Source organism: Corapipo altera, unplaced genomic scaffold, assembly GCF_003945725.1.
Source record: "Corapipo altera isolate COAL_440 unplaced genomic scaffold, ASM394572v1 0, whole genome shotgun sequence".
In the NCBI taxonomy this organism is placed as follows: domain Eukaryota; kingdom Metazoa; phylum Chordata; class Aves; order Passeriformes; family Pipridae; genus Corapipo; species Corapipo altera.
This window is the reverse complement of record NW_020884872.1, coordinates 62,643,360-62,715,448: the sequence shown is the minus strand read 5'-3', so window position 1 is coordinate 62,715,448 and position 72,089 is coordinate 62,643,360. Positions and strand designations below refer to the sequence as shown.

General features: G+C 37.8%; 2 long non-coding RNA genes across 7 annotated transcripts; one reads left to right on the top strand and one right to left on the bottom strand.

Annotated features, from left to right (window-relative positions):
- Positions 1 to 14,665: 14,665 nt before the first annotated feature.
- On the bottom strand, positions 14,666 to 44,871 carry LOC113950411. Of its 6 annotated transcripts, none has more exons than XR_003528731.1 (7): positions 44,687 to 44,871; positions 44,456 to 44,540; positions 39,496 to 39,546; positions 34,762 to 34,935; positions 19,546 to 19,633; positions 17,278 to 17,405; positions 14,666 to 15,405 (listed from the first exon to the last, which is right to left on the bottom strand). It is a non-coding gene; the product is annotated as an uncharacterized LOC113950411 (long non-coding RNA). The 6 variants fall into 6 exon arrangements; XR_003528733.1 differs by lacking the exon at positions 14,666 to 15,405 and adding an exon at positions 16,963 to 16,973; XR_003528732.1 differs by lacking the exon at positions 19,546 to 19,633 and having other exon boundaries at positions 44,687 to 44,863.
- A 3,359-nt stretch (positions 44,872 to 48,230) lies between these two features.
- LOC113950429 lies at positions 48,231 to 59,322 on the top strand. Its single transcript, XR_003528739.1, has 3 exons — positions 48,231 to 48,302; positions 58,867 to 58,922; positions 59,242 to 59,322. It is a non-coding gene; the product is annotated as an uncharacterized LOC113950429 (long non-coding RNA).
- The last annotated feature ends 12,767 nt before the right edge of the window (positions 59,323 to 72,089 follow it).

Below are 72,089 nucleotides of genomic sequence, written 5' to 3'. Positions count from 1 at the left end.
AATCTAGAACAAAGCTTGGTATAAATAGTCTCAACCTAGACACCTTTTTATGCCCTTGGTTTGTGTAATTTTAATAGCATATTTTTCAGAATGCCAACAAAAGCTAAATGTGAACATAAATTAGTCATGGCAATCACTTAAATGAGCAGCATACCAGATTGCACATATCATGAAAGGGTACTCCATAATTCAATCTTTTAATGTGTATTTGTGGCAATTTTTGTTTAATGTTTGACCCAAATATATATTTTAAATGCTTTTTGTTTAACCTGGTAGACTTTCTTCACTGCAAAACAGACATTTAGATGTGTGTCATCTGATCTTCAAAAAACAGTTGAAACTGATGATCTTTTAAATAAAAATTAATTTATGAATAGTTTGTAATAAGTTTACAAAATTATTCTTTAAAATGGTTAATCATTTATAATGAAGTCTAACTGAGTCATATGTGTCTTATAATCAGTTCAAACACCTATCAACATGGTTCTAATTATCTGCAGCAGATGGTACTAATGTCCATAATACAGTGGTAAACTATTAATAAATACTGTATAGATGGCAATAATCTGTTCATTAGAAGTTATTATAGATAGATACAAGCTGTCTGCTATTCCATTAGAATCTTTAAAAAATGACTAACCATTTTATTTAATAAACCTTTGCAAACCATATATCCATTTCTAATGAATGAAAGAATGTTTCAATAAGTGAATTCTAAGTGTCTGATTCCCAGAATGGAATGTTAGATTCTCTTTGATGTGGTTTCCCTAACATTTTGCTCTTCATCTCTCTCACTAGTGAGCTTGACAATCCATGCCATCAGGGCTCAGTAAAACTCTCCTTTCCTTCTTGTGCTTTCATTAGTTTCTTTTCTAGGAACCGTTAAAGGGTACTCTTCCTTCTGCTGCTTAGAAAGATGTAATGCATGGGGGAAAGCCCTCAGGTCTGACCAGGAGAGCGTGTGGGCACAAGGGATAGCAGGAAACCCAAATTGTTCTGCTCCTGCTCTAATGTATTTAGATATGATATAAGACACTATGCCTGTTAAAATGTGTCACTACAGCATTGGCTGTAGTGGCTATGGTATTGTCTTGGGGTGGGATTTGTCTCACTCCACATTAGTCCTTCCTAGTCTCCTTCAGTAGACTGCCTCTGTAGTCAGTAGGGAGAAATAGTACATCTCTTAATAGGCATATGATATCTTAAGAGAGGTACCTTAGTAGGTTTGATGAGTCAGCCTCCGGAATGGCTTAGCTCTCTAGCTTCTGGTGACTACAGAAAGAAAGAAGTCACCGGAAAGAAGCTGTATGCTGAATTCTAGAAAATTGAAGTTAAGTGATGTGAATATGCCATTAGTGTGCAATTCAGATCAAGGTTAAAATATTTAAATTATATGTAATGTATCTATGCACCTATATGTGCACCAGGTGTCTAAACTTCCAAAACAGTTGGTAGCGGCCTGTCAACCATCGGTCTGGAGACTGAAGAATAATTATCCTCTGTAAAATAGACAGAAATATTTCTTCAGATGAACAGTCCTAAGGACTTCATTGTCTGTGTCAGTAATATTACCAATAACTGTAACAGGATTTTGTACTTCTACTTCACATATACGTGCCTACATTTTCAGACAACAGAATTTAGAGAATCTCAATTTTGCCTCTCATATAACAGGTTTCAATGCAGAAATAATATCTGTTGACTTGTGAACAAACACCCAGTTATAGGTGTGACTGAGGTCTGTTCCAAAGCCTGTTGGGATGTTGTGTGATTTCATTGCCCTTTATCAAGTAATGTCATTAAATAAGAACCTTTAACCAGCATGGTGTCCTGTAGCCTAGCTTCTTTTTCATCATAAACATTACAAAGTTACTCCTGAAATTTCAAATATCTTGGCTTAGTGCAGCACTGCCGCAGAGCATGCAATGTCATTGCGTTATGGAGGAACAGGATGTTATTCCTGTAGGGCTTCAAGGTATACCTGAGGGAATTTATTTTTACTGACCTTGGGTTTATGATTCAATTGACTTTATATATGATGCTATCTTGGATACTCAGCTCATCTGGGCAGTTCTTGTATTATTGGGAAGCAGACAAGGCTTCTCCCACAGCATCTGGCTGTCCTGACAGAGTGTGACAGAATGATAGATGCAAGAACTTGTAAATCTGTGTCTTGTATCATTTGTTCTTAGATACGTTGTAGCCTCTACCTTGAAACTGCACATAGCAGACTTGGCTGATGCTTCTGTCCCTCTGCATTTTCTGCATTAATATCAGGCTAGGGATTTCATGTTCCTGCTAAGTTGCTGTAGTTATGCACTGCAAGGCTGCTCTGGATAAGAAATCAGCAATGTATTTGTCAGTCTCTCTCGTGCTTATACTTTGCAGTTTCAGTAGCATACACTAAAGGTTTTCTGTGACTGACAGTGTTTTTTAAAAAACACTCCCAAGTGATTTATGGGTACTTCCTACTGGAATAGGTTTTCTATCTTTGACTATATTGTTCAAACCTTTTGCATGCAAACACAGTTACAAGAAATTGCTTTTATATTTTGACTTATTTGGATTTGGGTGATGTTAGTAATCCCAGACTTAACAACTTCAGATGGTCTCTTCTGTAAGAGTACTGCCCTGTGTCCCATCTCACTGGCATCCAGTGACGGCAGTTTCTTTGTTCACACCCCTGTATTGACACATTTAATGGCTATGTTTTTTGAACTATTTGTCATATGACATCTTTCAGCCGTAGCTTCAAAGATTTGCACACACAGGTTGTTTTCCCCTCCCAATAAATGCATTTTGTAATTACTAGTAGCATTTGAGTAATTAGTATCTCAAGTAAAGGCATTTCTCACTTTGTATTTACTTTCTTAGATTGCAGGGTGTTGGGAAAAAAAGGACGGTTTTATGTGACCTGTGCTGCACTGAACATTGTTCATCATGAAGTCCTCTTGTACTTATGCAGTTTGTGACTGATTTCTCTGATTCTTGTGTCACAAAAAGGAACTTAAGATTGGAGTCTATATACCCTCTACAATAGTGTGTCTATCTAATATCAGCTATGATATAGTCGGATTAATTTTCATTCTGGGGAACATCCGCAGACAATTTGGATACACTTCTGCTGTGCAGAATGTGGTGAGGTAGCCACTTCTGCTATTCAGGAATACTTGCCAATATCTATCTTTTGCATTTTAGAGTTTGGCACTAGGTCTTTTTCCTGTAATTTTTAATTTTTGCTTTTGCCAAGACAGGCAATATATCATGACTGTAGACATTTGGCAGTGAGCACATTTTGTGTTTTATTCAAATAGTTTGAGTCTACACAAACATGCATTTTGCCTGACATTTCAATATCTACCACATTTCTTAGCCAGTACTTTCTCTGACTTTCACAAAGATGTCTTTATCTATCACATCCTTATTTGCTCCTTTCCTTTGTATATTTTTTTTTCTTCTAATGCACTGGACATTTTGAAAGACAGATGCTGTTTCAACACTGCTTCAGCTATCTTTATATGTAACATAGAAGAAACCATTTCAGCTTTTCTAAAACATCATGCTAACCTTTAGCAAACAAGTACCACAGTGGGTTTGCCTGCTCCACGTGTTTGGGGTCTCTTTGTTTTAAAATTTTGATTAGACTGTGAATCACTGCTCTCTGTCTGAACTCTAGCAAATTTTTTAATTAACTCCTTTTATCTGAAAACATTGTTCCTCTGTTAAACAAGATGCTTGAAATTCCAACATTAATAGTTTTCTTTGGTTTTGTGCTTCCAGTTGTTATTGAAAATATCACCATAAAATTTAAAATAGGTTAGCTTGACTGCAGGCTCTTTTGCTTATGTAATGCTAAGGAAATCTTCATGTAGAGACCTTGCTATCTGCCCTTAAATTGCCTTTGTTTTCTATGATCTTGTTTTTGCAGTTGATGATAGTCGACATTATGTAAACCATTTATTTTTCCTAATTTCCACTGCATTACTGTGATAAATATGCAAAAATAAAAATAAAATCCTTTGTATTGATACTTACTTTTTTGACCTAGGAGACTGATTTCTCTTTATGACAACAGTTGTATATGTCATCATATGCAAAGCATTTCCACCACTGAGCTTTCAAGTCTTCCTTGTAGTCTTAATACTTCTATGAGTTATATTTGTTTGATTATTTGGGAAGCTTTTGGTGTTTCTTCCTTATTTCTATGATTTCTCCATGCATATCAGTAAATTACTCATCTGTCTACTCCACTAAAGCTCTGCATGTGGTTGTGCTTAGTCTTTGGATTACATGTACCTGTTGCTTTCTGTAGAGCCTCTTTGGGATTCCTCTATCTTTCATCTCTATTACTGGTTTATCATAGGTTAAGTAATCTTCTTGTGTTGAGTTGACCCCCCCTGGCACCAGCCAGGCATTCCCTCGCTCTCAACCTCAATGGGATAGGGGTGAGAAACAGAGAGCAAAAAACCGTGTGGGTCAAGCTAAACACAATTTAATAAATGAGGGGAAAAAACCCAAAGAAAACATGAGGTGATACAAAGGCAATTACTCACTACCTCCCACCAGGAATTTGATACCCAGTTACTCTCTGAGCAATGGGTACACTGGAAAAACTCCCTTCCTCCACAGTTTTATTGCTGAACACGACATTGTATAGTATGAGATAAGTTCTTGGTCAGTTTTGACCAGCTGTGTGCTGTTCCAGCTTCTTGCCCACACACCACCTCACTTGCTGTGGAGGTGTCAGAGTGAGAAACAGAGGAGATCTTGACATTGTGCAAGCACTTTTCAACAACAGATAAAACATTGGTGTTCTATTGACACTCTTTTTGTCACAAATCTAAAACACGGAACTCTATGGGCTGTTATGAGGATAATTAACTCCATCCCAACCAGATCCAGGCCATTCCTAAAATCTCTGAATCACACACCAGCCATCTTGTGAAATTTAGTGACACATTTTTTTATCAGTCTTCATTTTAAATTACTGAGAAAATTCTTGTGTCATTTCTGGGACCACACAAACTTTCTCAGAGGATTTGTTTGATTGTTTAGGATTTTCACTGAGATACGTAAGTCCCATTAGGCCTTGGACGATGCATTACAATTTATGAAACATCATCTTGGGCTTTTCTACACGGAGCAGTATACCAATGCTTCACAAATTCAGACCCTGATGAATCTGTCTGTTGCACTGTCATTCCAATTTGGGAATGACATTTCCTCCCCTGCTTCTCCATGCTCTTGCTTTCGTTTGAAAAAAATCTGAATCTGCAGGAGGGCCATAGTTTGCTTCAGTTTTGTCTTTCAGTTGGAGCAATCAAGGGAAAGGACAAAGTGGCATAGTCTTGGCTTCCAATCTTGAAACAGTTTTAGTTTGCATCCTTTTTAAATTGATTACCTTGCAGATTTTCCATTGTGAATTAAAGATTGCTTACTTAATCATGCAATACTCTTCTCATGCTCGTCTCCTTATGCAGTTGAATTGTGACCTTTTATTTCTCCTAGGGGTTTTTTTGTTTGTTTTTGGTTTTCTTTCTTTCTTTTTTTATGATTCTTTTTGTTTCAAATTTTACATTTCTATTGAAATTAATTTCTTGTATGAAGTGATCAAGGAGGAGACAGAGAGGAGGCAGGGAGTGGTAGTGGAGGGAACAGAGAAGCAGAGCAGAAAGACAATGATGCCCCCAGATCTTATTTCTTTACTTCAGTTGTTGTTTGTTATCAATAACCTCCTGGAATAATAACTCTGTAAGGTCCTACTGATCACAATATCGGGCTACCCTGTCAGAACGTTGTCTTAGCAAAAAGAAATATGAATCCAAGATCTGAATTCAATGGTAACAATAATTTAATAATCTGGACCAGTATGGATCTGAATTAAAAAAAAATTGGATAATGAACTTATCTGGATCTGGATTCAATAATAATAATAATAATAATAATAATAATAATAATAATAATAATAATAATAATGACAGAAACAGTAACAACAATAATTTAATATTTTTTATGGTTTGCTGGTCTTGCAGCTTACAGCCCCTGTCTATGCATTAACAGTAGTTAATGTTACTGTATTACAGAAGTGTTGAAAGTTTTCATTAGTGCTTGTAAATAGCATTAATATGCTTGTCTGAAATGTGTACAGAAGTTGTAAAGGAGCAAACAATTTTTTTCCATGCATTTTTAAAGCTCAGATATCTGTGTTAAGACAAAATGTTCTTTGTACTAAACCATATGATGAAAGTTTGAATATTTTTATTGGAAAAGTAAATGCACTGGATACTGAGACCTATCAAGAAGCAGCCTTGTATACGATGTGACTGCATTACAAAAAGCTTTAATATTCAGGTTTCTTACCTGTGTATGGTGTAAGATACTGATTGTAGATTATTTTGTGATGATAGACTGCAACTGCTCTGAAGGAAGTAGTTTGATGTATGATATTGATACACTGCATATTAAAACTCCTGTAGTTTCTCCTCAATAATAACAGATTAGAATTATTATGATCTATTGCTCTCAAAAATCTGAAGATTCCTTTGTTTGTTTCCATTTAACAACATACAAACCACAGAAGCATAGGTAAAAGAAAATCTGTAACCTGGGAAAAAATATAAACTAAGAAATTCACATTTTAGGCTTCAAAACTATTGCTTCAGAAAGTATGTATTGCTTTCACAGTCCTGGGAAACCACAGTGAGGCAGAGCTTTTGTAATGACATACATATGATTCTTTTAGTGCAAGGAACAGCTAGTGCAGAAGTGAAAGGTAAAATTCTGTCCCATTCCTGATTACGTTTTAGAGAGAGGAAAAAGCACCCATGAGATTTTAATTTTTTGTGGCCTTCCTGCTAATTATGTGCTATCTTTTATCTTTCAAAAACACAAGAAGTAAGTCAAAAGGGCATTGCAGAGTGCAGTGCAAGTGTCCTGTTGAATTCTTGGTGACTGAGGTCAGACAGTACTTTGTATAGGGTTATGTGATTGGGTTGCAGAACAGGAATGCTGTAGGCAGGAAATAAAAGCTGTGGAGGGGAAATGCTGTAAGGGTCTTGCGTGAGGTGCTGCAATGGCTTATGTTAGGTGTCAATGCATACTGAACATGCCTGAGGCTAGAAAACTCAATCCAAAAAAAAAAAAAAAAAAAGGAGGCATAATGTTAAGCTTTACAATGCCTAACTTTTATGCCCCAGACCCTGGATTGCAGTCCAGGATTCTCTAAGGTATCTGCACTCTGTGCAGTGTGCAGGAAGAGACAAATACCTGAAAAATGTATTCACAGTAAGTAACATAGTGTGCAGGGGCTGTTTAGAGGCAATCCATAAGGAAATGTGGAAGAAAAGGATGGTTCTGAATGCCTCCCTATTTCTAAAGTCCAGGCATGTAGATACTGTGTTTTTCCCAGCTAAAACTATAAAGCAAGCAAGAAAAAAAATCTAAGCATAGATTTTTACCTTTTTTCTGTATGCATCGTACTTTTCAGAGAAATCATCAATTGTGTTCTGTATAGAAGGGCTACCAGTTGAAGATATAGTCTGTCGATTGCTTTACACTGCAAGAAAAGTGGGTTAGGGTTCATGTGTGTGGTGATCGCAAGGAAAAAATAGAAGGAAACTATTATATGGTGCAGCATATGACAGTGACTGGAGAGCACACTCATGATTACTCACAGGGTCAAGTATAAAAACAGCCAGCATTTCTACTTGTTGGCTGTGGTGGGTCTGGCTGAGCCAGAATTTATTTGCCCATAGTAGCTGTCACAGTGCTGTGCTCTGCATTGGTAGCCAGAGGAGTGTTGATAACACACCTATATTTTGGCTGCTGCTGAGCACAGCCCTGTAACATTCCTTCTTCAATTGAGGGCGAGATCCTGGGAGAGGACACAAGTAGGCCAGCTGACCCACCCTGACCAAGGGGATGTTCCACACCATATGACGTCAACCCAGATGTAAAAGCTGAGGCAAGGAGCAGGACCAGAGGCACTCATTGTCTCTGATGGCTGCCTGCTGACAACCGTCACACTGGAGCCCTGCTTCTCAGAGAAGTGGCCAACCATCGCTGCTGATGGGAATTAGAGATTAACTGCTGGCTTCTGCTTTGTGTGCGTGCACGCTGCTTTTGATTTCTTTTTTGCATCAATATAAACTTCCTTATCACAACCCACGATTTGTGTTGTTTTCTTTTCCTACCTTACTCTCTCCCCTGTCTGACTGGGAAGGGGAGGGACAGAGTGGCTGGGTGGGCACCTGGCATTCAGCCAAGGTGAACTCACCACATTGGCTTTGGAGATACCCTTCACTAGAGCTCATCTAGTTGGTGTGCCATCCTGAAGAGCAGAGATGTGCCAAGGAATGAGCTCAGACACCCAAAGCAGTGCTGCAAGTGACAGCTGTGACCGAGCTAGCAATCCCAACTTCTCAGCACAGCTAGCTGGTTTTAAAATATGTTCTGTACCCCTTCTTGCTCAGGAGATAACAGTGATAGGTTATTCCAGGGTTTACATATCACACTCCATTGCTTGTTGTAGACATGCCTGAAATGTCTTGATTTGCTATTGATTACTTCATTAGACTAGTCTTTATTTTCATACTGACATTATTGAAAGTTGTTCAGTGTCTCAGAAGAAAATGCCACCTATGTTTTTTTTTGTTATTTGTTGGGCTAACTGGTATCTTGAAAGTGACATAAACATACATAAAGATTGTATCTATTTAGACAGATGTGTGCACTTCTGTCATAAATACATGAACACGTGTAATCTGTGTGAGGTTCAGGTTTGCAGTCATGAAAGTATACACATGCTCATTATAATAATATTACCTTCCCCCACACCCGTTAAATACATCATTTAAGGTTTGACACAGTTGGAAATTAAACTTTGTTGGGTAAATCAAAACAGACTTTCATTAAGGTTTCAGCTGTACGCATTGTTTGGTGATGGACTAGGTAAGGTCTTGCAGTGTTAACCCTACAGAATCCATTATAAAAACATTATCCACAATCTTTAATCACAGCTGAAATAGCAACAACAAGATAATGTGTTGGGATTTATTTTTGTAGAGAGGAACTCTTTCAATTTTCTGATCATTGTGTTATTGGCTTGCCTTTATTTTTGTTTAAAATCTGATGGAACCTTGGGAAGCAGTGTCTGTAGCACTGATGGAGAGCTGTGAATAGTTTTTCTTTGTATGGGGGCCTTCACTTTCCTGGTATTTTTGAAAGATAGGCTCTTGATCACACTAGCAGGGATCTGCTGATTTATACCTTTAGGCTCAGCTCCAGATAGAGTCAGTCTACATTCTATAGGCTGTATAAAAACATGCCGTTACATTTTCATGTGCTGGTAAATTCTGTGAAGAAGAATACCTATTATTAAAAGGACTGAAGTAATATTACTTCTAAAATCTCAGTCTGTAGGCTAGGCATGTTTTTTGTGATGCATATAGTCCCATCAATGATCCTGCAGTTAGTACCCACATTTTTACTTAATTATGCACTGCATATTGTTGTTCACACATCCAAATACTGTGTCAGTCTATCAGTCTTTCTATGCTTGTAAAGTTATGAAACTCAGAGTGAAAGGTTTCATACAAAAGCAGCCTCTCTATTTTAGAGTACTGAAAGGGGATTTAGAAAGAGTCTTTCATTAGCTGACTCATACTCACACACTGTTGACCAATGGCCTCTAAATTTTCCTTCCATAATGAAACAGATAATATTCTGTTAATATTTCTGCTAGTATTTTTGCTGAAATACTGGAATATCAGGAAGCATTATCTGCTGAGTGCTAATGCTGAGGTATTCATGAAGTACATACTGGTCATCTTAAAACGGGGTGGTCAGCAGAGAGTTGCTTCACTTGTGTTGTAGTTAAAATTGTGCCTATAGTACTTCAGCTTGAGTAATGTAACTCTCATTACATGATGTGAGCATCTGAAAAGTATAATGGCTACATATTCCTTCTCCACTTAAATAAAAGAAGGATCATCATGAAAAGCTCAGACTTTTTTTTTCTTTTAGTTTTGTGGCTAAATCACAACACTGGAAAAATTGCATTTGGTTTCATTCTAAAGAAAATGTTTTGCTCTGAGAAAAATGAAAAGTTCCACAAATTTCTTTTAATGAAAAAAAATAATTTATATCCTGAAAATTAACCTCTTTGTCTTTTCCAGAGTTTTTATAAAATCACCTTTTTCAATGCAATTTCCATTTAAAAATACATTCAAGTGTCTTAATTTTTCTAAATCCAACATATTCATTTGAGCAATACTTATGTGTAGTTTAAATTTCCTTATAACTTCATTTTTCATCTTAATTTTTTTGCCTTACAGGATTTGCTCAATCATAATTTGTACTTGCAAGTTTCTCTGGAGATATGAAAGTGCTGTTGGCAAAAAACAGTTATCCTGTTCATATAGATAGCGTGATCTCTTATTTGACTTATTCTGATGAAATTGTTCCCTTGCTGAAAGCATGTAAGACAAGATGGCAGACAGCATTCCTTCTTTCCCTCTTCTCAGAAAAGTTGAAAAAGTTTCACCCATTCTATCATCCTGTCTGATGAACAACAATTAATTGGAAAACTATTTAGGTGCAAGAGATGTTATGTGCTGGATTCATTTAACTTTTACATTAATTGTTGGCAACTTGCCATTCTTATCACTTCTTTATTTGAATTTGCCCTTACATCCTTATGCAATTTTTTTTTTTTTTAATATAAGTTTCTTACATGAAAGACAGTTTTGTTTTCAGTTTTTTATAATTAATTCTCATAAAAAATAAATTGTCAAGATGTAATGATCTCATGCTTCACTGATGTTATCCTTCAACTTAATTATGTTGTAAGATGATCAGGGGCTGATTTCACAAGCTTTCTGAGATTGAGCTATATATTCAGACAACATATTCCAACAACTGGTGAAAAAAGCCTTGTCTAAACTTTTAAAAGGAAAGACAGTTAAAAGTGGGATGTAACACCTTTAGATCTAGAGGTTGCAAATTGCTTGCCCTCATGTATGGCTATGTCAAACTCTTCTGCAAGTTTTTTTGTTGTCTGTAACCAAAATCCTAACATCCATATTTAGATGCTACTGTGTTAAACATAGTATGTTTGGCAGGAATGGGTACAATATACATAACCATGTAGTCAGCTGTAATATCCATTTGCAAAGCTGGCTGAGGGAAATAAAACTATAAGCATAGGAGCAATGAATTTCTTCAGTTAACATAAAAAAATCTGTGCCTGATTTGTGCTCTACATGCAGTTCCTCTTGTCACAAAGTTCTTTATCTAGCTTGGCTTTTGTTCTTGCTGTATGAGGTAAACACTGATATTTACCTTACAGATATTGTTTCCAAACATTGTCTTCTGTTTTGGTAGTCCTAAATGGTCTTACTGTACAGTTTTCAACATTTTTTCATATATTACTCCCGAGTTCACCATGTGTGGTATCTTTAAAGAATTTCACATAAACCTGAGAGCTCTGGCTTCAGATAAGACTAGTGACAGGTGATGATCATTCCTATCTTAAGAGCTGGACCACTTTGTGCCACAATTATTCTGAGAATCATGATTTCCATACTTTTCTAGGCTACTTGTTAAAAATTCAGTTTGATGTACCAATATCTCTCACTTTAATCTGTTCTACCTCACTCCTGTCAAATGTTCCAGCAAGAGAGTCTGCAGCTCTCGAATCTTTCCTAGACTTGTGTTTGATTTGCAGATCTGATAACTGTAATAAAAAAAAATACATTTTTTATTTTTAGGGAATGAGATCCACTTGTTCCAGCTTAGTCATTTAACCAGCAACTACATTTTATCAGCTAGCGAACTGGTTTTCTAAAAATGAATGCTTCACTTCCCTGAAGTCACTAAAAAACAGTGAAGAAAAAACAGTAGCTCTGAACGCCTCCAGAGGGAGATCCTGTCTGCTGGAGTTTCACATGCCTAAGTTTTAACAGTATATGTTAAAACAAACAATTTATTTTCAAATAGTGCTGGTTTCTTGCAGTTAAAGACATGAGCCATCCTATTACTAAGGGTACACAGTCTCCTTTTCTGTCTCACTGTACTGACACGCAGGTTTCATTAACAGTTATGACTCATTGTCTGATGGGGACCAGACTGCCCTTACTGGACTGGGCGTGAATCTGGAGACAATTTCATTTTCATTGCCAAGGCCTCTTTGGACTAGGTACTGTTTTCTTAAAGTCTTTGAAAGTGTTTATGAAGATTTGCAAACATCTCTATTCAGCTTTCTTTTCACAGAGACACTCCTGTTCTCATTATAAATGTTCTTTCACGCTTTACCATTTTGAGGACTCCTTGTATTTCTTCTCTGTCCTTTTGGGCTCGCATGATGACCAGCCTTAACCACATCAAAAGCACATTCATAACCTTTTCTGTCTTGCCATGTTTTCCAGTTTCATTAGTCCCAAGAATCTGCATGCTCGATTGTTTAATTTGAAACAATTGCTCTGTTTTTCTCCGAAGCTTTCCAGAGATATGGGTAATATTCTTGTGCCTTTTTTTTCCTCCAGATCAAAACATAAGCTTTCTCACTCTTAGAAATTTCTGTGCCATCAGAATCAAAAGACAAAGTAGATGGACTAAGGTAGGCTTTTTACTTAAAAAAATCTACCAGAAATCTTTTTATATATATAGTACAAAATAATATTTGGATTGTCTAAATGCTTCAGTATTTCTCTTAAGGTTTTCTTCTTACTTTTCTAAAAGGCTCGCTTAATTCTTTTTACCTATATTTCAGTAAAAAACTTGTGGGCTCTTTTTCACTTCAATGCCTACTGAGTGTACTCAGTTGGTGGTCATTCTAGTAACTCTATGATCTTAGAGCAATGAATTGGATTCATTCTTGACCGGTCTCTATTAATTTTGAGATTTTCTTTGTTCTTTGAAAGAGAATGTAAACTTCTAAAATTGTTTTGGTCTCTCATACCTCTAATAAATGCAGTAATGTTTGGGTTCTGCATGAATTTTTTTAAAATATACTTTTAAATCTGCATCTTTTATTCATTGGACAAAATTGACTTTCAGATCATTTAAGACAATTATAATCGATAGTTACAATACTTTATGTCACCAGATAGTTGAAACAACAGCACCCTCCACCCCAAATTCAGCCACCTGTCACTATCCAAAGCACTGAGAGCATGTTCATGTGCCCATATGGATGCAACAGTTTTGTTAGTTACTGTTTTTGAAGATGTGTGCATTTGTGTGAGAGAGATGCAATTCCAGAGAAGCAGATAGCCAAGGCTGCAAGTAAGGATGGTGCTGAGAGTATGTTGTTTCCTTCTTGCTTTCTTTGACGTAGTACAGCAAGTCTGTGTTTGGGATGCTGAAAGCTAACCTAGTGCTTTGCAAATTAACAACTTGGCCCTGTGCTAATAAGGGTTTTCTGTGATTTATTCTACAAATATAAACATTTTACTCCTAAGTTGGAGATTTGCATCTCTGTGTTCAGCCTAGAGACTCTTAATAATGTATTGCTTAAGTCTAGTTAGACGTGTAAAAAAGAGAACATGGAATGATGAGATATTGAAGTTGAAATGTGACTTGCCATAGCCTATACTAAAGTCTGTGTGGTATAGCATGCTGCCAGCACCCTCTTCTTCTCTCTTCTACTTACTGAGTAAAGGTGGTGCTATCCTCCCATGGTTGCTGTATATTGTATGCAAGAACATAGGAGGTGCCTTTAGCTGGCATTGTATGTTTGTACAAATGAACGCGATTTGTGAGTTTGCACAGATCTATCACCATGACAGTCTTTTTGTATGGTGTCTTACCTCCAGTGAAAATTGGATGGATTAATTTTAAATGGGTACAATTTCTGCAAAGAGATATTAGTATATGATGTTATTGGCTTAAAAATACTTTTTACTGACTTCCCACTGGGGATTTCTCCCTTTTTTTTTTCAATAATGAGGTGCTTCCCTATAATTTTATTTTGTTTGAGAGCTGTTCTGTAGAACTGTAGAAAACTGAAATTTATAAGACTGCAGTCTTCATAGATCTGTGCTTTCAGGCTTCAAAACTAATATTCAGCATTTTAAGAGGTAAGAAGCACCGACTGCCATACATATGGATCCCGTTGCTTCTGATGGGAGAATATCATCGCCAGTTGTATGAGGTTGATTTGCAAAGGCTGTCATTAGTAACAGCATCTTATTTTTCTGTCCAGAATTTGCTGACAAACATCCTGCTTATGGAATTTAAGACATGAATAGTGCTGGCTTCTGAGGGAAGGAGCTGGCATTTGCTATACACACATAGACACTTTCCTACTTGTCTCTGCCAGTACACCATAATCTTGATTAGTGATACAGCCTGATATTCCAATCCTTCATGTCTCCTGAGCCCAGATTTCCAGCCATGCAAAACTGTGCCATATTTGGAGGTTCAGTGGTGTGTGACAAACAACTCATTTGAGACTAAAAGCAGTATTTGAATTTGGATCTTCCGAGGTAAAAGGCTAGTTCCCTTAGAATTTATGTTATCTAGCTCATTCATGACAAAGATTTTCTGCACCAGAAACACCTTGACAGGTGTTAGTACAAGACACCATAGTCACAATTAACAGAACAGCTTTATTAAATTTGACATTTACATGTATATTAATAATCCTTGGACTGGAATAAGAAAATCAGTCAGCTATATTTAATGGCTTACTTATATACATACATATTTGTGTTTGGTGTCTCGCACCTACAGTCAATTTTCCTTGTCTAATGCCTTCTGTCACATCAGTATTGTAAAGCAGATGTTTATTATAAATTATACTTCTTTAATATATGAGTAGATAAAGATGCAAAGTGAGTTTATGACTTTCCAAGATTGCGTCTAACAAATTAAACTACATATTAGCATCAATGCTACAGATTCATTTACACATAAGATTACCTGAAGTGCAATATTGCATAACTGAATACTAAAACTCTTAAAGAAAAAAAAGTATTTAGAAACAGTTGAAGTACTGAAATATATCAAGTCTAAAGGAGACAAAAGACTCCACAAACTTCCCTGTCATATTCAGTTCTTCTTCCCACTAATACTCTTGCTATCAACCTCTGCTGCTGTTACAAAACTTTACAAACTTAAAAAATAGTGCTCAAAAACTGTGATCTTTTAAGCAGTGATCTTTTACAAAATACTACATACTTCTTGTTATTTGTAAAATGAGAAAAAGTGTAACATGAATAAATCTGAAAAAGACAAGTTTTCATATGTGCCTTTTTCTGTAATTGCATGAAAAAAGTAGTCTTCTCTACTGACAGGGTGAAAATTTTCTGCATTGTTTCTTTTCTTAATATTCTTTCTTTATTTATTCTTTATTCTTTGTTTGGCATTATTTTGCACTCTCCATTGTTTGACTTCCTTTCTATTCTGAAAAAAAAGGAAATGTTTCAAATTGTTGTGTTTGTATGATATGGTAATTTGAAAATTAAAAAATCCCCTGTAGTAATTGTAATTCATTGTCATGATATGATTTAATCTATAAATCTGTTAATTGTACTTTAACCCCCTTGCTGAGTTGATGGCTTTGAGTCCAGCTATAGCAGTATTGTAATTAAATTTAACCCCTTTTCTTTCCTCCAGATTTAATGCTTGCAAGTAGCTTAATACGTGTGAAAACAAATAGAATTATTTGGAAGGTGTTAGAAAGAAATGGAACCAAAACAGGAAAAAGAATATTCACAGTAATTTCAGAAATAACGAATAATATGAAGATGTTTTTAGAAAATGGTTTCACTTTTTTTCGTTAGGAAAAGAGTAACATTCCTTGAGTTCATATATTTTGAAACCTATGAGGACACTAACAGATGTACCACAGATGGGGTGTTGAGCTGGGTGACCTTTCAGTCTCAAATTAAGGGGAAAAGACTACATGCTTCTTCTGACCCATTTAATGAAGTTCTTTTTGAGTTGCTGCTTGACTTTTTAACTTTTTTAACTTTAAATTTGTTATTTCTTGGCTTTTAAATTCTAGGTTACATTACTTATTGGGGACTCTGGTATTACTGCATCTCCTTAGTCTTTCTAGCTCTTTTTCTCCCTTGGTCTTGTTTTCTTTTTGGCTGGGATTTATATATATATATATAACATATATATATATATATATAACAAAATACAGATATCTACAGTGAAGGTGTACAATGTAGATGTCCATGTCTGAACTCCTATGACTCACCCTAGAGAAAGTAAGACACTACTGGAGCACAGTTTATCTCATCCTAATGTAAACATTTAAAACAGGTCAGAAGAAACACCTCAAAAATGCCTATTCCTCTCTATTGACTGTAAAAAGTGAAAAGGATGAATAATAAAAAGGTATGTGCCTAATAGCAGAAGTCTAAAAGTAGTATAGGCATCTAAAAGGAAGTGACATGAAACCCATTTTGTTATCTACTGTCTTATGTAGTATTAGTTCCACAAATGGTGCTGATGCAAGCTCAATCTCTGCCATAGGGAAGGCTGCTCTTGCCAAGTATCACTTGGCTTTCTAGGGGTTGGATTTTTTAAAAGAGTTGCTGCATTTCCTTTTTGTGTAGGTACAGGGAGGGATATCAGTATTGTCTAGTGATGAAGGAAGAGAACAAATACAACTCAGTACATAACTTTTACTCAGGTTTTGAGAGAACAAATGCATTTGAACTGAACAAATTTTGGTGAGAATTTTTTCTTTTTTGCTTCAGTTCTCCACTTGGAAAGAAATAACCATTTTTGTACTAAAACTCAAGTGAGATGGGAACAATTAAGGACAGTAAAGTTGAGCTAGGATTTCTTTTTATTTTTAAGTCAGTTGTCCTTGTTCTCCTTGCACTCCTTTTTTTTATCAGAAAAAAGTGTTATAAGTCAACATTTTAAACAGATTTCTTACCTTCTTAAGCCAGTGCTACAGCTAGAAGGCTGAAGGTCTAAGCAATGTTATTTCTGACAGTACCTTTCCATGTCTTCATATGTCAGGTTTCTTTTCTAGTCCTAGCAAAAGTGATCTTCTGATCTATTATTTAAGATGCTGTTTCTAAACAGTCCTCTTCTTGTAGCTTAGCTTGGGGCTGTGTTATTTTCATCAGGATTCTTAATGCACAGAATTGTTCATGATATGTTCAATGTTGGTTATGCCTTCTACTTCCATTAGGGAATGTAAACAGCATTGTTTCATTTGGGCATAAAGGTAGGAACCTGTGAAATGCCCCAGTGGAACCAGACAACTGAAACAACAGCAGTCACCAGCAGGACATTTGAAATACTTACCACTGTGGAAGGATTTTCTTGGGTGTTGTGTTCCTAGGGATCTGAAACCTTGTGACAGAGAAGCAAAAGCTCAGAGAAAAGAGGAAAGAAACATGCCAGCAAGGAAGGAACACACATGTTTTCAGTACCTGGTAACACAAAGTAGAGAAAAAGCTGAAACAGTTATTTTTGAAGCTAAATGTTACCTACCAAGAGCTTGAAGCAGCTAGCAAGGAAACTGCCTTGTCTAATTCTTGTTGAGCTCAAGGAAGCTGTGCTGTATGCATTTCATTGTTGTCATAGGCTTACTTGTTCTAAAAATCCAAGTAGAAATTTTCCTTTCCCCTGTCCCACTGTAAGAGAAGGATGTTGAACAAGGAGAGGAAAGGGGTGATTGACTATACAAAAGAACTAGCTGGCAGACCTGCATTCCAGGCTAATAGCCCTTCCAAAACTGCAGGGAGGGAGGAGGAGTTTTTTCTCCTCCTTTCCTTGTAAATGGGGGCCACTTCACTTTTTGCCTTAATGGGGGCAAGGTGTGTGTTGAAAAAAGCTCTGAGGCCATTTTTGCTCTCGATCTGATCATCAGTCTGTTTTCCAGCCATGGCTTGCCTGCTGTCTGCTCTGTCAACAGCTGGACCTGCTCGGTTTTCATCGGATAGTTTGTGCTCATTGAGGAAAGGGGGAGCCCTGACTGTAGCCAGCCACAGACAGTGTGAGTTTCGTGGGAAAGAAACCGTCTTTCTTTCTCCTTTCCCCTTCCGCTCCTCGGTGGGGGGAGATCTCCATTTTGGCTTCTCCCACGGTCTGGGGGTCCCACATGGTGACTGCCAGAGCCCAAGAGTGCCCCTGCTGACCAATACCAAGCACTGCAGGCTCTGCACCTCCAGTGATCCAACAGCGTCCTCTGCCAACCGTGATTAGAATCTCACCAGAGGACAGAGAAGTATCAAACTGTTTCCTTTTTTGAAGGGGACTTTTGGGTACAGGGCTATTGTTTAGTTGGTTTTGTGTTCTTTCACTGCTTTTTTTTTTTTTTTCCCCAATATACATATATCCTTTAATAAAAGGTTGTTATTTTCTTTTTTTCCATACTTCCTTGATTGGAGCCTCTTAATTTCGGATTTACGATTGCTGAGAGAGAGGAGTTTGGTCTACCTCAGAACTCATCCTCCTTAGCAAAACATTTTCAGTCTCATTAAACTGAGACAGTTGTAGATAGAGAAGATTGCATCAAACATATCTGAACAATCAATATGTTCCTATAACTGATCTTCCCTTCCCCAAAAGCAGTGTAAAATTATATTAATTGATTGAGTCAAATAATCTAATAGTACACAGGGGAGTAGAATAGTTGGCATTGCCCTAAGTGAAAAGATTAAAACAGTAGTTAACAGCAAATACTGAGTTTTTGCCTCTTTATTCTCTCATTTTACCTCTTGAGAGGCCTGTAGGCTCTGCTGTCATTCCAATGTCTAACCACTCCCTAGCTGCACTGGTGGCAATACATTATTTGTAGGTCAAAGGGACCCTCCACATGTGTTTTGGTGCACTAAACATGAGGGATTATTCCGACAGATTAGTGGGATGGGGGAGACCTCCAGGATTTAGGCTGCTAGCCCATTATCTGTGAGGTGAATGCTCTTCCCCCCGCCCCAGCACATGGCCCTGCGACTCCGCAAGGAGCACACAGAACACCAGGGAGGGACGGACGAAAGAGGAAGTTTATTGTGGGGTAGGGGTTTATAAGGCTTTCAGGAGGGTCAAAAGGGGACCAATCACAAGTTCAGGGTCACATAGAAAAAACAATCAGGTGAAGGGTCAACAGCCAATAGAAAGGGGTTAACAAAGGCCAATGGGAAAACCTCAGGACACCTTCCCAGGACACCTTGTGTGGGAGCACAGGGGGTGTTGGGAAGAAGAGGCAATGACTCTGCAAAAAGGTAAAAACCATTTTAAAACCTGTTTAAACCACCTTAAAAACTTCGGTTTCTGTAACATTTGAACTGCTCTCATTTTCTTCACTAGTCCATCTCTGACAGGACTTCTTCCATTCTGCATATGGCAAATCCATTGCCACAGATTATATTTCATCATATTTTTTTTCCCTAGCTCTTGTTGACTTTGTTGGATTACCCCTGTATTTCTTATCAGCACAAAACTTTGGGATTCTTCTTCATGAGAAGAAGAATCTGAGAGCAATAGATGCAAACATTTTGAATGTCAAACTCTTCATTATTGAAACACTTGAAAAGCCTCACTAGTAAGAAAGAAAACAGAAACATCTACATCCATTTTACTTATCTGTGTCATCAGTGACAGTGAAGAGAGACAAATATGTTTCCCCTCTATTACTGGCATCATTCAAGTCATAAAGCTTGAAGGAAAGCAAATACAAATAAATACATGAAACTTATTGAAATATTTAACTATGGCTTTAGCCTAAGATACCAGCTGAATATGAGCCAGCAGTACTCCCAGGAGGCCAAGAATGCCAAAGGCATCCTGGTTTGTATCAGAAATAGTGTGACCAGCAGGACAGCGATTGTCTCCCTGTACTCGGCTCTAGTGAGGCCACATCTTGAATACTGATGCCTAAAAGACCAAGAAAAAAAACTCCAGGACCAATTAGGTAGGAGATAAGATAAGAAAGCAGAAAGCTTTAATGAGCCACCAGGCTCCAGGAATATAATTGTTGCATGCGTGCTTTCGACTCAGGTGTTACAATTTTATAATGCTGTTCATCCAATCTCCATTCGTCCACCCACCCCGGTTCTGCCCTGTTCCGCCCCTCGGCACATCCCTTTGGAAATTGAGTCTGGGGGAGTTTGGGACCCCTCTTTCATCATCTTCCTCTTCATCAACACGTGCAGCCCTTGGAAACCTTTCAAAGTTCTGGGCTGGAAGGTCTTTGTGCCCATGTTTACATTCTTTGGGGCAGGTGTTAAGGTGCTTTCTGCAAATCTACATTGAAAAGAAGACTAAACAAAGAACAGAGTTAACAGAATTTTGAGGGAGTGATAGGGAATGGGGAACAGTGTTGAGTAAATGTGTAAACTACTATACTAAAGGGTGAGGGATATAATACAGCTACTTTAAAATCTATAAAAATTAAAAAATAAAAAAATCTAAGGCAAAAATACTGTGTCCAGTTTTGAGCCCTTTATTACAAGAAAGACATTGAGGTGCTGGAGTAAGCCCAGAGAAGGGCAATGGATCTGGCGAAGGATCTAAGTCCTATGACAAACAGCTGAGGGAGTTGGGGCTGTTTAGCCTGGAGAAAAGGAGACTGAGGGGAGACTATCACTCTCTACAACTACCTGAAAGGAGGTGGTAGCCAGACTCTTCTCCCAGGTAATAAGCAATAGGATAAGAGGAAATAGCCTCAAGTTAATCCAGGGGAGATTTAGATTGGACATTAGGAAACATTTCTTCACTGAAAGGGATATCAACTGGAACGGGCTGCCCAGGGAATTGCTGCATCATGATCCCTGGAGGTATTTAAAAGATGTGTAGATGTGTCACTCAGGGACATGGTTTAGTGGTGGATTTGGCAGCATTCAGTTTATGGTTGAACTTGATGATCTTCCAACCTAAACAATTATATGATTCTATGTATTGCAATATGATTCAATATTAAACAATGCCAGGAAATACTTTGAAGCATCCTATTTTTTATGACATCCAGTGTTCCTCGAAGTCTGAAGTAGAATATCTGTATTATTCCATAGGAACTAAGATAAATAACCTTTAAAGAATAATAATCTTTAAAAAATATTTCAAAAAGAAAAGTAAGGATTTAATTACTTCCTTTTTGATCTAAATCCAGAAAATAATTTGACTAAAACTGAGTCACTGAGGAGTACATGTGTGAAAACCCTCATAGATCATCTTCTGTGTAGTGTGTGCACAAAAGCTGCTTCTATGTTATTAAACTCTTTAATTACTTTGGTTTTTTAGTTTTGGGGGTTTTTTTTAATTTTATTTTTATTTATTTATTAGCAGAGCACTGTCTACAAACTATTGGGCAAACTGTTGTCTGCAACATGAAAAAATACAGCTGGTTAATATATCAACTGCACAAATATATGTATTACGAGACGAAAGAAAGTACTATGAGTGCAGAACTGTTACCACACTTCCCACAGTCTCATTCTCACTTGTTTCTCCGGTATACACGTGTGGTTGGCTGGCAAGTCACTTGATTACGTTGTGGGAAGTGTCTAAGTTCAAAGTTAGACTTGCATATCTGTTTTCCCTTTGGAGATTTTTTTCTTCCTTACCAGTCTTTTTCTTGTCTCTACCTTTTATTTTTTTGAAAAAAAAAAGTTATAGCTCTTTATTTCAAACAAATTTTTCATTTCGCATTCTGCTTTACATTTCCCCCCAGAGGATTAGAAGATGGCTGAAATAGCTTGAAAATAAAGCCAAATATTAAGCTGAATTTTTGTTGTAGGTTTCTCAACTAAATAAAAAACTCCACCATCCACAGTTCACACAATTCTACTTGAAAGGCTTTTGTCGTGAGTGTAGAGATGCATATGAATAAGCATATAGCACATAACTCATGCAGTAAACATTTAACTTCCTAGATGAAATGCCTATAGCATTTGGGTTAATGTAGCTCGTCAAGGTCTTCTGAGATCTTGTGTCATGCTTTTCATTTGCTCCAACTGGGCTCATGACTTACTTTCCATTTATTCTGTCATTTACATCACTTTTTTCCTCATAGCTGCTAGTCAGTGAAACCACTTGTCCCATGGGGATACACATTTATTCTTTTCTTGAAATGTGTCCCATTTTAGGTTTCAGCTCTTGAAATCAGCTCTTGAAATTCAGTTTATTTTTACATAAATGTTTTAGGTTGCAATTTTTTTTACTTATTTTGTTGCCTCTTGAGTTCTACACTCTAATAGTAAATCAGTTGCTTTTATCTGCATGTTTATTCAGGGTTTTCTATTGCAATGGAGGAGTTAGAGGATGCTTAATTTTTTTTACACTGCATAGTTTAAGTACAAACTCTTCAAAGAGAATGTTTCTACTACAGTAGCAAAGCCTGGATTTGTGAGACATGTTTGGAAAATTCTTGTACCTGCATGTATTATGGGTAACCCCAGTCTGATGTCTCAGCTGAGCTAATGGGAGCAGGAATAGTTGGGCTATAGCTGAAGAAGGCACAGGACAAAACAGCTTGGAAAATACAGCATTTTGTTATTGTGAGTCTCACTGTACTGACAGCCAGGGAGATGTGTATTCTGTCTGTCTGTAAAGCCAAACAAGTAAGATGAAAATGCATAATTGTTGTACAGGAATATCACAACAACAACAACAACAGAACAACAACAACAACAATAATGCAATTAAACTCTTTGCTGGGTAAAACACAGTAAATAAATCACAAATTTAAACTAACTACATTTATTTACAGTATTTTAGCTTTCACAATCTCATCTACTTTTAGTATCACAAAGCCTCAATTCTTTTCAAAGGATGTTTTAATAGAATTTTTTATTGATAATTACTTTTAGATAGGAAATGCAACTCCCTTCTAGCCATCAAAACTACCCTCATGAAATCAAGCAACAAATAGGAATAAACCTTTGACTTTAAGTATAACCAAAAAAAAAAATCTGTTTCTTTGATATCTTTATTTTTACTTTTAATATTCTCTTCCTTTCTAACTTGATTTTAATCTGCTTTCCAGGAGTGATCTCAGCAACATCACTGTGGTAGAACTTATGCGAGTGGCTCGGACAGAACCCTGATAACTGGTCCCTCTTCATGCTTAATGACTGGTACTCAGTCTTGATCCTTCTTCCACTGTGACAATAGAGTCCACTGATTTCTGGAGGTAGTTAGGCTGAGCTTCTAGTGAGCTGTCATATCAGCCACTGATTTATTGTTAATGCTGTACTTTTTCTTTTCTCAGGTACAGCTTAGATTGGATCATCCTAATGCATCCTAGTCTGGATGTGCTAGCTAAAGCCCATTGCAGCACTCACAGAAGCCTTCTGGATGGGAAGGGACCTACAGGTATGTTTGCACTGTGGCTTGTTTGAATGTTTAATTTGTATAGTTGCTTAGATGGCTCATAGTGTGTCTGAGAATCCTTAACTATTTATCCTTACAGCATCTCTGAGAGCTAGGGAATTGCTTTTCTCACTGTTTTACAGCTAGGGAGCTGAAATGCAAGCTCACTGGCTTGCCCAAGGTCACATAAGAAATCTGCAGTGCAGAAGGAAGCTGGCTAGAGCCCTAACCACTGTGTGATCCTCCCTCTACCAGATATGAAGCAAGAGTAAGCTAAAACCTGAACATCAGAGGGAGTTTTTCAGGATGCTTTGACATCATGTTGTATTTCTAACTGTTCTGTTAGTTAAAGTTTTTCCTTTACATTTAACCTAGATGTTCTCTGCTGCAGTATAAGCCCATTAGCTCTTGTTCTGTCCTCACTGACTAATGAGAATAATTTGTCCCTATCCTCTTTATAGCAACTCGATGTATTTGTAGACATGTCATGCCTCACTTCAGTGTTCTTTTCTTTAGTCTGAACATGCCCAGTTCACTTAACCTTTTCCCATAGATCTTATTTTCCAAACCTTTTATCATTTATGTTGTTCTCCTCTGAACTCTTTCCAATTTGTCTGCCTTTTTGAAAAAGTTGTGCCCAAAACTGAATTCAGTAACCTGACCTAAATTAGAGGCCTAATCACTGTCAAGAAAACTGCAAACCCCAGCAACCCCAGGAACAATAAATCAGGTAAGGAAGGCATGGCTTGGTAGGAAACTGCAAGTCAAATTAAAGGCAAAGAAGCAAATACACAGGCAATGAAAACAAGGACAGGTAACCTGGAAAGAGTATAGAGATGAAGTTTAGTTGTGTAGGAATAGGGTGAGGAAGGCCCAGCTGAAGCTGCAAGTGAACCTGGCAAGGGACACAAAGAATAACAAGAAAGGCTTTTACAGGTATATTGACCAGAAAAAGAAGGTCAAAGAATGGGTAATCCCCTGATAAACATTGCTGCTAAACTGGTAACTATAGATGAGGAGAAGACTGAGGTACTCAAAAACTTTTTTTGCCTCAGTCTTCAATGGCAATGTCTCTTCCCACACCTTTCCAGTGGATGGACAGCAGGATGGGGACTGGGAGAGCAAAGTCCTTCCCACTTCAAGTAAAGATCAGGTTCACGACCACCTGAAGAACCTGAATGTACATAAGTCTACATGACCTAGTGAAATGCATCCAAGAGTCCTGAGGGAATTTGCTGACATAGTTGCCAAACCACTCTCTATGATATTTGAAAAGTTATGGCAGTCAGGTGAAGTCCCAGGTTGTGGGGGGCGTGTTTTAAGGATGCTAGATGAGGCACCCTGGGAAATGAAGTCTCGAATGTACTCCCACACACATAAGCGCTGGGTTACCACATGGTGATTGGTTAAGAGAATCACGTGCTGTTTTAAAATGCATATAAAACGTATTGTTTGCTTCCAATAAATGGATTTGGTGGTTGAACCCTCAACTAACCGGGTCTACGTGGGTTTATTTTTTTATTATGTTTATGAAGCCATACCAGGTGACTGGAAAAAGAGAAACGTTGTCTCATGTTTAAAAAAAATAGAAATAAGGACCCCAGGAACTAGTAACCTGTCAGCCTCACCTCTGTGCCTATGAAGATCATGGAACAGATCCTCCTAGAAGATATGCTAAAGCACATCACACAGGGAGGTGATTTGAGACCTTCACCAAGGGCAGGTCCTGTGACCTTCCACAATGGACTGAGTACATCAGTGGACAAGGGAAGGGCTACTGACTTCATTTATTCTGGACTTCTGTAAAGCCTTTGACGTGGTCCCTCAGAACATACTTCTCTAAACGGTAGAGATAGATACACTCGATGGGTGTATCATATGATGGATAAGAAAGTGGTTATCCAGACTGGTTATCCAGAGTCTCATCACAGACTAGGTCACATCCAGAGGATAGCAGTCAATGACTCAGAGTCCCAATGGACATCAGTGAGAAGTGGTGTCTCTCTGGGATCCATACGGGGAACAGGGCTATGTAATGTCTTCATGAATGACATAGACAAAGAGCCTGAGTGCAAATTTGCAGATGACATCAAGCTGAGTGATGGGGTTGACACAGCTGAAGGATGGGATGCCATCCAGAGGGACCTGGACAAGCTCCAGAAGTGGTCCTTTGGGAACCTCATGAGGTTCAAAAAGTCCAAATGCAAGGTGCTGCACCTGGGTTGGAGTAACCCCCAACACCAATACAGGCTGGGGGATGAACAGATTGAGAGCAGCTCTGATGAGAAGGACTTGAGGGTGCTAGTAGATGAGAGGCTAGACATAACCCATCAATGTGCGCTTGCAGCCTGGAAAAACCAATCATCTCCTGAGCTGCATCTAAAAGAGTGTGACCAGCAGGTTGAGAGAGGTGATTCTGTCCCTCTACCCCACTCTCATGAGACTCCATCTGGAGTACTGCATCAGCACAGGACAGACCTTGACCTGAGTGAGTCCCGAAGAGGGCCACCAAGGGCCACCAAGCTGGGATTGTTCAGAGCAAAAAAGAGAAGGCTTTGTGGTGACCTAATTGTAGCCTTCCAGCACCTGAAGGGAGCCTACAAGAGAGATGGAGACGGACTTCTTACAAGAATGTGTAGTAACAGGACAAGGGGGAATGTCTTCAAACTGAGAGTAGGTTTTGATTACATATTAGAAATAAATTCTTTATTGTGAGGGTGGTGAGACACTGGAACAGGTTGTCCGGAGAAGTTATGGATGCCCCATCCCTAGAAGTGTTCAAGGCCAGGCAACGTGGTCTAGTGGAAGATGTCCCTGTACTTGGCTGGGGAACTGGAACTAAATGATCTTTGAGGTCCCTTCCAAACCAAGCCATTCTCTATTTTTATAATTCTATGAAAAATAATTACCTTGCTTGTTGTATATGTATGTTTATTATCACAATTCAATATAATATTTGTCTTTGTGACAGTGTGCTGTTGTGAAATTGCATTTAGTTTTTCATTTACAACAAAGTCAATATTTTTCATATAATATTATTCTTGCTAACATGCTATTATTTTCTGTACTGACTGACACTGTAAGTGTATTTCCCTTATTCTTCCTATTACTGTTAGTGTTTGCTGTCTCTTGACTAATCTGAATTGGAGTAACTCTTGTCAGCTGCTGGTGGGTAGGATTCATTGAGATTCGGATGGACTAGAGAGCAAATGTGAGAGGATGGAAGAGAGAAGTTTGGTGGAATCTGTCAAACTACTACTGTTTCAGTAGCATATTACTCAGTTGAGATCTCTGCTTTCAAACGCATTGTTATGTTCTCATTTCAAATGTCCTTGCTATAGAGATGACAATTCCTTGGCTTTTTTTTTTTTTTAACAAAACCAATTACTCTGAAAAGCTTTGATGAAAATGTTTCTGGGGAATGTTCCCTCCTTTTTTTTTTTTTTTTTTTTCTACATGACCAGTAGCAGAACCTTCTGCCGAGACAGGTCAGAATAATGCCAAAGAAACATGAAAATACTGTTGTTTCAGACTGGGGGATTTTTGGTGGAAATCTATAATGGGTCACTGATGGGTTCATTTGTTTATGCCATCCTACAGTGGACTTGTCTTTATTGAGACACATTTTATTTCCTTTCAACAAAAGTAATCTTTTAAATACGTCAGGGTCATATACTATAAAGGTTTTTTCATACAAAATCTATAAAATATTTCAGAAGATACTCTTTGCCTGTTTTTAATTGCTATGTTATCTCAAGTTGGGTTACATGTCTCTGTGCTTTTAACCTTTGATTAGTCATTACACAGCTGCCAATTCTCTGTTTTCTAAACATTTGTGTACTTCTATGGTGTGCCAGTCCTTATCACTCCAACCTTGAAAGTTGCTACATGAATTAATAGTTCCCCCTGGTGACAGTTCATATACAGTGATTTACATTTTTCAGCTTGTAGTCAGATTTTCATTTATTTATTCAAAATATGGAAGATTAGTATTTCAGTTATTAACCTAAATATGAAAGGACAACCTGCCCAATGCTGAATGTAAAAATCTTGAGTCCTGTATCAGCTATTATGAAAAAAATTACTTGTTAGATATTAGAAAACTAAGCTCCAAGAGAGCTGCTGAGTCAATGTAAACCAAACCTCTTTGAGTGACTTTTTTTGCTTCCATTGCTCACAAAAGCCCATAGTCTTAGACAGTTTCTAATCACACTGCATTTCAGCACAAGGCACAGTAAGTCAGAGTAGAGGGAGAAGGCAGCTGGTTAAGAACTATGAACCAAAACAATCCATATTGCACTTCAGTTGAATTAGCATTCTTTTGTTTGAGGCTGCTGGCTGATGTGCATCTAGGTCAGCACTCATCAAAAGAGAGTAGGTAACTTTATTAATTATATTCTGGTTACTGCATACTGACCTTTAACACTGTAGAAAAAATAGAGAAGCAATGTTTCCTTTGTCTTCAGTTAAAGTTTGCATTGCTATCTCACTCTCTCCAGTAATTACCTTGTGTTTTAGTATTTTGCAAACTGAGCAGTCAATGTGGTTTATTTGTAAAGTTACATCTGGTGTTAAGGAATAACAGCTAGAGCATTTGCAGAGATCAAGATGATAAGGACACACAAGACTGATTTAGATAGAAATTTAAGTAATTTATGATGTAAGAAAAGGAAGACCCATAATAGGGCATTGGCTCGGGGCCCCTCACTGGCATTTCACCAGCTTTGCTCTTAGTCCAGTTTATTCCTTTTTATCTTTGTCATTGGCTTCAGGAAAAGTGTGGTAACTTTCAGTTGTCTGGACTGACCAAGGCTGTGGAAAGTAGTGTATCACTGTTTAAAGTGTAGCCGAACAACAGCGTATAGTGTCAGAGTCTCTGGATGCTGCAACACAGCCAGTCCAGGGTTTTAACAGGAGGAAACTCAAGGCGAGACGCTGTGCCTGTTTCTTCTGTGTGTAATTTACTGTGCAACTTAAACTCTGGACCTGTTTAATGGTCCTAACAGCAGAGTTTCTAGGCCAACAACTAAATCAGCTGCAGTGCTCTGCATTTGCAGACGACCTTATGATTTACAAAATTTAATAAGCTGCCCCCTTACAATATTTTTTTCAAAGACATAACTTTTATAACAGTTGCCAAGAAGGCCGTCAAAGGTACAAATACCCACTGGTATAATGAAACCTTTATTTTTATTTTTTTTTTTGTGAAAAGCCATATAAACATTTCCAAGTGTTACTAATTCATTAACAATGAAAAAATTCTAGAGAGCTCTGCTGGCTGGCCATGGTAATACATTAGTGATTTTTCCAGCACTGCTCTGTGGCAGTGATATTTCTTGGGTAGCAGTGCAGTAAGCTGCTGGCAGCTGGAGGGCAAGCACAGGGAGGAAAGATTTACACTGTCTCATTTGTAGCCTACTTCTTTTTAAAAGAGTACTGCATGAAGCAAAGTTCCCTGTTTCACCCAGATGTACCTTTTAATGCTAAGTTCCCATTACATTTTTAAGCAAATTATCTTTTTATCCTAGTATTGTGATTTCTATTCAAAGCAGCATAACAAATTATATGTCCTTTAATTAAAAAGATGGATATAGATCAAACACCCAAGGTGACTTTTAAAGCTGACAGATTTTGTTTATATAGGCTAGTTACCTGTCCTTATCTATTGAATATTGCTGTTACAAGGAAGGAAAATAAATGTAAACTTTAATTTCTCACTGGATTTTTGACTTTGGGAAGATAATCACAGAAAATTCCTTAATAACTACAACATTTTATGCCATCAGATGTAAACTTTACTTGTCATATTTACAGACTTAGTGTCCAACTTCAGACATCTTTGCCTACTCATTCCTCTTCTATTTATGCTTACCTAATATTTAGAGCATAATTTCCCAAAATTTTCTAGTCAGTACTTACATTCAGGCACAGACAGTCTGCTAACAGTATAACTTCTCAGTGTGATACTTACTGAACTCCATATCAAATATTTGCTGCAAGATACATGTAGTAAAAATACTTTGATGCAATTATTCTGCCCGGTTTGGTTGTAATGGAATTAGATTTGGACAGAATTGCTTTCCAGACTGTTTAAATTCAAGAAGTAATTTTCTTCAAATAAGGATGTGAATATTGGCAATGTAATGAAGCAATTTGTTCTTTGAAATTTACATTAAAAAAAAAAAAAAGGAAAAAGGAAAATATTTTCCACTGGAAATTATTTGTATTTTGACAAACTCCACATATTCTGTAGTCCTACTTTTCCTGAGCTTACTACTGTTTTTTTTTTTGTTTGTGTTACTCAGTGTAGTTATTGTCCAAGTCTGTGTTGCCTGTGTATTATGTATCAGAGAAATGTGAAAAAACTGACGTCTCTGTGATTTTCTCCTGAAATGTAGGAAAATCTGATTGTCCACTTAAACATGAGAAATTACACAAAAATACTGTTTGCTTCTCCGACAATTCCAAGACATGAAACTCCCTATGGATGTAACCCAGAGGCACTTGTCTTTTATTTCAGGGTACTCTTCCTGTTGAGGCTACTTGTATTTTTGTGTCTGCCATTGTTTAAAACTTAATCACTCTTCCTCTTTAAGAAAGTTTTCCTAGTGCAAAAATAATCAGTCATTACATGCCTTTAGATCAGTTTGTTTCCTGTGTTGTGTTTCACGTATTCCTTTGTTCCATCCCTTCTCTTCCCCCACACCCGCCTCCTTCAGCTTTCCCCATTACATGAATCACTTTCATGTAAATTATTACTACTGTTTTTCACTAAGCCTAACCCTGAGAGAATATTACCCCTATTAGAAATGTACACATTTTACACCGCTATTTGGGAAGAATGGATTAAATGTGGTGATAAATATGAGAAAATAGATATGTTTTTACCACAACCTGCCTGCAGAATCCTCTTTCCATTGCAGATGTATGACAAAACAAGTTGGAATCAATGGCTTTTTTTCCCACTCTAGTTATGCATTTCAAATGATAAGTGGTATTATTATTATTGTAATTTTTGTTGTTATTGTTATTAATATTATTAGGACAAACAACTTTTAATATTTTTCAATGTAATCTGAGCAACAAAGCAAAAGTGTTTTGTTTCTATCACAAAAGAACTCCCTTTTTTGTTGCACTGTTTTATTGTTTAGCATTATAAATCTACAATATACAGCTTTTAAGGTCAAGCAGAAAGGAAGATTTTCTTTTCCAAACATCTGTCAGCAACCACATGGAAGAGAAAACAGTACTAGCATAATTTATCATGCTTTCACTTGGTGAAAAATGTTCCTTGGATGCTAAGTCATGACATGTACTTTAAGTAACGCTTTTCTCGAGTGCTTTATCTTACACTTTGCTTCTCTTACACTAATATTTTTCAGTTTCCTTATTGTTTGAGGCTATGAAGGATCATAAGCATTATTTATTCTTCTGGCATCCAGGCCTCATTGTGATAAGAATGAGCAGTTGCTACCCCAATGCAGATGGCAAGAGAACCGTTTCCAGGTTTTGGTGTACCTGGATGTCATTGCTTACTTTGCTGGAACACAACTAACCAGCTATGAAGCAGGAGGTTTGGCAGGCAGAGCGTGGGGTTGACATGTGTCCTTTTCCAGCAGGGGCTGCTGTAGAGCGGTAATAATCACGCATCCCCAAGGGATTGGAAAATTGTTTTCAATTCCCTCCTCCTGTCCCCCCCATTTGCATTTAAAGTAAACATATGATGAAGCTGTTGGTTCTTTTGAGTTAGAAAAAGAAACAAGTCACTGAAGAATATTAAATCTGGGCTGATCCAGTATAAATGCTCTTGGATCCTTCAGTAAAATATGCCTAAGCTATATTGGAATTATCTCCTTGAGCAGGAAAGACATCCAAATATAAGGTATAAAATCATAAAATACTCTTCATTGCACAACAACCTATCTGAAAGGAAGCAAAAGTGCTGCAAAGAAAGAAGGCTTTAAGCTTTGTATGAAGACTCTGACACTAACCATAACCTGCATAGTGTACAGGGTTCAAAGCCCTAACCATGACACTTGGCCAACACAGAGAGGAACCCAGAGATCCAGTGGAAATCAAAAGTGTTATGAAGCTGAATAACATGAAGGTCTGTGAAAGCACAACATCTATAAGGAGAGACCTCTTTTCAGGTCAGTTTATGGAGCAAAAAATCATGTAGGTCCACTTCCAGGCACAAAGTCCATTTACAGGGTTAGACATCTGCTTTTCCTAACTTTACTGGAAGATCTATGTGACTTCTCCCAACTAACATTGATTAAGAACCCTTTCTTCTCTGATAAGGATTTCATGGTTAGGTTACAATATCTGCAATACCCTCTGTAAATTGCACTTGTAAAAGTAAACAACTCCAAAGGGGAATTTACCTTATCCTAAAGGAGGTATTTAGGGCAGGTGGGAGGAATTACTTCTGGAGGCCTTTTTTCACCTTTAACTTTAAAGAAGGAAGGCTAAAGACTTAAATGTTTACATTCTGTATGTTACAATGACACGAATCCCTACCCTCCTGTCTCTTACATGCTGAAAACACCACATCTGCAACATTGTTGTTTATAATGTTATTGTAAATAAGGCATATGAAAGGATTTTATGGGATGTACAAAAGCCGCTTCTGCTGTCCGCTTACACAGCAGGTTTCACATATAGTAGTTTGGTTACATTGCCAATATTTTGTTTATTGGAAAAAAAATATTATATTGCTTCATATTACTACTTGTCTTCTGAAAGAAAATAGTGGATTGTGGTGCCAAAGGGACCTGCCTACTGATATAGAAAGTTGTGAGATATCACCACCACACAAATGGTAGTACAAACGGTACAAGCACAAACTCAAATTAATAAATAAAAAATGGCTTGTGAGGTAAGGAAGGCTTGTATTTTTCTGCTGAGACATGTTGGTATACTATCTCTGTAAGAAATAGGACTTTCCTTGAACTGATCATAACAAATACATTTATCCTTGAATAAAAAAAAAAAAGTGGCAAGAAAACTACATTTTCAGAGCTGAATGAGAACTCTGTACAGACAAACTCATAATAGAAATATATAGTATGCACAGCAGTTGAGGCACAAGGCATTGTCTTAGATATAATGACAAATATATGACAAATAATAATGACAAATTTTTGTATTTGTCTTTACATAATTACTTTCCAGTGCATTATTACTTGGGCTTAGGACATCCAGACTTAACTGTCAGCTAATTTTACTAACTCTAATTCTTTCATCAACTTGTTAAAAAATTATTGGCAGTCATCTTTAATGGGTGTAATAGATCTTCTTCCAGTTCAGTCTGGGCCAAATACAGTGTTCATACTACTACTGATATTTCCCAGCTATATTTCTTACATTGTTCTCACCAGTTATTTTTTGATGAATCATGATTTTACGTATCGAAAGAGAGGCTCTTTCTTCAATTATTGCATCAGGCGGGTTTTTTTATGTTTCGGGATGAAAAAGTTCCATGTGTACTACATCGTTGTCTTTGGCAACATAATGTACTTGGTTCTAATACTTAACTGCCTTCAGTCCTCCTAGAGACTGTCGGCTTTACTCCCTTTTTCCAATCATGGGGCTTCTGGCTATAGCTTGTAAAGCAAGATCTGATTGTGTAGAGTAACTGCATATTTAATGCGAAAAAGAAATTTCAGAATTTTTTTTAATAATGTGTCTTCAATCTAAAGTGATTCAAGAAAAACCTTGTGTGAACGTATGTAATTTTAAATTACTTGTACTTTTAAAATTTAGATGTTGTGGGTGGATGAAATTTATGCCATGGGAGAGAATTTCTGGAATGGTCTGTACTTCAGTGTCTGTGGATTTCACTTGAACTGTGGAAGAGTCAGCTACAGCCTAAGTCGGTTGCCAAACAATCCTGTAAAGATTGTTTGTGTGAATAATGAAGTGATCAGGGAACAAGACTGGTCTCGATTTCATTCGTTCTTGATTTTAGGCACTTAACCAATATATCTATGCTGCCAATTTCTGATTTAGTTGTCCCTTTTTTTCATAATTTTTCTGTTGTGATGTAAAAACCCCCAACAGAATATTCAGTTCTCCTGAAGTCCAAATTTCTTTCTGGAAATCATCTACTCATTTTTGAGTAGATAGATAGGTAGGATGGATTTGTGCTTACGTAGATAAAAGCTGAATGTGTTTGCAGATATACAACCTGACATCAGAAGACTTAATATTACAGAATCACAGTATCAATTAGGTTGGAAAAGACCTCTGAGATCACTGAGTCCAATCTAGGACCAAACACCACCTTGTCAACTGGACCACGGCACTAAGTGTCACGTCCAGTCTTTCCTTAAACACCTCCAGGGACAGTGAATCCACCACCTCCCTGGGCAGCCTATCCCACTATCTAATCACCTTTTCTATGAAGAAATTATTTATAATATCCAAGATAAACCACTCCTGGTGCAGCTTAAGATTATACCCTCTTGTCCTGTTGCAAGTTGCCTGGGAGAAGAGACCGACATCCTCCTGCCTACGACCTCCTTTCAGGTAGTTGTAGAGAGTGATAAGGTCTGAGCCCTCCACTTCTCCAGGCTAAATAAGCCTGGCTCCCTCGGCCAGTCCCTATAGGACTTACCCTCTAGACCCTTTACCAGCTTTGTTGCCCTTCTCTGGACATGCTCCAGCACCTCAGTGTCCTTCCTCAATTGAAGTGCCCAAAACTGAACACAGTACTGAAGGTGCAGGCTCACCAGTGCTGAATACAGTGGAACACTTCCATAGTACTGCTTGCCATACTATTTGTGATACAGTCTAGAATGTTATTGGCCTTCTTGGCCATCTGGGCACACTGCTGGCTCATGTTCAGCCAGCTGTTGATCAGCACCCCCAGGTCCATTTCTTCTTTCCAGCCATTCTGTATATTCTGTGACCTTTTTTTTTCAAGTCCCAGTTCCTTTCTAAAGCACAGTAAAAAGTAAGTAGTTGAACATCAGCATTTTTCATAATATATTTTAGACTTCGTAATTGTTTATGTTGAGTTCTGTACTGTTATTTAGTTTCCTAGCCATCTACACTAGATTGGACACAATGAAAAGCACAAGTTGTATTACTTTTTTTTAATTATGGTATGTAAGAAGAGCTTTTTAAAGAGGGTTCATCTTTTATTTATTTCACCCAAAAAATAGCCAGATTTCTGAAGTATTCAGCAGTGAATATGCTGAGCTTTAGCGAAAAAACACGTACATCATGCAGCTCTGGACAAGAAGTTACAATCAGAGTCACCCACTCACTTCAAAATATGGCTTGTAATATCTTACAGTAGATTGAACAAAGTCTAAACGGGTCAGAATAAGTCAGAATAAGTCTGAACGAAGTCTGAACTGGTTAGATTAATGTTTGTTTTGATATGTTAGTTTTGCCACTGAATTCACCGGGTTGAGGACTGTACTTTGATAGGTACTGTTTTGTTATTCTTGAAAGAAACACTTTTACCTTTAATGCTTGATGACACAGAAATATTCAGCCGATTGAATATAGAGATCTTTCTTTCAGTACACTGCTTACAGATCTTTAGTAGAGGTGGTGGGTAAATGTCCCACAGTCTTTCATGCATTAGGAACACATGCTCTTAACTTGTTCTGATGTCATCTTCCTTAGAGGAGGTTCCTGAAAAAACATTGATGCAAAAGATATATTAAAAAAATCAATGACAAAATGTCACTGAGAATTGAACTCATGTAAAGATCCTTAGAGTGGCAGAATATAAAGTGAAAGAGATCCTGTCACTGTGCTTTTATCTCTTTGATCCCATGTTCCAGACTAGTATAGGCCTGCAGCAGTGCTTAAACTATAACACTGTTACAAGAGAGTTATTGACTTCAGCACTATAGAGAACCTAATACCATTTATTGAAGTTAGGTTTTGCTGATTTTGAACATTGACAAGATTTCTGCAAAGGTAGATCTAGGAAAGGTTTAATTTGTATTTCTCAGGAACTTCCCCTAATTCTCAAAATGGCAACAACAACAAAAATCCAAACAAACACCTCCACCTCAAATTAAAATAAGAGCCTCACCCACAATTGCGTGAAGAGTATAAATAGGAGTTCATAACAGACATGACAGAAAAAGGAAAACATATTCACATTGTCTAATTCATTTTTATAACATGACTGGAAATAGCACAGAAGAATAATGCTAATTCACCTTCTGATGTATGGAGATATTATTAATATCACACTACCTGAAAAGGTGTATCTTTAAAGAAAATATTATTTTTAAAAAATTTATAGATTTCATTTTTTGCAAAACTCATTAAAAAGAAAAGAGATTGATTACTAAATGTACAGACTGGTCATTCCAAAGAGCTACTTTGGTCTCTGTTCCATGGTTATAAATAATGTCTACAGTCTGGTTTCTAGGTCAGCTTCAAGTCAGAGGTAATACTTGAGTGTTAACATGATTCCATATCTTAAATTCAGGAGAAACAAGCTGTCAGCTTTTCAGTTGCAGGTTTTATCCCTTAAGTGAAATTAACTCAAAGCAAACATCCTTGTGAAGTGGTCTTGCCAAGGCATAATGAAGCATCAGAATAACACGTGCTGAAGCCAAGTTTTGCCTCATACAGGACTGGATTTCCAAGCCATGTGGGGAACACAGACAAATTTCAGACTTCTTTTCCTAACCTTGCCCTAGTTTGAATCAAAATTTCCAACTATGCATTTGTGAGCTGAAAGAAGAAAGGAAACATGAGGTATTTCCTGTCACATTTTTCTGTGAATTATCTGTAATCAGCTTCCAATTACCCCAAGTAACACTGCATAAGCAGCAGCAAGAAAAAGTCTTTTCCCATTCAGAGGTATAGCTTTCCAAACTGTAGTTATACCTCTACTTGGAGTGCAATGGAGGGGGAAGTTGGTGACCTGTTTTTTTATGTGTAAGAATTACCACATACAAACTGGATGACAAATAATGTGGTAGCTATGAGACATGAATGATCCACTAAAAAAATATGTCTGACTAATTTTCTGTACCATTCCGGTTTATTTTCAATTCTTCATATCCGCAGATTATAAAATGCAGTCGATAAGGATAAAGGCTAGAATAGCAGCAGCTTTACTGAAGCAATGAAAACTTTGGAATTTTTGTCTTATATCTCAAGTATTTCCTTTTTTGATTAAATTTAGCATGGAAAAACACATATATTCCAAGGATAGTGCACTTTTTAAAGTATATATTTCTCTATATAGCAGAAAAAGTAAAAGTAGCATAAGCTGTAGTCTACATACACACATAGGCACAGAGATGTGTGTATATTCCACTCTGTAGTTTATATGAGTGTACTGTAGGAAACACAACTGAAAATCACCAGTCACTTAAAATGTCATAGTCTGGAGTACGCCTGAGTTGTGCTGTCAGTATGGGAAATGAATTCAAATAATAGGTGCCATTACTGTAGCATGAAACTATTAGTTAAAGTTCACAGTGCTTGACTAGATCACTTAAACCTTTATTAGAAAAAAAATGAAATTTTGAATGTTCTTCTTTTCTTCCTTAATCTGAGCAGGGGCTCAAAGTTTAACCAAAAGCATCTGGAAATAAGTTCCAGTGCTGTGCTCCTGGTTCAAGTTCGAAAGAACAGAAGGCAAAACTCCCTGTGCATGGTGCTAACTAGTATCATGGGAGTGTCAAACTTGATTTGAGGTAGATTGACATGTCATTATTCCTCCCATTCTTGCTTCCCTTTTAATGATCTGCACCTGAGCTCTGGTGTGTATTTTGTGACACTTATTAGCAATCTACAGGTCTGAGAGAACTGTTGTTTAGCCATCTCTCACCTGTTAAAATGTTAACAAGACGAGACTTACCACTGTGTCTGGTGCCAACTGAAGGTCATGGATGGAGTGAAGAAGCCCCAGACATCTGTCTTTCACAGTGAGCTTTGTACTATGCTTCACTGAAAACAGTAGGCTGAGCGATTTCTCACCATTAATATCAATGGGACCTGAACGCATACTACCGGCATGCATTCCTCGGCTCCAGGAGTGGAAGTGTGGAGCTATTAACACACCTCATTCACATCTGAATTAAGAATGTTGAAACAGTTCTACATGGCAGATATACCAAAGAAGTCGTTAGGTTTATTCTTGTCCATATACACTGCAGTGCCTGATGGCAACTGCCCCTGCTATATAAATAAAGACTGAGAGACTCAAGGCTACTGATTTCCTGAGTATCAATCAACCTGGATTCATCTTTTCTTGTTTTTATTTTTCCTCTGTGAGGGTCTGCTTCACAACAATTAAAACAATGACTTTGATCTCCACCCTGCAATATTTTCAAAAGTCTAGTATTAATGGCATTTGCATTTTGAAAAATTGTCATACCTTTTCAATTAGAAGTTTTTTAGGGTGGAATGGATGCCTCACATGCAACACAGTTTTAAATCATAGAATCATAGAAAGGCTTGGGTTGGAAAGAGCTGTAAAGATCATCTAGTTCCAAACCCCCTGCCATGGGCAGCAATGCTGTTCATTAGACCAGGCTGCTCAGGGTCCCATCCAACCTGATCTTGAACGTTTCCAGGGATGGGGTATCCACAAGTTCTCTGGGCAACCTGTTCTACTGCATCACCACCCTCTGAGTAAAGAATTTCTTCCTAACATCAGTTCTAAACCTGCTCTCTTTCAGTTAAAAACCATTTACCCTTGTCCTGTCAGTATCTGTCTGTATAAAAAGTCCTTCTCCCTACTTTTTATAAGCCCCCATAAGGTGGTTGGAAAGCTGTGGTAAGGTCTCTGAAGCCTGATCTTTCCTGAGCTGCACAACTCCAGATCACTTAGCCTGTTTTCATAGGAGAGGTGCCCCATCCCTCAGATCATCTTTGTGGTCCTGTAATAACCTTTCCTCTCTCTCTTTGAGTCCATAAGTGAATGGCTGTGAGTGAAAATGTACAGTTATTTGTGAATATTCCTGTGCGTGTGAATTATCTGTGGAAAGATAAACCAAAACAGCTATTCAAATATCATATATGTGTACATTAGTGAATAGAAATTGGTTTCTTACTGACATACACATAAAAGAGATTTGCAGAGGTATGTACAAAAGTGATATCTCCTTTCCTTTTCTGTCTCTCTCTTACCCTGTCTCTTCTCTTTCATCATCTCCTTCCTCTTCTCCTCCTCTGCATTCTCTTGTCTCTTCCCCTGTTCACCCCCCTTCTTTAGCCCCTTCCCTCTCCCCTCCTCCACTGCCCCTCTAAATTTCAGTCTCCCTTCCCTCTTCCTGTGGACCTCTCTACTCTCCTTCTCTCTACTTTTCTTCCCTATTTTTCCCCCTTCTTTTTTTTATTTCCTCCTAGTAGCATTTTCTTTCTTTTGCAAATCATTCAGACACTTTAGCCAGTGCTTGGCAGTCACAGACCTTAATAACTTGTCGAAACCCCCTTCCATTTCTTGTGCAGCACATGAAATGATGCTGTTCAGCAGACAGACAGCAGAAACAAGGTGTTCAGTCCTTTCAATTTTTATTTATGGCAATGGGGAGCGTATTGCTGGAGGTACTAAGAACAGGTTTACTTTCTGAAGGAGTCAAATTTGTCTCAATTGCCTTGGGATGGAAAATGATCTATCCCAATAGCCAGTGGAAACAGCTTTCCTGATCTCCTGCTACTTTTTATTCTGAGTTATAAGTATCTTTTGTGAATGGTTAAACAACTTCACTCTTAATCTTATTAGTATAAGGCTCTCACACCAGACCCACTGAAAATGGCAGAAAGACATTCCCAAATTTGAGCAGACTTCAGTTCTGACTCTAACAAATATCCCACTGGCTTAACCTTTCAAAAGGCAGACAAATGAAAAATAACATTAAGCAGTTCTATCAGAAATAAATGCCAGTTGTTTTTGGAGGTCTTTTTCTCAGCCGTTCCTATTGATGTAGGCTATAGCAGGCTTTGGAATATGGCATACTTTAATCGGCTTGTTTCTTTTGAAGAAAGCTCCAAATCATTGTTTTGTTTTGTTTTTGGGGCTCAAGGGTATTTCAAATGAACTCCCAATGAATTGAAAGTTACAGTTGTACTCCTAAGTACAATAGTGGGCAATAAATAAGAAAGATTAAGTATTCTGTAGTCAGGTTAGAGTGGAACAACAACAAGAGACTGATGCATTCTTTCTAAACAAACAAAAAAGCATAATTGGAAAAATTCATTTTTATATTCTCTTACATTAGATGGGGCCACTGAGTGAAACATTCACTGATGAATTTCTTCTCTAATCTGTGGAGGAAAAACAGCTACTGGTGAATTAAAGAGTCCTGGAACAGAGCCATGAGAACTAAATGGCTAAAAATGAAAACAGGCAAACATTTGAAGAGTATTCTACAGAACACAGATCTTTCAACACTTCCCCCTTTTCCATGGCTAATTCATTGTCATGGAAACTGAATTTATCAAAATGTTCTTGTTCACTCCTAGTGACCCAGTGAGTCGACTTATGGAGCTGGTGAAAGGTAACTCAGGCTGAAGCAATTTTTACAAATGATATGCAGCAGTTCATAAATTGGTAAATTTTGAATGGCACCATTGTGCTTCTCAAGTAGTTTTCCCTAGTCTCAAAAGACTATTTCTGTCTGCAACCTAGAGGTGTCTGAAACGCTCACTAATAAGTTAGCATGAGAGGCATGTATGAGTATGGCTCTTTTCTTCCCTCTCAGCTCTCCTTTAATTTGTTTTTCTTCTTACCCTGTGAATTTATGCTAAAATCTTGTTATTTGTGTCATTCTTTACTTCATGCATTCTCCACAGCAATTTCCTTTGCTGATCTGTAGCCCAAGGATGCAAAAATCCTTCATCACCTCATCACAAACATCTCTTCTTATCTGTTACTGAAGGTAGGTGTTGACTATCAAGTGTTATGCACAATGACTGCTGTATGCAGCCAGCTTTGCCAAATCCAGAATAACCCTGGAACTCTGAGTGCTTCCACCATGTCTCAGGAGGTGAGGTTGCTTGTGTTTCTTCATCATACATGAAAATTGTCGTATAATTGTTTTGAAGGTTTTTCAGCTTCTATGTCACTGCCAAATTCTGTCAAGGTTGATTTTTACTTTATTTTCTGTTAGCAATTAGTGACTTGTTGTCATGGAAACTGCACTTCACATGATTCTTGAACTTAAATGGCTGAATGTGATCATACAGCAGCCCTTCATTCTTTAGCCTCAGTAGTTAAAGACTTGTTTTTGTGTGTGATCTTGATTACAGAATCACATAAAATATCTATAAACACAAAAAATAATAACAGAAGGCTACATAAATTAAAATGAAGTAGTCAATAATTCATTCTTTAATTAAAGCTCTTCCTTTTCCTATTGCTGTAACCTTTCAAGTGTCAAAGCAGATACGAGCTAATCATTTGTATGAAATATTTTTTCTAATTAGCAGTTTGTGAAACAAAAATGAAGGAAAACAAAAAATGGGGATTTAAAAACGAAAGTACTTTAGAGAAAATATTTTCTAGCGTATGAGTCTGTTTGAGTTTGTGGACAGCATTTAGGTACACAGAGAGGGATGCATTCACTTCTGCTTTTTTTTGCTATATGAAATGACTGGAAAAGGTAAATGATATGTCCCAATATAATTTCAATAACAGACACATTTGAATTTGTTCATCTGCTAAATATTTTGTATTTTCAAATCAAAGTCTTAAAACTTCAATTCAGAAGCTATATTTTTCAACAGTAATCACACTGAAAGAATAATGCATTGCATTTTTTCTTCTGACATCTCCACCATTTAGAAATATTCCAGAAATATTCCTGTATCATAAAGATCTCTTTTCACTGAAGATTTTTTAGATATATTGCTCTGACAGCAGTGGCCGAGTAAGCTGAATCAGAGCAACAGAAAGGCTTATATCAAGTCTCTTATTCTGAGGACGATCCAAATCCAGTTCTAAACTACCTGGAGATTTCTATTTGTATGTATACACACTTTATTCAGAAAAATTCTAAATGCAGAAGTTTTCCAGATATGACTACAATATTTCAAATTCACAGTTTGCACTTCTTTAATGTCATTGTCTAGACAAATAGTTCATCTGATTGCATGTTCATGTCTCTGTTTGATTCTTGAAAAATGTTGAATGGCTTGTAATCAATAAGAGTTCAAGGTACTTGAACGTCATAGGAAATTATAAGAATCAGACCTGGGCATGTGAAATTGTAAGTGTCACTCTAATGAATGCTAACCAGTAGAGATTGTGATTTTTGAAGATTTTTCTGGTGCTTGATATGCTAGAAGACTTGGTCTTGAAAGGACACTGCACTCTTATTAAACTTTTCAAATGTCTTTTTGTAAAACTAGAACTAAACTAAAGTATTGGGTAATGTAGCTATCAGAGACAAATGTAGTTTAAAGGCACTATAAGACAATTTCTTCCCTGTGGTAACCCAGCAGAATTCAGTGTTATTTTCTGCTGTCTCTCCTCCCATGTATTAGAGACTCATTACTTGGATTCACTAACTTTGCTATAAAGATAGCTGTTTGCTTTCAGTGATACAAAAGCAAATACAGTATGATTTTAGCATGTGCTTGCTGTGTTCAGATATTTCTTATAAAGAAGCAATTTTGAAGTATTTTAGTAGAAAAGTATTCACTTATTTATACAGTGTGCTAGATTCCCATTAAGCATTTAACTGGATAATACTTTTTTTGTAAAAAAGGGGAAAGAAAAAAGTAGGTAAAACTTCAATTTCTTATACTTGTGATAATATATATGTCTGCCAAAAGGTAACATAGATATGAAATTTAACATATTCACTGAATGGTTTTACTAACCTTCAAGAGAACAGGTATGTACTTCACCATGTGCTGTGTGTTTCTGTGCTCACTGAAGTCCTAGGAAATCAAAGCAATTATTCTGAAAACCATGCTGAAACCAGTGTGAGGCCAGAATTTGTCTCATATTTAGAATTTCATGTTATCACACTAAGTATGGTGTTCCTAGTGAATTGTGAATTTGGGTTTTAAGCTTTTTTTTAGCTGTTCCTCCTTGTTAATATGTCAGGTTACTTTTGGTTCCTATTTCTTTAGAATTACTTCTCCTAAAATTTCTTAACAGTACAGTCTATACTTTAAACTTCTAAAATCACAAAACTAGTATCAATAATTGTATTAGCCCTGTGGTAGCTACAACACATATAGATTCTTTCATTTCCAGTACATGTTGGTGTTCTTTCTATGGTTCTAAAGATTTGTGTTTAATTAACACTTATTACTAATTGTACCATGTAGTTGTTTTCACAAAAATGTGAAATTTTATCTTTTGTTTCATTAAAAATACAGGGAATAAAAACCATCAAATTACTTATTCAAGTTTATAATGGAGTGAAATATTTGACATTGCCCTTGTACAAGGTCAAATAGTTCTCCAGAACTATTGCTACTATTAGAGAAATTTTAAAGAAAGCGTTATGAAAATAAAAATCCAAAAGAGTGTTCTTCAATAGGCACAATCAGGAAAAAATTACTCCTTTGAATCAGATGTAAGTATAATTTCAAAATAAGAAGCTATAAACCAGCTGATTTTCTTAATTGTCTGGGATTCCTTTGGGGTATTATTTCAGTCTTGTAATCTGTTTAACTTTTTTGTACTTGGAAAGACAATAGAATATGACAGGTTCTTTGACAGTTTGCTAACACAAATTAACCTCATTTATGGGAAAACTGACTGTGTGTGAACACCTATTTTTGCAGTGCTTTGTAAGACAATCTCTAAATTGCTGACATGTTGGGAGGTCTGCTTCCTAAATTTTAGGCATTCTGCTGAATAATAACATGGATAATCTACCAAGAGTCTTATGATAGGCTTGAATATTGATGACTCTATAATATTTATAGGGGAAAAGAAAGAAAAAAAGGCATGCTTGCTATGTTCTTTCAAATTAATGAAAATTCTCTTCATTGCACCTGTAAAGCACTGCTGCTATGCACAGGATTTTACTGCGGTAACAGAGGTATATTTGATCACTGTTTATTCTTTAAAGAACCATGCAAAACAAGTTAAGAGCAAATATTTTCTGGTGAGAATTTATCACATAGAAATAATATTAGCCTAAGGGAAATGCATAGGATTATATTTGTTTCTATCTGGTCTGATAAATGAATAAATGATTGTCCCCTAGGAATAAGGAGACGAATACAGGAGAATCTGATGTCAATGTAATCCCCTTACGAAAGGTTGGAATCAAATTAACTATTAGACTTTTCTTATTTGGCTAAATTTCAATGTTTGTGGCTTGGAATTATTTTATAACTAGGTGAGAGGTATTAAATAAGTTAGGTGAGGATGATGAAGACTATCTATCAAATAAAATCAAACACTAGTGACCTTTAAAAATAAATTTGTACATGAAAGTGTTCAAGAGTCTTGCCTATCCACCTTCTAAAAGCATATATATTTCTCCATACAGTTTAAGATATACTGTTGAATAAATACATAGTTAAACAGCAGAAGAAACAATAAAAAAAATTATGTGAACCTCCATGTTTCCTCATCAATCTTTTTTTTGCATGTGTGTGTGTGTTTCTGTAACCTCTGGTGCTGAAGGAAGGACCAAGAAAGATTGATGGAGGGTGGTGGCAAATGCCATTTTATAGTCTCTTCTTTGCTATGAAAAAAACCTGCAACTTTAAAGACAAACATTGGCTCTATGGACTTTAACTAACTGCATAAATAGAAAGGCTGACTTCTTTAGAACTCTCAACCTGGACCAAAATTTTTCACTTTAGGCTACCTTTTCACAAAGTCTTTGCTGTCGGTTGTGTTTGTTCTGAATGACCTATATTTAAGGTGAGAAAACCTTTAATGTATAATCATATCATATTCTCTGTACATGCCACATAGGTGCATTTCAAAGCATTAAAGTATGTTTATGGATTATCTCTTGTACTGTTAATATAAAGTTAGATTCCCTGTTTACTGTAGGTCCAATTGTATGAAAGTTTCAAAGGGAGCCTTTGAAATCTCTAAATATAGCTTAAAAGAGTTTCTCTATATCTAAAATGTCATGACATTAACATCCAGTATCTTGGGATACTCCACAGTTAGAAACTGGGAAACTGATTCTTTCCAGTAGCATAGAGCTCTAATTTCTAGCCTTACGAGTATTCAGAGAAATGGACTTACCTTCTGACATTTTAGATATAAAAAAGGTTTTCTGAATCCAGCTTATTCTGTATATTAGGAAACCATATTTTCTGAAGAAAGATTCCTGGTTTAAAAAGAGTAAGAATTAATGACTCCCTGTTGCAATTTAAAATAGTGACAAGAAGTCCCTATTGGTTCTTTACAGGTATTCTGTAGTTATGATTTTCATAAGAGGCTGTCTAGGTCATAAAAACTATACTAGTTACTCACAAAGATATATAAATTATTAACAGAGCTGATTGCTAGCGAATCTTTGCTCGCAGCTTCTCAGAGAAAGTTTCGGTGGCGTGACCCCCCTTCACTAGGAGAAAAGAGCCACGAAGTTCCTTCTCTGGATTCCAGTGGCTAAAAGTGGTTTATTTGAAACTCCCAGGGGCTTTTAAGGTCTCTGGGGGAGGGCTTAGAAAGAGGAATACGACTGGGTAAAAGTCTGGGGTAAAGGGAGTGGCTTGAGGGCTCTGCTTACCAATGGAGGATACAGGAGGACCAAAGTCCAGTAACAAACCAGGGACTGGGGAGAAGAGGATGAGACAACCATCATGAGGGGAAAAACGTAAAATAAAAATGCAAATAGTTGGTGTTTTTCCACTCCGCTTGATCCTGGAGAGCTGCTGCTGCGATGGACCTGCTTCTAGAGTCGTTCTTTCAAGGATTCATAGTCTTTGCAATCCCCCACAAATTATCTTATAATCAACTTCATATTTATGAAAAGTAGACCTACTTATGTACTTCTGAGTCTAACTAGAGTTTGAAGATGCAGACATATATGCTTTTTATGAGTGAAGAAAGGAGATTTTATTTGTTGCTATTAAGAAGGAAGTTCAATTAAAGAGAATAATACAAATGTAGTGTGTGCTCAGCTTTTCTTTGACCCAGTGCTCATCAGTAGTGATTGTCTATTATGGTTTTTTCAGTAGTGAGACTGAATCTGTAATTAATTGCGGATATGAATATGAAAAGAAAGTTACTTCCTCAGTTCTCTCCAGTAAAGCATTTCATTGAGCTGGATGACGAATCAGTGTCTGAAGTTGTGTGTCACAGTCAGACTACTTTTCCATTTAGGGCCTGTTTCATGCTGACTGAAAAATGGTAGAGTGGTTCAGCTCCATTTGCTGAATAACCTGGAGGTCCTTAGGGGAAAGGAGGAAAAATCTCCTGTGTTTAAGAGAGTGTTGGTTTCAACCTGGATTCTTGGTATGCAAGTAGCCTATTTCTCTTTCTTGCAATACCTTGTGTTAAACCTGGCTTTGACTAGTGTGATGGGAATATCAGACATCTCTCCAGAGTAACATTTTGCAGTACAGTAGAAAAAAAAAAAGCAGTTATCTGTAAGTTTGCACAGAAAATTATATATACATTTCTGAGCTGGATCAATAATGCACCTTGATATTGTATATGCCAGGTTATAGAAGAGAACTCAAATTCGAGAATTTCAGAGTTGCCAAATGTATCACTATTATTCTGCCTGTGTACCTTTGAAAGGCCTTGTTTTTAAAATGTGAGTTTTCACAGCATGATGAAAATGATATCTGGGATGGTACAGAAAAAAATGGAGAGAACAAAATTCTTTAGTTTATGTTTGTGCAGTTCAAGATAACTTCAGGAACTTATCTACCAAACTGCACTTTAGTTTACACCAATTTTAATATTTCCTATGTAATGTCTACAAGAAATACATAGTATCTGTAGTATATAGGTATGTTAACAAATTGCACAGAAAAGTTGTAGAAATAGGCACATATATTGATTCCTTTAATGTACAACAGTTTTAAGAATTTCTATGTCATAGGTATAATTGATTATGTAGGAAAATAGGCCTAAATATGTGGTTTACATGATAGCTGACTTACTGATGGTCTAGTCAAATGATCAGCACTAGCAGTGATGACTCAGGAAAGGCCAACATAATCACTGCAGAAAAACTGGAATATTTAGAGCCTGAAAACTCAAGTAACATTTGACTTTAAGTAAGTAGCAAGTGCAAGATAGTGAAGGCACGCCTGGTTCAATATAACTCAGATTTCAGTTGAACTGTTATTTGCCTTTTACATTTTCTCTTCCTTCCTCTATTTTCTTATTTCATATTGTCTACTTTATAAATATGAGGTTTTAAACCAGTTATTCTTAGTCATCTAGCTGTCCAAGAAAACTCTTAGGGAGATAAGTAAGGATAAAATTGAATAAGTTTTTTTCTCCAGTTTTTTCTTCTCGCTGACAGATGCTGACCATGATCTGAAGTGAATTTTATCCCTAAAGTAGCTTTATAGGGAAATTCTGAAATAACCTTCATATATGAAGTTCACTGTTAACAATTATAAACTGTACTTTCACATTATCTGTCATGGCTTATACACAAAGAATCCCTGTTATTCTCTCTAGTTGGTTCAGAAACTGCGACGGTGCTGTAGCAGTGGTGATGTGCGTTTGCATGTAACTGGGGCATGGAAGTATCCTTCACTAATATTTTCTGTTCCTAGAAGGCCTTGCATAGAGAAAATATTGATCAAATGGTCTCCTACAGGGGTGCCATTGCTGCAGGCTGGTCATTTAGGGTGGCCAACCAAAAACAAAACTGAGGCAAATGAAATCAAAAAGAACAAAGAAGTAGCTAGAGGCAGAAAAAAATCTGTCAGTCCATTCTTTTGTTAAAGCTGTGCTTCAAGCATCAGTGTCTGCAAGAAGCTCCGAAGTAGCCCTAGGATGAAACTCTGTAATTGGAGGCAAGCAAGGCACAGATGCTAGCTTTTATTAAATATCAACAGAATTTAACAGTGCCAACAGCCCAGTGATGAAGGAGAAGGAAGGATGGGAAGGAAATTCCTTCTTTGGGCTAATTTCATGCTTACTGTCCTTCAGACCTACTCATCAGATCTGTCATCATGCTCTGTGTCTCTGACAAAGTCAGGCTATCTATAAATACCTCGATAGCTCTATGCACTTGAGTCATGTATGAATAACCTTTTGCTCATGAGATGATCTAGGCTATGCTGCCTGGCTCCAAGCTGTTGTTACTGAAGGGTACAAGTCCCTTTTGAGTCCTGTATAGTATCTATCAGCCTTACATATACATATTTACTTCCCTGGGGTATCTCAAAAATCATTAGACACTAATATTTAGGCAACTGTATCCTTCTCAAAATGGATTCCTTAAGTGGAAAGAGACATATATCAGGGATACTTATAACTGTGGATCAAAGTGTTCCTTTCTCATGCCTCCTCACATTGAAATGAAGGCAGCTTATAGAAAGACACAAAAACATGGAGTCAGACTTCTCTCCTCTCTAACGCCTTGTAGGTTTGCTTTTTATGAAAAGCAAGCAGTTATTTTAATTTAAAGAGGGACATTATTGGGTTCTGGTGATTTGCTTTGACATGGCCTCCTCCAGCTGCAGAATGGACTTGTTAAGGCTCTTATCCATTGGGCAGATTTACTGATGCTCTTGGACTTCTCTATATTCTACTCAGTGGGTACAAGTGAGGTTTAAGAATATCTTTAATCTGAGATCCAAACACCCTGTTCCTTCACTGCATTCACTGGAACAAACCAAAGTAATTTAGAATTATCAGTTAGGTTATCTCTCTCTTCAGATTATTTGAATAGCACTGTATGACCTTTGTATGAGGTCATACAGAAAGGAATTTTATATAAAATTGTTTTACTTTGTCTAATACAGAAAATTGCAATATTGAATTGTAAAGCCTTGATGGTTTTGACTTGTGAATGCACCCGCACAGGTTTTTTTTCTTCAGACTGACCGCGCACAAATTGCCTTTATGCTGAAGGATCCACCTCCCCAAAATGGCTACTCAAGAGTCATTACCAAAGGTAATTGTGAAGCTGAAAGGTGTTCAGTGCTAACAGCACACTCCCTCCCTCCTTTGCCTGCTCTCCAATCTCCCAAGCTGCCTACAGGAAATTCTAGCAATAGAGTGTGTCCCAGGAGAGTTGCTTTGCTTTGCAATGTTCATGCCAAAAGACAGCACTATTTTTGCCTGAAGTTCTCTTTTATGACATGTACAGATCAGCATAAAGTACTCTGCAAAATTAATTGAATTCTCCAATAATTGTTCTAAAGCCAAATACCATATAGAGCCCTAAGATATATATGCATTTTCAAATGTCTTTGTAGCCTGATTTGGGCCATTTACCTCATGAAATTTCAGCTAAAGGCTGAGTGCATTAATGAAACTGTGAGTCAATGTACATTTTTTTCTTTTCTGCTTTTCTTTTTTTGATGTGGATGCTTTTGTTTTCTGCTACACTGAACATGTTTCTTAGGCTTACTTGATTTGCCCACCTGTTGGTGACAATATGAGCAAGGATGGGCGAATAACATTGAATAGATAGGAAGAGAAAGAGAATTGTGTCAAAGAAGATTAGGGAGAAGTATACAGACACAGCAAATTCAGCCTGATGGTTGTAGGAGATTTAATAGAGCAAGGAAATAAAAGTTTAGATTTCTAAAGCTGTCTAAACTGGGGACAATATTCCCCTGCAGTGTACTGCACTGGATCCTGTTGCCCAGGTTCTCTTATTCCCCCACATAGAAGGGGTCTGCTGTCAAGGATGTTGTGTCAAAATTAAGGAATTAATTCACTGCACTACCAGGTAATATAAAAAATGGATATATCTCCTAGAACACACTGAAGGGTGAGACTGATCAAAACCAACTTGGATCAGTGAAGATACATTGAGGTAAACATTATTGACATATAGTATTGGCATTCAGAGGATTGCAAGGTGTTTAGTGCCTGTTGCCACAAAAAATCAAGAGATGCATTCTTTCAGAGATAAATTCTAACGTGGATCTGAGATGTTAAACAAGTGATTTGGGGGAGCTAGGGGGGAGGATAATTTGTGGATAGAAAGAATTTTAGTGTGGAGCAGTCCTTGTTATAGTTATATAAAACTCATTAAGGGCAGGAATTTGAATGTAAAGTACCAGAAGTTATGGACTAAATTTACATTAATAATAATGGAATCCAATGGGGAAGGATCAACAGATCAAAGCAGATCATGTTGGCATTTGTGTCTGCCATACATGAAGTCTGGAGTTTTAGCTTTGCACTGGGTTTAGCATGATTTCCTTGACTGAACATCTTTGCTCTGTGTGTGGCTCAAAGCAGTCAAAAGAACAAGTCAGTGTTTCATATCCTTTTGTCTGTCATGACATGAAGACACATTTGATGCATACATGAAGTCACACTTTGTGTTTAGATACCTGTTAAAGATATCAGGTTTGAGATGACTGAAACTACCCTGAGCTAAATCACATATTTTGCTTTAGAACAAAGCACTAGGTAAAATCATTGTTTAATATTTAATAAATTCATAAAAATTAATAAATCTGTTGTTGATAGCGATAGAGTAGATTCTTCATATATCACAAGGTGTGTGTAATATTATAACTCTGACTTCAAAGAATTTATTCCTAATTATACTTGAACAAATGAAAAGGCAGTCAAGTTCCATTTGAAGAGATTGTTCACCAGGGCTAAGACTTACACTATATATTCAAATTTCCCTTATGTGCCTATTCTACTCAAAACAAAGCAAGTATTATATAAATGCAAACATTTATAGAATCATAGAATGGTTTGGATTAGAAGGGACCTTAAAGATCATCTATTTCCAACTCCACTGCTGTAGGTAGGATGCCACACTGATACAAAAGTATTTTATAAATGTAAACTTTAATTTGGGTTATGTTAATTTTTTTTTTAATTTACCTATTTTAATCTACTTGTATATATGCATTTACACTTTCAACACATTCTTTTAAATTAGTAATTAATTAAATTATTCGTTTGAAACAAGGACTGTGCTATGTGCTGTTGTTAGTACTAGTCATAGATGTAACTGAAGAGTAAGTGGTAAGATTATACATTCATGCTTTTTATTTATTAATTTAGGAATTTTATTTTTCAATGCAGTATGTTTCTCACATATTTTGCATTCCAGATCTTCTTTTATTATGCCATTTCCCCCTTCTTTTCAAAGTACCACTAATTCACCCCAGTGCAGCAATAATCAGTAACTTGGAAGGAGTTTAGAAGGAGAGGGAAAAAGAGAGCTATTGAAGTAAATGAAGCATTACCCATGACTGCTGCATATACCAGTGTCTGTTCCTCCACTAGCATCATGTCCCCTCTTCTGATGATGATAACTCATTTCCCAGAGCATTCCATGCTCAAGGGCAATAGCTATCTTCACCACATAGAGAATTAGCACTGGCTGGCATAATTTTGGAAATACATAGCAATTACTTGTAGCAGAAACTCAGATCTCAGAATCCCTTAATGAAGAATGACAGAGCTGAGCTCAGAGACAGTGGCCCAGAGCTGCTAGGTTGCTGTTCTACACTGTTAGTTCACAGAATCCCCCTGCAGATCATCTTCCCCTTTCTTTTTCTGTCTTTCTTCCTCCTTTCCACCTGTCTTTGTGATCTCATCAACTTAGCATCTCAGTTGTATTACCCTTCTTATTCTTTGCATTGCTTTTCCTTACGATTACATTTGTCTCATTTTTTGCCCTAATTGTATCTAAAAAAAAGAAAATGTTTGAATGAACTACATTTTACAGTTGCCTTGCATAAACATGTACTCTGCTTTTCTTTGGAGTTACTAGGGAGTTGCCTTTGGTTTATTTCATAGAATCGTAATCATAGAATGGCCTGGGTTGGAAGGCACCTTAAAGATCATGTAGTTCCAACCTCCTTACTGTGGATAGGATCACCTTTCACTAGACCAGCTCACTCAGAGGTCCATATTTGACCCTCTATATTTCAAAATTAAAATTTATTTTACTTTGAAGGCCTTAAGAATGTATGAAAGCTATGTGTAGATGTAAACTCCTATAACTAACCACGTATTTATGCTGCTGGGGGTAGCATAATACATAGACATCCTTTGGGATTATGCCATTTGTGATAAACCAAATAAAAAAGATAAGGTTAAAGCTCACTTCTAAACATATGAACTCTCTAATGGCATTTATTTTCAGACTGAATCACAGAAAATCTTAAGACTAAGCCTGATGCCTGCCTCTTTGTGTAAGTTTCATTTTTACATGCTATTATGAAGATACCTTTAACTGAAAAAAATGCTTGAAGAAATGTCTGAGAAATACCATACATAAATAGCTACACTGTTTTCAATGGATGTTTGCTTGGGACTAGTGCTTTTCTTTCTAAAGGAATCTTGGAGACACTTGTGTTTGAAACACTTGTAATTAGAAATTATTTTATCATAAACATACCAGTGTCTCAGGCATAGAAATTTCATTCAGCTAGCGACACACTGCAGAATGGCTTGCACCTGGACTTCATGGGACTGGTCAGATCCCTCTGAATCTAGTGGTTCAGCTACTTTTCAGTCTACACTACTTTCCACTGATCAATACTTCCTCAGTTTGTCTATGAAGATATTATGGGAGACAGTCTTGAGAGCCTTACCAAAGTAGATATAAGCAACAGCCACTTGTCTCACTCCCGCCCAGCTGAACTAGTCTTTTTGTTGTGAAGGCTATCAGGTTGATCAGGCATGACTTCCCCTTTGTAAATCCATGCTGACCAGTCCAGTCACTTTCTTTCGTTTAACATGTTTCTAAAAGGTTTCCAGGGCTATTTGCTCCATTGCATTCTCCAAGGCTTAGGTGCAGCTGACTGAATTGTAGTTCTCTGGACCCTACTTGCCTTTTTTGAAGGCAGGGGTGACCTTTGCCTTCTTCAAGCCCCTAAGGAACCTCCACTGATCATCATGACCTTTCGAAAGTAATTGAGATTGTCATCATGATGACATCAGACAGTTTCCTCAGAATTTGTAGTAGGTGCATCCTACAAAGGCAAAGACCTCAGTGACTGGAGAAAAGGAAATATCACACCTATTTTTAAAAAGGGTTAAAAGGACACTGGGAATTACTGGCCTCTCAACTTCACCTCAATATCTACTAAGATAATGGAAGACAATTTCCTGGAAGTTATAATTTCCAAAGCATGGAAGTTATGTCAAAATAAGGAAGACAAGGAGGTCATTAGAAACAGCCAGTTTGGATTCACCAAGGGCAAATTGCGCCTCACAGATATAATGGCCTTCTACGATGGAGTAACTGCATCTGTAGACAAGGGAAGTCATCTATAGATGTCATTTATCTAGACTTTTGTAAGGCCTTTGATATGGTCTCCCACAATATTCTTGCCACTAAACTGAAGATAAGGATCAACTGTCATATGCATAAGGAATTGCATGGATGCTCATATGCAAAGAATTAAAATCATGGGTTCAATGTCCAGGTGGAACCCAGAAATTAATGGAGTCCCTCAAGGGTTTGTACTGGGACAAATGAAGTACAATATCTTCATCAATGCAGTCACACACTGCAGTTGAGTGCACCCTCAACAAGTTTACAGATGACACTCAGCTGAGTGGTGCAGTTCATACATAAGGAACGCCATCCAGAGGTACCTTGACATTATTGAGGACTGGGTCCATGTGAACCTTGTGAAGCTCAACAAGGCCAAGTGAAGGGTCCTGCATCTGGGTCAGGGCAATCCCTAGTACCAGCACGAACTGAGGATGGATGGATTGAGAGAAGTCCTGAGGATAAGGATTGGTGAAAAAAAAATTGGTTTGAGCTGACAATGTTTGTTCGCATCCCAGAAAGCTAACCGTATCCTGGGCTGCATCAAAAGAAATGTGGCCAGTAGGTTGAGGGAGGTGATTTTCCTCCTCTGTTCTGCTCTTGTGAGATCCCACCTGGAGTACTGCATCCAGCTCTGGAGTCCTCAGCAGAGGAAAAACACTCTTAGAGTGTTATGAAGATCATGTCCCCAGTTCTGCAGAGCTGCATCCATCCTCAGGCATTCCAACCAGGTTGAGGTCTCAACTGAGCTGGAATAGTTGCTCCACATTTGCTTGCTCCCATCTGTGCAAAATGTTGCCCCTTTTGAGATCTACTCTAGATTCAGTACTTATGTTGAATGGTGTGTGAACTTCTCTAGTTGGGAGTCAGCTGGAGCAAGAGCTTGATACCCTTTGATCAAGTTGCTGAAAAAGTTCCAAGTTGCCTTCTAAGGATGGGTGTGGAATTACTAAAACTGAGTTAAATAAGAAAAGTGGTATGCTTTTTACTTCAACAGTGGTTCAAACACAGCTTAGTGTAAGACCACTCATGTTGTCTACCTACAACAGACTAATTGAAAAATGAAGAAGAGGAAAAGACAGGGCTGATCCCTAGGAATTGTAGCTGTTTTAGAAGGGGTGATAGCATTACTTTAGCATTGCTAATCAAAAGTAGTTACATCATGATGCAAAAGCACTACTATCTACAATTTTTGTTAGTTTGGTTTGAATTTTGAAAACTTCTTGTCCTTTTATTTTGTATTATTAGTTGTCTTACATGATAGGTACCTTCAATGAATCATTTAGAACAATTAGGCTGATTTTGAATGCTGTTAAATAATGCTTATTTGGTGTTCTCTCTTTACACTTGTGCTCTGCCAGCATTTTAATGTTTATGGAGCAAATGAAGAATTTCAAAACAGTGCCAGAGGGGCACTGTGCTAATTCTTTGAGAGAGAAAATGCTTAAAATTTTAGTATGCCTTAAGCACCACTGGTTTATGATGAGGTCTTTGCAGAAGTGTAATAAAGATGATGGCTTAGTTAAAATACTATCAATATACTTGGTTAGAAAATGAAAACCCCAGTCTTTCACGCCTTGTGTTTAAACGAGTGAATCTTCTTATTCTTCCTTTAAATAATTACAATGTATACATGGGTACTCTGTTATGATGATTTTATTTTTGGTGTAATTGTATTTAAATATAAAAAATATGTTTGGCATTAAGAGCCATCTCTCTCTGAAAGAGTTCTGTTCTTAAAAGAGAGTGAATATACATTGGAATGAACAAATACCATTGCAGATATCTTTTTTTAATTCAAGTGTAATTACAAATGCCTATGAACTAAAATGTGTAAAAGCACGTCCTACTAAATAGCTTCATTCTTTTAGAATGGAGTTAATAATACTCTAAGATGAATATACTATTGGAAAAATAGTCAGATAAGTAATTTATAAGTAATTGTTGCAGGTTTTGTGTTCCATCGCATGTTCTTTGCCTATAGGTTTCAGAAAAGGGTGCTAATGGCATGTGGCACTAATATGGAGAAGGGACTATATAATTTACTTTCCAGTGAATACTTTTAGCTGTAATAGACCATTTGAAATGTATGCAAGTAGTTACTGAAAAGGGGATACAAGAATTTATTTGACTGTCCAGGAAAGAGGAGTTTGATTATCTTCTTGAGGATCTCTCATCACGTGTGTAAAATATGGATGTAAAGTAATTTGATCAAAGCTGAGCAATGACATGCCAGCAGCACTGTGACAGGGGCTTTAGATATAGCAGTATGTTATGTATCATCATTTTTTCTTTCCATTAAAACCTAATGGGATGGTATAGCTTTGGATCCCTGCTGATAAGCCCCTGTACGCATCCTGTGTGACAATGTGTATTTTGAGTATGCTGTCCTCCTGTACTATATAAATAAATATTTTCTAGGCAGACATGAGTGTCCTAATTTTTAAAGTTTCCTTTCCAACAAGAACATTTTTTCAGAACGTAGGATCCACAGTTTCCAATAGAGATGATATGGTGAATGGTGACATTTTTCTCAACTCTGGTAAGTTCAGTATAGTAAAATGTAGCTATATTGATTTGAATGCTTTAAAAAAAACCCCACTCTTGATATAACTAAAATATTCCTGTAGATAGTTATAGATTCTGTCATGGCTCCCTACAATATTTTTAAAGTCACTTATGTAGCCAGTTACGAGTTGTCTGTATCCTGATGTTTTCCACAGATGATGTTGGCTCACAGTAATCCATTTATAAGTGTACTGAGCCTTCAGTTCAGTGTCATGTTGCTAACAGTTCCACTGGCTCCTCCTAATGTTATCATCTTCCTGACTTTTCTGGTGCCATACCTTTGACCTCCTATTGATTGGGAATGATTCTGCTCTCATGAGGCAACAGCTACTCCTGTTCTCTGGATATTTTCAGGTAGAGTGTTTTTCCAGATGACAGTGGACAATATTTTCCTGTAGCAAGATAATTTTTTTTCTTCTCTTATTCAAGGGCTTTGTAAGCCGGAATGACAAAATTAACATCTGGAGAGCTGGGGTTCTTTTTTCAGTGTCTCATTAATCTTGTGAGATAAATGACTGGTGGATTCTGAAGACAGAGTATGTTAAAACAGAGACAGTTATAATATGACATTAATATAAAATGTAATAAGAATTTATTTTTTTTAAACATATATGCAAGTGCCATACTGAAGAAGGCAAGTACCATTGGGTTCATATTACATGCAGAGAAACAGACCAGACAAGTGGTGAGACTGCCCAATTTTGTGCATGAGATGGTAAGGAGTCAAATTCACTTTCCTAATTTTTCATGAGAAAGATAACTTGATGCTTAGCCAGCTCTGCCACAGAATCACAGAATTTCTGAGGTGGGAAGGGACCTCTGGAGTTCAGATAGTCCATCCCTCTGCTCAAACTGGGTCAGCTGCAGCAGGAAGTTTAAACTCACTAGCCATTCTTTGAGACTAGTGTGATCTTCCTGCCTGGAATTCAGTACTTCAAAAGATTAGACTCCACTGTTAGCAATAATTTATACTACACCACCTCTTCCTATTGCAAATAGATATGGCTAGTTTTAATATTTCTTCCGTGTTTGTCATCTAGGAAAACTCAATGAGCACAGAGTAACAATCAATTAGAAGTAAATAGGTATCTCTGACAGTTTAAAGGAGTCCCAAAGAGGATGACAAGAGATTGGTACAAGACAATAAATAATTTATAGCTGGAGAAAATTAATCAAGAACCCCCAATTCCCTCTGTCCCCACACGCAGGTGCTCAATTACAGTACCTCTAAGAAGAGGCAGGAGACCAATAATCAAGCATCTGTGACATAAATGAATTTAACTATTAGGGAAGAAAGACTTGAAGCATATAAACACAGTGCAGTAACCAAACCAAATTATAACAGGATGTACATTTGCTTTGTATAATGCCTTTCATTATACTATTTCCCAGAACTATTCTCATAATTAAATAATATAAGTGTTATAGAGTATAAGTGAAATACAGTAGCAATAGAGATATTTTTTTAATGGAGGCAGAGAATGCAATCATAAGCTATTTCAAAAAGTGAAAAAAATTAGAAATTCAGAGAAAGATGACCATGAGACTCAGTTTGAGAAACCTGGTCTGCTGCGGACTGATGGGCTCCATTTGTCAGAGAAGAGCATCTTCAGTCATGAACTTGGCAAGTGGGTGAAGAGGGCTTTAAATTAAAGTTACCATGGGATGGGAACATCAAACTCTTCCGCTTATACCAGTCTGGTGACAGGGCCAGCAAAAGATGCCCAGAGCCTGGAGAGGGATCACAGGTCAGCAGAGCACATGAAGAGCAGCAAAAAGGAATTCCAGCCATTCCAGCCAGCAAGTCAACTGCATCAGAACCCGATTTAAAAGCCTCTGAGCAAACACATACAGCACAGGGAATAAACAAGAGAAGTCAGGGAACATGTACACACCTTCAGGGCATGGTGAGATGGCTCCTATAACCTGAATTTTGAAATGGAAGGATACAGGCTCTTTAGGAAGACCAGGTAGGGGAGACAAGGTGGGGGTGTTGCTTTCTATGTCAATGATGAGTTGGAGTGCATGGAGCTCTACCTGGGGATTGATGAGGAGCTGACTGAGAGCCTCTGGGTCAGAATTAAAAGGAAGGCAGGGACAGGTGACATCACAGTGGGGGTCTGCTACAGACTGCCCTATAAGGAAGATTGAGTGGATGAGGGCCTTTACAGACAGGCATGAGCAGCCACATGTTCACAAGTCCTGGTCCTCATGGAGGTCTTCAACCATGTCTGTTGAAGGGACAGCACAAGAAGGCATACGTAATCCAGGAGGTTCCTGGAATGCATTGATGATAACTTCTACTCCAAAAATGATAACTTCCTTCTCCAAGTGGCAGAGGATCCATTAAGGAGAGGTGCTATGCTGGACCTTATTCTAACCAACAAGGAGTTGCTGGTGGGGAATGTGAAGCTCAAGGGCAGCCTGGGCTGCCGTGACCATGAAGTGGTGGAGTTTGAGATCCTTTGGGCAGCAAGGAGGGTACACAGCAAGCTCACTACCCTGGAGTTCAGAAGATCAGACTTTGGCCTCCCCAGGTATCTGCTTGATCTACCATGGGATAAAGCCCTGGAGGAATCAGAGGCCTGAAAAAACTGGTTAATATTCAGGGGTCACCTCTTCCAAGCTCAGGAGAGATGCATACCAACAATAAGAAAGCTGGGCAAAACTAGCAGGAGGCCTGCATGTATGAACATGGACCTGTTAGAGCGGGTCCAGAGGATGGCCACTAAGCTGATCACAGAGCTTGAGCTCCTCTCCTATGAAGACAGTTTGAAAAAGTTGCTTGTTCAGCCTGGAGAAGAGATGGATCCTGGGGGACTTTATAGGAGCCTTCTAAGTACTTAAAGGGATCCTATAAGAAATCTAGAAGAGGAACTTTTTACAAAGGTATGTAGTGGTAGGATGAGGGTTAATGGCTTTAAACTGACAGAGGGCAGGTTTAGATGAGATATTAGGAAGAAATTCTTTACTGTGAGGGTAGTGAGACACTGGAACAGATTTTCCAGAGAAGTTGTGAATGCCCCATCCCTAGAAATGTTCAAGGTCAGGCTGAATGGGCCTCCAAGCAACCTGGTGTAGAGGAAGTTGTCCCTGCCCGAAGCAGGAGATAGGAACAAAATGATCTTTAAGATCCCCTCCAAATTCTGTAAAGAGTTAGTACATTGCACCTTTGTATTGGACCATTAAAATGGACGGAAGTCATTGCATTGTCCTCAATGGAAGCAATATAACTCCAAAGGAGCTTGTCAAAGATAGTAGAAGCATGGATGGAGAAGAGTAAAAACAAAAACAATGACAATGATTGTTCAGTAGAGGGAACAGGAAGAGGAGTAAATAGATATGTGAGATCCCCAAAGAATTTTGGAAATAGTTGCCTGTCTCAATACAGGTTTTCTTCATTTTGATGCCTGCATAATGCAGATGAAATCAGTGAATTGAATTAACAGACCTATCCCAGTTTAAAGCACAGAAGGGACTCAACGGTACAGTTCAAAATGGTTCCTAAAATGACTGTTGATCCTTATACAGGTAGGAATAGTCCTTTCTATTCCATTTTTACCTCTTCTGTTTTATAAAGCAGTAGTGCATGAATCCACCTGGAACATTGCTTGTGAGTTTTGAGACTCCCAGGGCTAATTCAGTGGTTGCTCATCTGATTGCTTCAATATTAAACACACAGTTTGACTGCTGCTACTGCTATAGAAGATCATTTCTGTTTGACTCCTGACAAATGAGGTAGGTAATAGAGTATGTAACATAGTTGTATTTACTCACCTATTTTGATTTTTTTTACAATTGATTAAGGAATAAACTAGTCATAACTATTTTTTTAATGTATCTTGCCTTTATATAGACATATATGTATGCAATGAATTCAAAGCTTATTTTCTAATTTCTTTAAATGATACTGCTTATGATTCTTTTCAATATTATTTAAAAATATTTCAATATTCTTTAAAAACATTCCATAAGATTTAGTGATCTGTCATTTTACTTTGCATTGGTATTTCTCTGTCCAAAATAGTTTTTCCTACTCTTCCCTTTTTTAACGTAGTAATCACATGGAGGTGGACAATTCCCTTGTCTGGTAAGATATAATTCTTTTTCATTTCTTTCTAAGGATACTAGAATGAATCATCCCTCGCTCTTCTCATTATACTTATAAAACTATTATTTTCTTTTTACACAAAATGGGGCCTTAGTTGTCATCAAAACCTTACTATTGTACTGATGTATTTAAGAAATTTGTTTCTACACTATTCGGTTCCTGAGTCTAACTAACAGATTAATTTGAATGAAAAAGGGTTATGATCTGTAGCTGATGAAGTTACAAGACCCAATACTTTATTGTTTGACACAAATGATAGTCAAATTAAAACCGTACAGAAAAGGGATAAACTAATATCAGAACTGATTTTTTTGGGGAATGCAAGTGAGCACTCAGGATGAGATTCAGCAGCCATAGGTCTCCTACGTTAGTAGATTTCATGTCTGCAGGTAGATTCTAGATGACTAAGAGTATTTTATTAAATGCACTTTCACTGAGCTTGTGATTATTTTGTAAAGGTATTTTTAAATATATTTTATGTGTAATAGGAACTTCAGAATGTTACTTAACAGTCTCCACACCTCCTTTACTCTTTTACTTTTCCAGGATAATTATTTTTTACCTGGTTTTGTCATGTCAATAACGTTTCTTTTTCTGAATGATACATAACTGTCATAATTCAGAATGTGAATCTACTTTATTGCATTTGTATAATTTAAATTATATTTTTAATTTTTTTAATTCTTTCTGTTGCTCTTTGTAAATTTGCCATACATTGAAAAATATGTAATTTCACTGTGAAACCATTTTTATCCAGTTAACTGTAGATCAATTTTGCTGATTTCAGTTAAATGAAAATAATATTTTAATTTTATCTGGCTTTTTCAAACAATATTTCAATGCCACTTGAATATGAAATTAAGAACTGAGTGTTGCTTATATGTAGATTCTAAATGACTGTTTAGCTACAGATTTTTTTGCCTGTGAGAACCTTTCAAAATGGGTCCTCAAAGGTCAGTTTCAAGGATACTAGGGACCCAAAACAAGACTCAGGAAGTCTCAAAAAATATGTATATGGTTTTAAGTGTGGGTCCAGGCCCTTCACCAAATACACATGGTTCCATTTTTTGAGTGATTCTGAAAAGCAGTAGAAGCGTTCTTGGCATTTCATTCCTCTTCTTGCAGCAGTCATGGGCCTGGGGATGATGCGGCCCTGAATTTGTCAATTTCAAGTCTGTTTTATATGTATATTCCAAAAGGTTCTTGGGGTGATGCCTTATGGTGAATATGGGGCAGATAAGTCTGTTTGGGCTATTTTGTACAGCTGAATACCATATGCTGCAGGTGGCTTTGATGCATATGGAACTGATCAATAGGGACTTTAGGACTCATTTTAAATGTCATATAGAGTGTAATGGATTTAAACTGTATGGGCTGCTTGCCAAGGAACATGCATTATCCTTCCTGTGAACCTGCTCTCTGCTGAGCAGTGCAAATGTACACTACAACCGGGATTACTATGTAAAGAAATCTTCGCTTAGTATCTGACTATATGTAAAAATGTTTAAAATTCAGTGTTCATGTCCAGCCTGAAATGTCCTTATTATTATAATTTCTTCTTTTTGTGCATACCCAGAACTGCTCAGGCTAAGATCATCCACCTACACCTTATTGGGATCTAGAATGTAGGAACTCAATGAAGTTGAATTAAGCATATAATAAAATGCTGCTGAATCTGCTTTCTTTTTAAAATCTGACTGGAATAATTTTTTCCTTCCCACCTCACTTTTCTCTCTGGTAGGTAGGGCAATCACTGAAAAAATAGAGGATCACAGTCTTTCTGATTTTTCTAACATAAAGGAGATGAAACCCAGTATTGCCACTTGCTGGGAGTGTAACTTAAAAACTCAATTTACAGAGTGTGCAGCAAAGGGTGAGTCAGGTGGAGTTGTATGGAGATATAGACCCATGATCCTGTTGATATAGTCCTGTTGACTGCAGAACTGTAGGAGATGTGCAGGATCAGGAAAGCACTCTAAGGAAGAATAGCTCCACAGTACGGTTGTTGAACTAGTCCCCTACCAGGGGATCATAACTGATTATTTTCTACCAGCATTTTTTTATGTGTGGATGTTGTGGTTTAAGCCCAGCTGGCAACTAAGCCCCACAGGGCCACTCGCTCACTCCCCTGCCAGTAGGATCAAGGAGAGAATTGGAAGGCTAAAATCTAGAATACTTGTAGGTTGATATAAAGACAGTTTAACTGGGAAAGCAAAAGCCATGCATGCAAGCAAAGCAAAACAAGGAATTAATTTACTTCTTTCCATGGGCAGGCAGGTGTTCAGCCATCTCCAGGACAGCAGGGCCCATCATGCACAACGCCGACTTGGGAAGACAAGTGTTATCAATATAAACATCCCATCCATCCTCCTTCTTCCCTCAGTTTTAAATACTGAGCATGATATCATATGGTGTAGAATATCCCTTTGGTCATCTGAGGTCATCTGTCTCTTCCCAACTTCCCATGTACCTCCAACTTCCTTGCCAGCATGGCAGTACAAAAAGCGGAAAAGGCCTTGGTTCTGTGTAAGCGCTGCTCAGAGATAACAAAAACATCTCTATTATCCTTACTGTGTTCAGCACAAATCCAAAACAGAGCCCCATACTAACCACTGTAAAAAAAATTAACTCTACCTCAGCCAAAACCAGCATAGTGGAATAGTCATCAGGCAAACCTACAAACAATTCTGAATGAAGAAAAGAGAATTCGTTGGGGTAGGAGGGTTAAACCAAATGTTTTTCTCATGAAAAGCACAATTCATTCTTCCAAAATGTAAATGTACCTTAAACCCTATCCAGGATATCTCATTCTTTGAAAAAGCAATTATTGCAGTCTAGATCCAGGAATGAATTTCAGACATGAATCCAAAATGAAGAATGATGCCTAGGTTTTTGGGACTCAAGTTCCAGACACAGCATTGAATTCCAGGTAAGTTTAATGATCAACACTTCCTCAGGTCTTATTTTTTGCTTCTTTTTCATCATATGGGTTTATTTTTATTACCCATCCAAGATGATCTTCATGCCTTGTACATAGGTTGTATGTGCTTAGCACTGACATTTTTATTTCATTCTGGGAACCATGCATAAAATTAAATGTTACAGTGTATCTACATTAGATAGGGACTTAAGTCTGTTATTGCATCAGCTCGTCAATAACATGGGTTATGACACAAAAGAAGAGTTATAGAAGAAACTGTCCACACTATTATATGGAGGTAGACAATGTCCCTTTTTTTTGTGAGGGTGATTCATAATATCTAGGTTGGTGTTTTAAAGCTATTGAATTACAGTTTGACTCATTTGCTTGATAGAATATATGTTTCTCATCTGATTAGGACACAGGTTCTATTCTGAGAGCTATTCTGTCACCTCTTCAACATTTCTCATCAGCTAATACATTTTATTTATTGATTAAATTGTGTGATTCAACAATACATATCCATAATTTTCCGATAGAAATTCTAGAATTAGTACCAGGTGTAGTTTTTTCCATTTACTTGGTATCTTTGAGTTGTCCCATGTTATCAATTTTTGTTTTATACCACCACGAAATAGTACAAATTTTCTTTCTCTGGTGGATAATTTCTATATTTTTCTTTTTTCTTAGCCTACAATCAGATTGTGGATATTATGCCAGAGTTTCTTTTGCGCTTGCTTTAGTATCTGGAAAAAGAGCTTACAAAAGTGATAGGACCCCAGGCAGCCAAGGCCACGGAGTAGAACTGGTCCATTCTGTCTATAGAACAAACTAAAACAAAGCATAGTCAATCTTTTTATCTTTCAGTCTTTAAAGTTGTGTTTTGTAAGAATTATAAGAAACAAAAAATGCCCAAATGAAATCACACTAGAAAACGAGGTCTTACTTTTCAGTCAGCAGCACTTAAATTGAGCAATTTCTATACAGAATGGATACTACTTGTTCGTCTCCACTTCAAGTTTGTTCCTTATTTTTCTTTTAAGTCTCTTGGCTCTATTCATATTTAAAATCCTAAATTTTCTGTGCCTTTCTCTGCCTGAGTCACTGTTGTATTGGGTTTGCATGACCAGGTTTTGGTAGCTGGGGGGCTACAAGGTTAGCTTCCGTGAGAAGTTACGAGAAGGTTCCCCCACAGCTGGTAGAGCCAATGCCAGCCAGCTCCAGGATGGACCCACTGCTGACCAAGGCCAAGCCAGTCAGGAATAATGGTAACATTTCTATGATAACATATTTAAGAAGGGAAAAACCCCATTATTGCGCAAAAGTAATCGCAACCAGAGAAGAGCAGAGTGAGAATGTGCAAAAGGAACAACTATGTATATTCCAAGGTCAGTGGAGAAGGAAGGCTAGGAGATGCTTCACATGCTGAAGCTGAGGTTCCCCTGCAGCCTGTGGAGCAGACCATGGTGAGCCAACTGTGGCCCTGCAGTTCATGAAGGTCAACAGGAGTGCAGAGATCCACCTGCAGCCATGGAGGAGACCCACGCTGGAGCCGGTGGATGCCCAGAAGGAGGCTGTGAACATATGGGAAGCCTGCGCTGGAGCAGGCTCCTGGCAGGGACCTGCTGAGCCATGGAGAGAGAAGCCCATGCTGGAACAGGTTTCTGTAAGACCCGAAGCCCAACTGCTTAACTGGTAGTATTTCTTTTAAAATGTATTCAAGACTCCAAAACTTCATCCACTGAAACTGTGCAGAGCTTTTGGTTCTTTAATACCTAGAGATAGCATAAAGAGAGAACGCTGTACACATTTTCTTGGGAGATACTTTTACTGTTAACTTTAGGGAGAAACTAAGAGATCTTGGCAGGAGTTTAAAAGGGGTACAATCAAGGTAGAGCATTCCATGAAGCACTGACACAGGACTCGCCAACCCACACAACTTAGTGAAATCCAACCCACTAGTTTTAAGTTGGCCAAAATATTAAGTAAGAAAAGAGATTAAAAGAATAAATAAAGAAAAGAGATTAAGAGAAGAAAAAGGAGTAAAGAAAGAGAAGAAGAGAGATGGATAAGACAGGAGAATAAGAAAAAAATAGATTATTAAATAGCTACCACCAAGTAGTTCAGTTTCACATGGTGGAGGCTGGTCCCAGGAGAGCAAAAACAAATAGAGCCCCTGTGTTCCTGTATTTATGTGCTTTGGCTACCTGTGGCCACTCTTCCCAGGTGGGATTTCTGGCTCACTGACCATGCAGTGCCTCCGGGCCAGAGTGAGGGGTGGTGTAGCCAAGCAGACGCTGAGTTGGGTGTTCCAGGGGGCGTGGTGTGGGAGGGGTCCCTTGACAGACAGTTGCTGCTGCAGAGCCTGCCGGGTGGGCTTGGGGCTGCCATATGGGATATGGCCTGGCCCTTCCACACTCACACACACTTGAGCTGGTTCTGATGCAATAATTAAATACTGTTCCAGTATCTCACAGTTTCCTGGTAGGACTTGTGGACTGGTAGGACTAGCTACTCCACGCTGGAGCAGCCTGTGCCTGAAGGACTGCATGCTGTGGAAAAGCAACCCACCTCGGAGCAGTTCATGAAGAACTGTTGCCCATGGGATGGACTCATATTGTAGAAGTTCATGGAGGACTGTTTCTTGTGGGAAGGACCCCATGCTGGAGCAGGGGAAGGACTTCTCTCCCAGAGCAGTATCAGGAACAATCTGTAATGAACTGACGGTAACTCCCATTCTCCATCTCCCTGCACTACTGTGGGTAGGGGATGTTGACTTGGGAAGAAGGGAGAGGTGGGGGGAAGATATTTTTGAGATTTATTTTACTTCTCAATATCCTACTCTGATTTTTTTTATAATAAATTCAATTCCCAGTTTGAATCTGTTTTGCCTGTGATGATATTTGGTGAGTGATCTCTCTCTGCCCTTAACTCATGAGCCTTTGTTATATTTTCTCTCCCCAGTCCAGCTGAGAAGGGGAGTGATAGAGCAACTTTGGTGGGTGTCTGGCATCCAACCAGGATCAACCCACTACAACTGTGTATTTCATATTTTTCTTCCAGTGGAGCTTGCTCAGTTGTTCTTGAGAAAAGGTCAAGTCTTCTGGGGCAGGAGTCAATCTAGTCCAGAGTAAAACAGGTATTATAAGGCACAAAGGAAAACTTCCCTTATCCCCAGTACTTTAAGTTTTAGAAAGTATCATAATGCCTACACAGCAATTTATAGCAAATTACTAACATAAGTATTCTTTTTGTTACAACTCACACACATCTACAAATCTAGTAGATGCTCATTTGCTTGAATTCTGATAATTAGTGGAAAATAACTTAGATACTAAATTCGTCCTATGGCATGCACTTTTCCTTTTTTTTTTTTTTTTTTTTAATCTGGATAAGCTGCATTATCTGTATGTAGGAACATTTCTTTTTGTTTGACAAAACTTTGTAATTGTATACTCATGTCTATTGTCACAATAGCAAGTGTATGTTGTAGCTATTCTATATATAGTATCAGTATTCAGTAGTGTGGTCCAGTATTTTCAAAATGAGTAGCTATTTGGATATCACAGACCTTCTGGTTTCCTACTTAAGAAAATGAAAACTGAATTTTTTAAAATGACTTGACTCCAGTGCTCTCAAAAATGGTATTTCCTTAAATTATGTCATCTAAAGAGCAACGTCCCTTAGCAGAAATAGAAACTTTTGAAAGTCTTAGACATGTTGACCAAACCATGGAGTAAGGGACAAATTTAAATTTTTTTTTTTTTTGCCTCAACTGGTTACAGAAGCAATTTTCTGCCTTTTTTTTTTTTTCTGTGTCCTTTTTGTTTATGAATGTATCTTGTACTAGCACAAGTGTAACACCAAGAGGGTATTCTGGATACAATCTGACCACAAAAACCTAGCCATGGCACAATGTTGATACAAAGCTAATAGGCATGATCACCTATATTGAAGAAAAATGGCTAGACATAGATTTGTGGTGGAAAAGACTGAATAATGTGCTCTGCTCTGTGATCTTTCTGGAGATAGCAGGATACCTGTTAATCAGAGCACTGTAACCCAGTTTCTGTTGTATACTTACTTATAGACTCCTCCAGCATCAGCAAGAATAGCCGAATAGCATTTATGGGTTTCTCACCCTGTTACTTCTCCTAGCACTCATTTCTTCTTATCACCGAGTTCTATGTGTCCTGGCCTCTCTATAATGAAGATAAATAAATTATCCATACCTATGGCATACTGCAGCTGTTCAAGGAGATACATTTTCTGCCATCAAGACAGCATCCTCCTTAGATGTAACATACACACAGTAATCTTGCAGCATAAAGCTACAGATGTTTTACAGAAACTATGGAGCTGGATTAATTTTTCCTCCTTCTAAATCAGATAACACCTCACCAGGGAAGTCATTATCATTGAGGGACTGCTCTAAAACCAAGTTTTATTACCTCACATTGCTGATTCACTCCATCTCTGCCATCAATATGGTGGATCAGTGATGTTTTGTCCAGTTTTTTGATTCCTGATGGTATGATTGAAACTCAAGGTTTGTTTTGAGAAGGAGAAAAGCAAAGGAAATTTTACTGAGTTTTGGGAAAGGCTAGATTCCAAAATGTTGTTTTATGAAAGTTTTTTTTCTTGAAGGCAAGATGTCAAAATATGCTCCAGAGCATCCTACATTTGTGCAAATAAAAATATGAGGATCTTGACATGAATTACAAAGTAGGGATTTTAGAATTTGAACACACATCCAGCTTTGCAGATGGACTCCAAAGTATGATGGGACTAGCTCAAATCCCCAGGATGTATTGTATGAACTTTGCAAGGGGAACTATGCCTAGATCTGGATTTGAGTTTAGCAGGTGGAGAGCATCTGTATTTTGAAATCACATTACCATGAGTGTACAGGGTGCGTGTGAGAGTGGAATGCTTGATGAGTGTTGCCATCACCCTGAAACATAATATATTTTATAAACCTGTGTGCTCAAAGGAAAACTTGGCAGGTGGCACCCTAATGGGAGTTTGAACCCGCACAAATTTGTCACCTCTAACTTCCACACTGTTTGCAAAAACAAACTGACAGACATGACTGGCTTTTCTTGACATAGTTTTAAAGCAGGGCATTGTTTCAGAGTGCATTAGCATACACATGCAATGGCAAGACAAGCTTGATTTAAAGTTCTTTTTGTTTCTAGGTTTTTGGGGTTTGTTTGTGTGATATTTTTCCTACTTTTCTTTTTGTCACTGATGGAGCAGAACCTGCTCCTGCTCATCATTCTTTTTTAATCTAGCCCAGGGATGAAACACACAACTGGGGCAAGCTTGGCAGTTGAAGGATCCAGATGCTAAACTCCAGGATTAATTTCTCTAGCAGAGGCAACTGGGAGTCAGATCCTCTCTCTTTCCTAGCAGCTTGGTTTAACTCCCAGCAATCCAAAAGGCTCATTTTTATGTTAGACAAGGAGTTTAGTTCTTCTGGAAGGTATAGGACTGCCAGATTAACTTTGTCAAATGAAGGAATTTGTATCAGTGCCTTGATTTTTCCAGTGATGGGAGTTCAGCCATTGAAGATTTTTGTATATGCTAATGATGCTTTTGTTTGGCACCTTCCTCGGAATGTGACAAAAGAAGGAAGCTGACATTAGCAAGTGAGGGCAATGAAGGTGAAGGGTAAAACTCAGTAGTGATATAGTGGCAGTACAACAGGGAATGCAATTGTGATACATGAAGAGAGAAAAATCAAAGTAGCTTAATTCATGTAGAAATGTAAAATCAGTTAAAATTACATCAGATTAGCATCACTTAACCTTAAACTGTTACTTTTTTGTTTGTGTGGTTGGATGGTTGCTTGGATTTTGGTTTCTGTGGTTTTGGGGTTTTTTTGTTGGTTTTGATTTTTGTTTTGTTTGCTTGTTTTGTTTAAAAGTGACTTTCTTTTATACTTGATATCAGGGAAACAGAACAGCAGAACAAAGAAATCTTGTATTATTCCAGTAAACCTTTTCCCTTGTAGCAGAAGTACTTGATGAAAAATAAGTCCTGAATATGAAGGTACACTACACACTAAGTGACAAGCAGGTCATTCCACAAAAATATTATTAGGGAAAAAATTCAGATGAAAGAGAATTAAAGTGTAAGTAGCACAGAAAAATACAGTGAATGCTTAACCTCACAATTGAAAACAGTTTTTTTTTTATATGACTCTATGTAAACTAATAGGATGCATTTTTATACCACATCAACTACTGGTTAAAAAAAAAGCCCCAAATACAGTGTGCATCTGAAGACCAGGTAACTTCACGTTTAAATATTTTTTCCTCTTCCTACTAATGGGTCTGTCAAATCCATTTTGCAATAGATACTGATGACTTTAAAAGAAGAAATTTGTCAAGCTCTGTGGAACACTGGGAAAAACTGGAAGTGAAAAATGAAAATTAAACTCCACAATCAACATTTTCAGCACGCAGACAGAAGGTGATCTTAAAGGTTACATTTATTTTAAAGATTTATTCTGTTGCTTCTAATAGCATTCTTGACCAAACGAGCATCAGAAGTGCTCTATGGGAGAAGAGTTAGAATGCAGCTCTGGCAGAGTTGCTACCTTTTGGGATTTCTCCTTTGCTTTCCTAGATGAGCACATTCTATCCAGAGTATAGAAATAAATCCATTATCCTGAAGGCAATAAATGAGCTTATGCTCATTGTTTCCACATTTGTGCTGTATGCACATAGCCAAGGTCAGATGGATTTTATTTAACACATGATAATTAAGTGTATGCAGTGTAAGTAGTGTCTCTGCTTATGTGTTGATCTGAAAAGTGATCTTAGAGTTTTTTGACTGCGGTCAAGCTCTAATATGGCCTATGGTTCATTGGTGGGAGCACAGGTCTTAGAGTTGTTCGTGAGCAAATCAATTACATGCTCCTGATTAGAGAATTTTGGAGTATGGCTTTGGTTGAGGCCTTGTCAAGTGACATAGACCCAAGAAATGATGCATCAGCAGAAGGATTAAACTCTAGTCTAAAGAAATACATAGATGTCTCTGGGGATATTCAAACCTTTATTCCAATAAAGGAAAAGTCAGCAGTATTATAAATGTGAAAAAAACATGAATAGTCTCTATAACCTGTGTTCATGTCACCTTGTAAAATTAGAATTTTCTTGCCTGGAAGCAGGTAGGCTGTAAAGTGCTATTAAGTCACCTGACAGTATTTCTTATGCCTCCCCCACCAGCACTGTTCATTATGTGTGAGATCCTGGTTCCATTGAAAACAAAGATAAAATTCCCACTGAGTATCTTGGGGCCATGGTTACAGGGTTTTGCCTTACAAACAAATTTGATTTGATTTGGAGTAGATGTGAGTCTTTGAAGATTCGGTTGAATAGGAAAAGCTCCAAGTATTTTCATTGAAAGGAGTTTAACAGTTAAATACAGAATCACAAAATGGATAAGTTTGGAAGAGATCGCAGTGGATCATAAGGTCCAACCTCCCTGCTCAAGCAGGGTCATCCTAGTGCACATTGCACAAAATTTTGTTCATGTGGTTCTTGATATCTCCAAGGAAGGAAACTCCCCAACCTCTCTGGGCAATCTGTTCTAGTGTGCTGTTACCCAAACAGTAAGAAGTTCTTTACTGAAGGTGAAAATTCCTGTGCATCAGTTTCTGCCCATTACCCCTTGTCCTATTGCTTGGCACCATGAAGAAGACCATCCTCTTGACACCCCTCCTTCAGATACTTACATACATTGATGAGGACCCCTCTCAGTCATCTCTTCTCAAGGCTTAATAGGCCCAACTTCCTCCGCCTTTCCTCATAAGAGAGATCTTTGTTGCCCTTTGTTGGACCTGCTCCAGGAGCTCCATATCTCTCTTGTACTGAGGAGCCTAAAACTGGACACAGCACTCCAGACAATCCCCATGATTGAGTAGAGGGGCAGGATCACCTCAGCAACTTCCTGACAATGCTCTTCCTAATGCTCTCCAGGATACCACTGACCATTTTGGCCACAAGGATATACTGTTGGCTCACGGACAGCCTATTGCCCACCATAACTCCCAGGTCCTTCTCCACAGAGCTGCTTTCCAGCAGGTTGGCTCCAACCTGTACTGATCCATGGGGTTATTGTTCCCCAGATGCAGGATCCTGAATTTATCTTTGTTGAATTTCAGACAGTTTTTCTCTGCCCACCTCTCCAACCTTCTGACGTCCTTCTGAAGGGCTGTACTCTGGGGTATTGCCCACCTCTCCTGGTTTTGTGTCATCGGTGAACTTGTTGAGGCAGCATCTACCCCTTCAGCCAAGTCATTGATGGATAAGTTAAACAATACTGGGCCCAGTATTGAACTTTGGGGGACACTACCAATGACAGACCTCCAACTAGATCGTGTGCCACTGATTACAACCCTCTGGGATCTGCTGGTAAGCCAGATCTCAATCCACTCACTGTCAATTCATCCAGTCCTTCCTGAGTTTGCCTATGAAGATGTTGTGAAAGACAGTATCAAAACCCTTGCTGGAGCTGAGGTAGACAATATCTGCTGCTTTCCCTTCATCCATCCACGTAGTTGCTTCATTGTAGAAGGTAATTTGATTGTTCAAGCATGACTTACTTTTAGTGAATCCATGCTGACTACTCCTGATCACCCTCTTGTCCTCCATGTGGATGGAGATCACCTCCAGAATGAGGGACTCCATCACCTTTCCAGGCATTGAGGTGTGGCTGACTGGCTAGTAGTTCCCTGGGTCCTCCTTGTCCTTTTTGAAGACTGGGGTAACATTTGCTTTCTTCCAGTCCTCAGCCACCTCTCTTGATCATCACGACCTTTCAAAAACATTTGTGAGTAGCCTCACTATGGTGTCCGCCAGCTCTCTCAACACATGTGTATGCATCCTATCAGGATGTCAAGTCTACCTAGGTGTTCTCTAACCCAGTCCATGGCTTAGTTTTACATAAACTGTAGTTTTAGTAATCCATAGCCAGTCTCAAGTAGAGATAACTTGTTACAAAGTTTTGGTAGGAAAGAAGTTCCATGGTTTTTAATGGTAACCCCCGATGGGGTGGTGTCACTTGGGGTTAATCCAATCAGTGCTACTGCAAAATATAAACATATCACAACCAGATTGGAAAAGAAGGAAGATGTAGTAGTTGTTGTTGGGGAGTGACCATGTTCTGAGACCACGAGGGGAGAGAGAGAGGGGCCCAGAGCCCTGTTGGGGGCTAGGCCCCCCCCAGCCCCGGTTGGGGGGCTGCAGGAACTTGGAACAGTGTTAGACTGGGCCAGGTATCTAGCTAAGAGCTGGGAGAAATTTCTCCACTGTAAGCAGCAGCAGGAATGGCGGCAGAGACAGCAGTGAACGGAGAGACTATGGTTGAAAGCCAAGAGATAAGAAAAGCAGCAGAGGTGGCTTGCAGCCAAGCAAGAAGACACAGAGATGTCTAATGAAGAGAGAGACAGAGCAGGACTAAGCTCTGCACAGAGTTTTGGGGTAAGAACTGAACCAGACCCCCCAAAACCCTTGGAGACCCCTACTAGAGAGAAGGGGTGGTGGACTCCTACTGGATGGAAGTCCTAAAATGCAGCAGTACTGGAGAGGGGAACTAACAAGCTCAAAGAGGTCCCGGAGCTGGACTGGGACAGCGGGATGGAGTGTGGAGGGGGTGACCTTGCCCCCCCCTGCTGCTGCTATCAGGCTGGCAGTTTTGAGACAGAGCACAGGAGCTCTGGTAGAACTCTTGAGGCAAAGACTTTCAACTGAAAGCTGCCCGAGACGTTCTGACTCAGAGGTAAATCCCCTGAGGAAGGGACTTTCACGAAGATGCCTCTGCACTTTGTGATATGCCCGTGGTGAAGCAAGTTTTGTCCCTGCTG